This window comes from Miscanthus floridulus, chromosome 15 (assembly GCF_019320115.1).
Source record: "Miscanthus floridulus cultivar M001 chromosome 15, ASM1932011v1, whole genome shotgun sequence".
Lineage (NCBI taxonomy): Eukaryota > Viridiplantae > Streptophyta > Magnoliopsida > Poales > Poaceae > Miscanthus > Miscanthus floridulus.
Genome location: NC_089594.1, coordinates 75,034,558 through 75,097,000, shown reverse-complemented (window position 1 = coordinate 75,097,000; position 62,443 = coordinate 75,034,558). Strand labels below are relative to the sequence as shown.

The 62,443-nt window shown below is 46.4% G+C and overlaps 3 protein-coding genes and 1 pseudogene across 4 annotated transcripts; 1 reads left to right on the top strand and 3 right to left on the bottom strand.

The window, feature by feature from the left end:
• Positions 1 to 6,824: 6,824 nt before the first annotated feature.
• Positions 6,825 to 13,856, top strand: LOC136509355 (octanoyltransferase LIP2p, chloroplastic-like). The gene is made up of 4 exons (XM_066504175.1): positions 6,825 to 7,056; positions 7,511 to 7,775; positions 13,160 to 13,310; positions 13,448 to 13,856. The coding sequence occupies exons 1-4, from the start codon at positions 6,872 to 6,874 to the stop codon at positions 13,732 to 13,734; spliced, it is 888 nt and encodes a 295-aa protein (XP_066360272.1). The 5' UTR covers positions 6,825 to 6,871; the 3' UTR covers positions 13,735 to 13,856.
• A 2,547-nt stretch (positions 13,857 to 16,403) lies between these two features.
• On the bottom strand, positions 16,404 to 25,182 carry LOC136508353 (wall-associated receptor kinase-like 21). 2 transcript variants are annotated; one of them, XM_066503006.1, is made up of 3 exons: positions 24,111 to 25,182; positions 19,113 to 19,148; positions 16,404 to 17,937 (listed from the first exon to the last, which is right to left on the bottom strand). In XM_066503006.1, the coding sequence occupies exons 1-3, from the start codon at positions 24,955 to 24,957 to the stop codon at positions 16,631 to 16,633; spliced, it is 2,190 nt and encodes a 729-aa protein (XP_066359103.1). In that variant the 5' UTR covers positions 24,958 to 25,182; the 3' UTR covers positions 16,404 to 16,630. The 2 variants fall into 2 exon arrangements, with proteins under 2 accessions (XP_066359103.1, XP_066359102.1); XM_066503005.1 differs by lacking the exon at positions 24,111 to 25,182 and adding an exon at positions 20,484 to 24,087 and having other exon boundaries at positions 16,406 to 17,937.
• A 9,677-nt stretch (positions 25,183 to 34,859) lies between these two features.
• LOC136509319 (xylan O-acetyltransferase 3-like) lies at positions 34,860 to 40,969 on the bottom strand. Its single transcript, XM_066504145.1, has 4 exons — positions 40,199 to 40,969; positions 39,668 to 40,039; positions 39,356 to 39,511; positions 34,860 to 35,557 (listed from the first exon to the last, which is right to left on the bottom strand). Exons 1-4 carry the CDS (start codon positions 40,669 to 40,671, stop codon positions 35,149 to 35,151), a joined length of 1,410 nt encoding a protein of 469 aa, XP_066360242.1. The 5' UTR covers positions 40,672 to 40,969; the 3' UTR covers positions 34,860 to 35,148.
• A 3,902-nt stretch (positions 40,970 to 44,871) lies between these two features.
• Positions 44,872 to 49,115, bottom strand: LOC136507678 (uncharacterized; annotated as a pseudogene).
• Between the last annotated feature and the right edge of the window lie 13,328 nt (positions 49,116 to 62,443).

Here is a 62,443-nt window from a genome sequence, read left to right as displayed (position 1 = left end):
GTTTTGGTACGCATGTCATGTCTCACGGCGCACCATCGGTATGTGCTGTCTAGCACGGCAGTTAATACTAGCTCAGTAAACATCCTTCCAAAAAATATACGACTGAGTTTAGATTTAGTCAACCTCACTGGGTTTGACTTAGTATATAGAAAATATTATTAATATTTCGGTTGTCAAAATAGATACAATATGAAAATGTATTTCATAGTAAATTTAGGGGGTGTTTGGTTCGAGCTACTAAACTTTAGTAGCTACTAAACAATTTAATCACTTTTAGTAACTCCAGAGTTACTATAGAGGACTAAAGCTCTTTTAGTAGCTTTTAGTCATAGTGTTTGGTTGAAAAGTTATTAAAGTGACTAAAAGCTACTAAATTTAGTACCTACTAGGCGAACCAAGCAGGGTCTTAATTTCAATTATTTAATATCATAATTCATATTAGTTATATATATATATATATATATATATATATATATATATATATATATATATATATATTTGATCAAAGTCGAGAAAGATTGACTTTGTAGGAAACAAGAACTGTATCCCTTTCTAGGGACGGATAAAGTAAACCATTTGCTTGCTTTATTACAAATAACTAAGTTTTTTTCTCACAAATAAAGGTACAGACGTACACACTGATATATATGTCAGTACACTTACTCCTACAAACACACGTAACCCCCCTACCACTATAAGCACCTCTGAGAGACTAAACGAGCCGATATTGATATTAGGGATAGCCAAAGCAAGGAAGTTAGCACCCATGCTGACTCTCCCGGATGGCTTGAGACGTATTGAAATGTCTCGCCCGACCCCGACGTCGTGGGCTCCGTCCCGCCCGACCTCAAGGTCGTGGGCTCCGTCTCGCTCGACCCCTTGGGTGCGGGTTCCGTCTCGCCCGACCTCGAGCTCCGTCTCGTCCGACCTCGAGGCCGCGGGCTCCGTCTCATCCGACCCTTGGGTGCGAGCTCCGTCTCGCCCTACCCCAAGGACGCGGGTTCCGTCTTGCCCAACCCCTTGGGTTCATGCTTTGTCTCGCCCATGGTCACGGGCTCCGTCTCACCCAACCTCAAGGACGCGGGTTCCGTCTCGTCCGACGGGGACCTATACTGCCACCAGCCACTCTAGGTCCAAGCGTATGGCCCTGGGTCAAAACTCTGACGTCGGGGAAGAGGCTGGCACGTCTCGATGTAACCCGTGGTCATGACGGACCATACCTGGGGATTGACATCAAGAACAGTGTCGGACGTGCCGGTGCTGTTCTACCTAATCCTGGTACGGACGCTGATAGGCGTGTCAGTTCACCACGATGTCCGTCGGGACGGAGTGTAACGCCATGACCGGCAGATGACGTCTGCGCATGGCGCCAGTGACGAACAGGGCCACGACATGGAGCCGTCCCTGTTGACATCTACTGGATCAGTGGGACCCGCATGAAGGAGAAGAAGGACCCGGCAACCCTGGAAGCCTTCTTCTCTCTCTCGTTCTTCTCCATTTCCTCCTTTGTAACCCGCGTTTTCCTTTCGCCTATAAAAGAGAAAGCAGGGCGCCCCTACCGGGGGATCTGAACACAAGAGCACGACATGAGCACACGGCTGAGCGGTAAGCGAGCTCTCAGCACCCGTTCACTCCTTCCACCAGAGACTTGGGATCATCTCACTCTCTCGCCTATTTGTAACCCCTACTGCAAACCAAGTGCCGGTAACACGAGCAGCAGCGAACTGGACGTAGGGACGTTCTGCCCGAACTAGTATAAACCCTTGTGTCCTCCGAGCACACCATCTGAGCCAGACACGCAAATACAAATTTACTTGTCGCTGGTCCAAAAACACCGCACCTATAGTATAATAAATTATGAGAAATATTCCTTTGACGACTTTTATACAAACAATTCATTTGAAATTATATTAATACCATGACATCAAGTCAAGTAAGTTGTTATTTTTAGTAACTACATAGCTTTTGACATCTCTATATTGATAATATAAAATATATAATTATAAACAATTTATTTTCTAATAAAAAAGTACTGGTACACATCTAATTGTACAATAAAGAAAATATAAAATCTTTGGTTGGAATTGTCAGTACAGACTAAAGGTGGCCATGGACGCCTATTTTTTTTAAAGTCTTTAGAGTAAACTGTGGTGGTAAGTAAGGATTATGGATGGCAACGGGCACATTACTCGTGGGTAGAGGGTTTACAAACCCGCACCCACGAGGCAAAACTTGTGCCCGTACCTACGCCCGCGACCCGTCACGGGCACGAAATTGAACCCGCACCCATCACCCGCGGGCACACTCGTGCCCGCCAGCCAGATCACAAATTCACAGTTCACAATCACAAACCTATACAGATCACAGATCCAATGCACAACAACACAAGTTCACAGATAACAATTCACAACTATTATTCAACATCTTGATCAAACATATAATTTTCAACAGCTACCGCACCCTTGTGAGTGAAAGCAAACCTCAAATTTGCTTGCACTTTCTCACCGGGCTTCTTCCTATAGATGCAGATTTTCAGATGAGTACACAAATGGTTAGTACCATTTCTTGGTGTAGCTGAAAGCTTTTTGCCACAGTGGTCACACTTTGCCTTCCAAACTCCATCATTATCACAAACTCATGTGAATTCCTTCCATACATCAGATGTGAGCTTCCTATGCGAACCCCGTGAGTGAGTTATACCAGCAGTCCCATCTTCGGCCTCGCGATCATCAACTCCATCATCAATGGCGATAACCTGATTACCAGGGAGAGCTTCGTCAACAGGGATGAAAGCCTGCGAGACCTGCTCAGGTTGGACACTGCTCCCATGAGTCTCCATCACCAATGCAATCTGCAGTCCATAAACATGGCACAAGTTAACTACATATCACCAAAATTGAACCATCCAAATTGAACAAAAAAGCTACTGACAATTATAAAAATAGCTACTAACAATCACAAAATCATTCATTCAATCTAGACAGAACACTACCTATCACCAGATCACAAAATCATTCATTCATTCTATCTACTGAACACTGCAACCACTGAACAAAATCACCAAATCATTCATTCAGTCACAAAATCGTTCATTCATTCTAGACAATCACAAAATCACAAACTAGCCCTGACATATCACCAGATCTAGCATTAATCAATGGCAAGGCAGAAGTGTAGTTCATGGATCTATCATTCTACTGAATAGAGAATGAAGAAAAAGTGAGAGGACAGTGACTGACCTGGGGCGGCGACGGGAATACAGGCGCCAGGCGGAGCGGCCTTGCTGGCAGCGGGCGCCGGAGCAGGCGGCGGGCGGTAGACCGGGTGGCGGCGGGGAGGTGGGCGACTGGGCGGGCGCTGGGCAGAGTGGTGGCGGCGGGGGAGCGAGGACGGTCGAAAAAAGTGGCGGCAGGGAGGTGGAGGCCGGCAGAAAGGGATGGCCGAGGGCGGGCAGCGGCCGGAGGGGAACTGGCGGCGGCCGCCTGGGCATGAGGTGTGGGAGGCTGGGAGCGGTCGAGCGGAAGTCGAGGGAGGCTGCGCCGCTGTGGCCTAGCGTGCGGGAGGCCGGGATTGCGGCTGTGCGGGAGAGGATAAGGGGAACACTAGAAAATCCTTTATATACTTGTGCAGCAGGCCCACATGTCAGCGCGGGTTCACGGGTTTGCGGGCACGGGTAAGGTATTTTTATACCGGCAAATTTTTTATCCATGGACAAAATCAAACCCACATCCATGCCCGTGGGTACAAAATGATATCCGTATCCTCACCCTAACGAGTTTTTACCTGCGAGCATGCAGGTAATTTGTACCTATTGCCATCCATACTAAGGTTTAAATATTAGACAATGAAGCCTTTTTTCCAGAATCAAGGAAGCAGCATCGATCTGGGTAGCACTAGCACCAGCTTGAGTACATGTTCACATGCTGTCGTAGTTTTTGTAGCACGGCACTCCTATACTGCTCGGAGCGGCGGATACGGCACGGCAAGCTGTGGGCTTGGGATGCCAGTGCAGCTGCAGTCTTCTTTTTTTGTGACTCTGCAGCTGCAGTCGTGCAAGCAGGTGCGATCGCACTGGATGGATCTGCCTGCAGGAGACGAGGCAAAAACCAAACCGATCTGAGGGAAGAAGAAAAAAAGGAATTCAAGGAGGGAGGTGTGGGGGAGCGCGAAGCGCGGAGCGGCGTAAATTGGCTGTCGCGTAAAGCGGCGGCCCTGCGTGGACGCCACAGCCTGGGCTGTGTGCCTGCGTGGCCCATCCGTGGACGCACGCAGCGCAGCCCGCCCCAAGCCATTGGATCGCCCGCCTGCTACCGCTGCCTGCCGGGCCCCTCCTTGTACTACTGTCCTGGCCCCTTGGTGATGACGTGTCGTACTGTCGTAGGCACTGCGTCGTCGTGCGCGTCCGCCCGGCTCAACTCGGATCCATAATCACCATCCGCATCAGCATCATCAGCTGCTGTTCAAATCGGTGGTGACGGGGGATCGATCATTGGAGATCATTACGATGGGATAGAGGAAGATTATTCTGATTATTGATTGATATTTTGGAGTCCCCCAAGCCTATACGGACCACCTTCTTTCTAACCAAGTGTTTTTTTTTATCTTGTTTTCGGTTGTTGTCATGTTGTCTCCACTCTATCGTCTCTCCTGGCCAGTCCATAAGGGTGGACGTTTAGTTCTCGGTTCGGTTCTCTCAATTATTGATGAAATTCGGTTCCTGAAAAATGAGAACTGATCGGTTCCAAAAAAAAAAATAGGAACCGAGCATTCCTATTCTTGGTTATTTCGATTCGGTTCCGGTTCTAACTGAACTAACCGAATTTTTTCAGAAGACCTCAGGACAATAATAAATATACCTGTTGTAAGACAAATTTATGCAACACTATATTCATTTTTTATAATAATAATGTATAAAAAACAATAGCAATATATTAACACAAATATATAGCAGTTCAAATATAAAATACTACACATAAACCAAACATAATCTTACAAATACAAGTAAGTGAAGTATAATTCATGTAATTCGGTTCTTTCGATTAATTCGGTTAACCGAGAGTAGGAACCGAATTTTCTTCGATTATTTCGGTTCATCAATATCAGGAACCGAATAAGGAACCGAATTTTTCGATTCCGATTCATTCGGTTCGGTTTTCGGTTCTCGGTTAAATTTGCCCAGGGCGACCAGTCCAAGTGTCCAACGACGACCAAGAGGCCGTTTAACTGCTGTAGCATGGTAAATTTACATAGTAAGGGGCTATTTGGCTCCCAGCCAACGCCCGTCATGCCGCTGCTGCGGCGCTATCTAAGTTGCGGCGTGCAAAATTAGCGTCTAAGCTGCGCGAGAAATGAACTATAAAATCTGTGGCCACCTCGAGTTAGTTACGAACCAAACAGCGCAAATAATTTCTGTGGCCGCCGTGAACTGTGGCATGGCTGGTTGTGGCGTGCAACCAAACGTCCCTAAGTTCCAACTGTGATGATAGCTCCCCCGGCCCGTCTACAAATCCAAGTTCTTATCTTAGGTATCATACCCCCTTTGGTTTGAATGTTTTTTTTACAGCACAGGGAGGTAAAAAGTCCAGGTCTTTTCCTTTTTCTGATGTGAACACAACACAAGAAGATAAAAAAAACATTCATCCAATTCTCTAACTTTAAAAATAAAGCCATTTAGAGTCTAGAGGTAGTAGCTAGAGAGACATGTTTACATAAGTCATCATTTAATAACTCCGTAGAGAAAAGTAAAGAGCCAATCTGTATAGCAAGGATTGCTAGCGAGTCTGGAATAACAAAATGCCACGGAAGATGCTCTAACTCACTAAAGGCTTGTTTAGACCTAGGCAACAAATTGTTAATTTCTAGTGGGAGGAAACCAACTAATACTACCTCCTTTCCAAGAAGCATGCAATTCTAGAATAGTGCCATGTTAAAGTATATGTTTTTTTTGCAACTTCATGTTAAAGTATGTCAAATTTGACCAAATTTACATAAAAAGTTAATAATATTTGTCATACTAAATAGGTACCATTAGATTTGTCATTAAACATACTTTCATATAATATACTAATTTTATATCATTAATATATATATTTTTATCGATATATTTGGTCAAACTTCAAACATTTTAACCAAAAATGCATCTAAAATTGTATTTTTTAACGGAGGTAATAACTTTTTGCTACTTTACTACTATAGTAGGGCTATTAGCTGGGCTCCATTTGGATCTTACAATTAATAGGTAGTAGTACTTAAATAGTCCCGGTTAATAACTTTCAAATTAGATAAATAAATTATTTTTGCAAATATTATTTTTTTAGGGAAACATCTTGCAAGTTTTTTTTGAGGGGAAAACATCTTGCAAGTATTCAGTCTGTTCGCTTGCTTGTATACGATCGTGGATTATAAGCTAGAACAGTATTTTTCTCTCACACCAAACTAGCCAGCAGTAAATAATTCACGATCGTTTACGGCCTGCCGAGCAAGCTGATTATTATTATTAGTTGGATTTCGCCGAGGTATTTGATCCACTAGAGCTATTTGATTCACGAGGTATGGGATCCAAACAGGCCACCGACGGACGCCAGTCCATGTTCTGTGCTACAACTACAAGGTGCTAGGCCCATGGCCCAACGACCCTCCGTGGGCCGGATCCTGACTTCTTGGTTTTTCCAACCAAAAAACAAATTCTTTCTTCCATGACAAAACAAAATGCTAGTTGCTCCAACCGCACCAGCCTCCGACGCCGAGCGTTGCGCTCGCCTCGGCGCCTCCGCCCACCGCCCACCGCCGCCGGCGCGCGGGGAGCATAAAAGGGGCCGTACCCCTCGCACACGCCCATCGCCACACGTGCAACGAGGCTGGCGCCGTCGCCATGGCCCTGCTGCCGTCGCCCCCCTGCTCCCCGTGCCACCACCGGGCCGCGCCCGCGCCCTTGCCGGCGCCCACGGCCGCCTCAGCGCGCCACCGGAGGGGAAGCCTGCGCCTCGCTGCAGCCGGCGGCCGCTCCGGCCCTACCGCCGAGCCGAAGCCCCGTCCCACCCCCGCCGACAGGAGGAGGTATGAGCTCGTGGTGTCCCTTCCATCAATGTTAGTCGTGTGGTGTGCCTTGCCGAATGCCCCATTCTGTGATGCAATGCATGCTTCTGATATAGCAGTGGTGCACAATTCAGCAAGCCTCAAATTTAGAGATGCCTAGTTAATTCGTAGTAATTGAATGCCCCCAAAAAGAACCCTAAAAAAATCTAATTGGACAAGTGAGAAGTCACTGTGTAGTTTCTCGTTCACGAGCTGAATCATCAACAGTTCAGCAGAGGAATTCCATCTGGTTGTTCTCTTCACTCTTGGATATTTAGATGTCTAAAGAAACGGTTCGCGCTGCTGTTTCAATACCATCATTCTTCTGTTACACTTAAGTCAAATACTCAGAACAGAATGTTCAGCACAACCTGCTCCTAATTTTTGCTGCTTCGGTCGTGTCCGTCATGGTGATGACGCTAGCTGTGTTGAGCAGGTGCGAATGCTTTGACCTCCATCGGCAGTTAGTTCCTTATGGGGAAGCTTACTGTTGGCAGAAGTCCATTGTTGAGAGGAGGAAGGGGTTGCTAGACAGCGGCGAAGACCACTCTGACACCTTGATTGCTTTGCAACATCCACCGGTGTATACGTTGGGCACTAGAAGCAAGAAGGAATACCTCCATTTCGACATGGAAGATGCTCCTTTTGAGGTTCACCGTAATGATCGTGGTGGGGAAGTGACGTACCATGGCCCTGGACAGGTATTTATCAGCTATGTTTTTGTAGTTGCATGTGTAGAAGTGCACTTCATACTTTGGTGGTGTGTTTACTGATTAGTTGCTTCTTAATTCTGGTTGCTGTATAGCTCCTAGTAGCTAGTATAGACCCCAGCATTGGTGTCAAGGGCGTCGGCTCCTAGAGTAGCAGGACCGCGACTACGGAGCTCGTACCCTCGCTCCGTCCTCGCCGGCGTGGTTATGCCCCACAGCCGTCGGCTTGAGAAGAGATAGAGGTTAAGGATAATAATCTTGCTTCCTTTCTCAAGTCCCGATTACAATGCATAAATAGCCTATGGCTTAACTGAAAATAGAAACCAATCTCCTAAACATGAGGGAGATAACTTGATCCTAAACTTAAGGGATTGACTAGCCTAGCCACCGTTCGGTTGTGGCTTCTCTGCATGCGTGGCGAGACCCAGGCTCGCGGCGCGCTCAGCCGCCCGCCGTACGTCGCGGGCGCGCCTCCTCCTCGTGTACCCGATGCCCCACATGACATCTCTCCCCTCCTCGACGACCGGCTTGTCCTCAAGCCGGAACGCAGGGTACTTGGCGGTGAAGGTCGCCACATCTTCCCATGTTGCTGATGCGGCCGGTTCTCCTGTCCAGCGAATAAGGACCTGTGGAACGCCGCGGGCGAGCCTGGTGCGCACGGCGCGCTCTGGTTGAGGCAGGACAGCGCCATGATGAACGGCTGGCAGAGGCGGGGGAGCGTCGGGCGACGTACCGACCCATTTCTTCAGTAATCCCACATGAAAGACGTCGTGGAGCTTGGCGTTCGGCGGTAGCTCAAGACGCACTGCGACCTCATTGATCAGCTCTGTAACTTTGTAGGGGCCAAAGAACCTGGGCTGTAGCTTGCCGCGCGGTGCTTTGGAGAGCGACGCGACCGGGCGGTGACGTAGGCGGAGGAGTACCCAGTCGCCGACGGCGAAGGAGACGGCGCGGTGCGACTTGTCGTAGTATCGCTTCTGGGTTGCTTGGGCCTGCTCCAGACGGTGCCGGACGTCATCCAAGAACTCCGCGCGTTCCTCCATGGATCGAGCCACTGCGGCCACGCGGGTGTCGCCAGGCTCATACGAGCGGATGCAGGGGGGGTCGCGACCGTAGACCACCTTGAAGGGTGTATCGCGCAGCGACGACTGGTACGCGGTGTTGTAGGTGTACTCCGCCCACGGTAGCCAGCGGAGCCAGTCGCGTGGCCTGTCGCCGGTGAAGCAGCGCAGGTACATGGCGATGACGCGGTTGGCCGCCTCAGTCTGACCGTCGGACTGTGGGTGGAACGCCGTCGTCATGTGCAGCTTGGGACCCAGCAACCTCATGAGTTCGCGCCAGAAGGTGGAGGTGAACACGGGGTCCCGGTCGGAGACCATGGACTGTGGTATGCCATGGAGGCGGACGATGTCGGAGAAGAACGCCTGAGCCACTGATTCGGCGGAGTACGGATGTGCCAACGGGATGAAGTGGCAATATTTGCTGAAGCGATCCACCACGGTCAAGATGACCGACTTGCCGCGCACCTTTGGTAGAGCTTCAATGAAGTCGAGGCCGATGTCCGTCCAGACGCCGGTCGGCACGGGCAGGGGCATCAGCAGACCGGCCGGCTGGAGGTGCTCCGTCTTGAAACGCTGGCAGGTGGCGCATGCCCGCACGAAGTCCTGGACGCGCCGGCGCATGTCGGGGAAGTGGAAGTCGCGGCGCAGGCGGTGGAGCGTGCGCTGCACGCCCTCGTGGCCGTCGTCGTGTACCGCGGCAAGGATCTCGTCCAGCAGCGGGGAGGCCGGAGGGATGTAGAGACGGCCGTCGAACGTGATCATGCCGTCCTTGAGCGCCCACGGCGCTGCCCGATCGCCCGCGGCTAGTTCGTCGCGGATGGCCACCAGAGCCGGGTGAACAGCCTGCTCCTGCCTGAGTCTGTCGATGTAGTCGAACCGCGGGGCGGAGATGGCCAGCACTGCGCCGTCGGGCGTGTCGCGCCGGGACAAAGCGTCAGCGACGACGTTCTGGGCGCCCGGCTTGTACTCCACCACGAAGTCGAACCCGAGAAGTTTGCCGACCCAATGATGCTGCGGGATCGTGGCAAGTCGCTGGTCGAGGAGGTACTTGAGGCTGTAGTGGTCCGTCCGGACGGTGAAGCGGCGGCCCCAGAGGTACGGTCGCCAGTGGCGCACCGCGTGGACGAGGCCGATCAGCTCCCGTTCGTAGGCGGCCAACGCTCGGTGACGAGGCGCGACCGGCCGGCTGAAGAAGGCGATGGGATGCTTGTCCTGGAGGAGCACCGCACCGAACCCATGTGTGGAGGCGTCGCACTCGACGATGAACGCCTGGGAGAAGTCCGGCAGCGCCAAGACCGGGGCCGAGGTGACGGCGGTCTTGAGGGCCGTGAACGCCGCCGTCGCGTCCGCGGTCCACGTGAAGCCCTCCTTCAACAGCGACGTGAGCGGCGCGGCGATGGTCCCATAGTCCTGCACAAACTTGCGGTAGTATCCCGCGAGGCCCAAGAACGCGCGGACGGCGCGGACGGAACGCGGTGGGGGCCACTCGGCCACGGCCTGCACCTTGGCCGGGTCCATGGCGACGCCGGTGTCGGAGATCACGTGGCCGAGGTAGGAGATGGAGGACGCCCCGAATGCGCATTTCGAACGCTTGACGAACAGCTGGTGCTGCTGCAGCACGGTGAGCACGGCACGGAGGTGGCGGAGGTGGTCGGCCCAGGACGAGCTGTAGATCAAAATATCGTCAAAAAACACCAGGACAAATCGGCGGAGAAATGGGCGCAGGACATCATTCATCAGCGCCTGGAAGGTTGCCGGCGCATTGCATAACCCGAACGGCATGACGATGAACTCATATAAGCCGTCATGGGTGCGGAACGCCGTCTTGGCGATGTCCTCGGGCTTCATGCGGACTTGGTGGTAGCCCGAGCGTAGGTCCAGCTTGGTGAAGAACTTGGCGCCGTGGAGTTCGTCGAGCAGCTCGTCGACGACCGGGATCGGGTAGGCGTCCTTGACCGTGATGGCGTTGAGGGCACGGTAGTCGACGCAGAAACGCCATGTCCCGTCGGCCTTTTTGACGAGCAGGACCGGTGATGAGAACGCCGACGAGCTCCTACGGATGAGCCCCTGGTCCAGCATCAGCGCGCACTGGCGCTCGAGCTCGTCCTTGTGTGTGGCGGGGTAGCGGTACGGGCGCACGGCGACGGGCTGGGCGCCGGCGTGGAGCGTGATGCCGTGGTCGCGGGAGCGCGGAGGAGGCAGCCCCTGAGGCGCGGCGAAGACCGCGGCGAAGGAGTGCAGCAGCTCGTCGAGGAGGGACGCGGAGGCCGTGGTCGAACAGTTGGCCGGCGCGGACGTCCCTTGAACACACGGCCAAACGATCGGCCGGCCTTGCTGGAGGAACGACATCGTGCGGCGCTGGAAGTCCCATGTGACCGGGCCGAGGGTCCCGAGCCATTGAGCCCCCAGCACGACGTCGTACCCCGCGAGCGGCATGACGAAGAGGTCGGTGGTGAAGATCTCGCCGTGGATGGAGAACGCGACGCGGGGGAGCACGCCGGGACAGGCGACGCGCTCACCGTTGGCCACCGCCGCCGTCATGCGGGGCCGCGCGGTGATCGGGAGCCCGGTGCGCTGCGCCGCGGCCTCCGAGATGAAGCTGTGGGAGGAGCCCGAATCCAGGAGCGCGGAGAAGATGGAGCCGCCGATGGTGACGCCGACCTGCAGGGTGTCGGTGAAACGGACCCCGGCGATGGCGGAGAGGGAGAAGCACGGCGACTCCGCTGTAGCCGTCCCCGGTTCGACCTGGATGGCGAACGCCTCCGTATCCCCGAGGCCGTCCGCGGCCGCGGCGTTGTCGTCGGGCGCGCCATCGATCTCGACCCCATCGAGGAAGAAGATCCTCTTGCAGAAGCGGTTGTGGCCTCGGGTGTAGCGCTCGTTGCAATTGAAGCAGAGGTTGAGGCGGCGCCGTTCCGCCATCTCCTCCGGGGTGAGACGCCTCTGTTGCCCATCGGCACGACCCGGTTGGGCGGCCGCAGGTGGCGCAGGCAGCGCGAGGAGTGGAGGCGGTGCCGGGAGTGCGGCCCGTGGGGGTGGCAGCGCCGCTGGTTGGCCGCGCGGTGGTGCTCGAGGCGGGTGCGGTACCGGGCGGTCCGCCTCCATCAATTCCACCTGCCGCGCCAAACTTATGGCGGCGGCGAGCGTATCCGGGCCGTGGATGCGTACGGCGTGGCTCAGCGGAGGTCCCAGTCCGCCCGTGAAGAGTTGTACCCGCTGTTCCTCGTCGAGACGACCCGCGCGTGGGAGCAGAGCCTGGAAGCGGCTGGCGTACTCGTCCACCGTTCCAGTACGGCGGCACTCGGTGAGTTCAAACAACGGGGCGGCGCGGAGGACCGGGCCGAACCGGAGGTTGAGGAGATCCTTGAAGTGCCCCCAGGACGGTGTGCCCTCGTCATCTTGGAGCTGCACGTACCAGAGCTGGGCGACGTCGTCCAGGTGATAGGACGCCGTGCGCACCCGCTCTTCCGGCATGGTCCGGTGCTGCCGGAAGTACGCCTCGCACTTGTTGAGGAAGAGGAGGGGATCGACCGTGCCGTCGAAGCGGGGAAAATCCCACTTCTTGGGTCTTGGAGAGAATTCGGAGTCGCGGTGGCCGTCCGTCCCGTGGCCGTCGGCAGCGGCAGAGGACGACGCCGTCTTGTCCTTCATGGCGGCCATGTCCGACTTGAGGGTCTTCATCTCCGCGGTTATGGTCTTCAGCATCTCCAAGAGCTCGGAATTGGAAGGCTCCGTCATGGTGGTGGCTGGGTTGGTGGAGGAGGCAGAGGATCGCGATACCAGGTTGTCAAGGGCGTCGGCTCCTAGAGTAGCAGGACCGCGACTACGGAGCTCGTACCCTCGCTCCGTCCTCGCCGGCGTGGTTATGCCCCACAGCCGTCGGCTTGAGAAGAGATAGAGGTTAAGGATAATAATCTTGCTTCCTTTCTCAAGTCCCGATTACAATGCATAAATAGCCTATGGCTTAACTGAAAATAGAAACCAATCTCCTAAACATGAGGGAGATAACTTGATCCTAAACTTAAGGGATTGACTAGCCTAGCCACCGTTCGGTTGTGGCTTCTCTGCATGCGTGGCGAGACCCAGGCTCGCGGCGCGCTCAGCCGCCCGCCGTACGTCGCGGGCGCGCCTCCTCCTCGTGTACCCGATGCCCCACATGACAATTGGTCATATCTGACATCAGGTTACAACCGATCTTGATTCCATACTGTATACTCTTGTTCAGTCTTTGGTTCAAAAAATATACTTTGCAGCTATCATTAGTGAATATACTTCATAGGTGCTTCGTACAGTCATTTATTTTGTTTTTCCTAGCTTGTCATGTACCCGATTATGAATTTGGGGTACCACAAAAAGGATCTTGACTGGTACTTTAGGTCACTTGAAGAAGTAATCATCCGTGCACTGAAATTCGCCTTCTCTATCAAGGCAACAAGAGTAGAAGGTCTCACTGGTGTTTGGGTTGGTATGTGCAATCCTTCACAAAATTTCAAGTATTTTACCAAGTTTCCGGTTATCTCATCCATTGGGATTTTCTAACGTTTATAAAATCAAGGGGTACCATATGGTATTGCTAACGATTCATCTCCATTTCCTCTATAGGGAACCAGAAAGTTGCTGCGATAGGGATTCATGGTTCCCGGATGATAGTTTATCATGGTCTAGCACTAAACGTCACAACTGACCTGGCCCCGTTTGAAATGATTGATCCTTGTGGCATAAAGGACCGTGGCGTGGGCAGCGTCAAGAACATACTACAGAAGGCATCTGGTGCAAGAGAAATCGATGATGCATCACTGATGGATATAGCATATGATTCCATGACCAAAGAGTTTGCTGAACTTTTCCAACTCAGTTTGGACATCAGCCCTGATTGCAGTTTTCAGTGAAAATAACATTTTCTACCAACTGTATGACATTTTATTCTTGATGGAATGTTTGCCACAACCGTTCATGCTGAATATTTCCGTATCTGCTGCACTGCACTATGAAGCACTCCTGACGTTCCAAACTATAAGACGTAGTTATGCTATGCACCTAAATATATGTTTATGGCCCTGATTGGATCCATGGGTTAGAGCTAGTTTGGGCTAGTTGGAGCTCAACTAGCCCTAAAGTAGCCAAACAGGAGGGCTAGAGTGGGTTATTTGCAACTAGCCCACCCTAAAAAACTACCCCCCCAAAGAGGTGATTATTTGGGCTAGTTGGGGTTATTTGAGGTGGGGTCCACTGTTTTCTCTCTACTTTTACCCGCACCAATGATTTGGAAAGCACATTTATTATCATTTTAACCCTTGTATCCAAACATCTCTTAGGCTAGAGTTAGTTCAGGGCTAGTCCTGAGCTAGAAACTAACTCTAACCTCTAGCTGTGCTAGAGTATCCAAACAGGGCCTATGTCTAGATACTTGATAAAATCTATTGTATCTTAAAAAGTCAAAACATCTTATAATTTGGAATGAAAAACGTCTTATAATTTGGAATTGATGGAGTGCAGCAAATCCACCTTTGGGGCCCATGATGTCACTGGAATCTGGAGTAATAGAGTCGGTTTCTTCGGTGTCCTCCCTCGTCATGTGCTCCGGTGTTTATACAGCATCAGTGCTCTTTGTTTTTTCTGATAAAAAATGCTCTTTGTTTTTTGTATGCAACATTGTATACTTAACGATTCTTCCATTTGACCCGGTAATAAAGCGTATAAATTTGTGTGTATTGTTGTTTGCAGTTGCAGCCACAATTTATTATGTTCAAAATGCTTTTGTTTATGCTGTTGCTTCCTTCAATTTTTTTGGAAGAACAAGTGACTAGCCTCTCAGAGCACCATGGAGTGCTCGCTTCAGCTGCAGCTTCACAGCTGCGCAATACTGCAGCAGTATTGTAGGGAGCCCATGATTTGTTTCCTTATACAACAAGAATCCAACAGGGAGTCTAACGTGACTATCAATTTCACCACTGACAGCTTCATTTGAAATGATTGATCCCTGTGGCAACATGGTGAGAGATGATGACACAGGAGGATCTGGTTCAGTCGCTGAAGAAGAATCGATGACACATTATTACTGATAGATATGATATGGCATATAACTCTTTGATCAAAGATTTTTCTGAAGTCTCCCACTCTCTCAGAGACCTCAGCCTTAATTGGACTCTTCAGCAACGCAATAGCCTGAACTAACTTAACATTGCTTTATATTTATTGGACTTCTATAGAAACCAGAAACCAGTACACGCAGATAGGTAGATAACAGAGGCAAGCATCATTTTCTCAAATGATGAGCTCCTTCAATCGAATAGCGGCAAAACTAGTTGATCTCTTCCATGGAATTCAAGCTTTCGCTTCACCTGCAAACCATCCACAACAATCGAAGTTCAGCAAACTGGCCAGCTGCCTGTGATATTGGAGACACGAGAAATTCAGCAAAGGCGTCTCACCTTCTTTGGCAGCCGATGTGGATCTCTGCCTTGGTGTCGACGCCTGGCCATAGCTTGCCGCAGCCGTTCCAGGTGAACTTGCCGCATTTGCTGCACTCCACCTTGTAGCACATCTTCTTGTTCTTCTTCTCTTCTTTCAATTCAGATGTAGGAACAGGATGCTGTTTTCAGTTTCTGGAGTGGTTTTGTTTCAGTGTCTTCGCTCTCTGCAGGCTTCAGTACTTTTATATATATATATATATATATTTATTTTGTAACGGCCGAGAAAACGGCTAAGATCCATTTTACACGTTGAATAGACCACGCCTGCTAATTAACTCTCTTGCGCTTTCGTCTACCCTCAAAGACTCGACGTCCTCGAGGGCCGAACCAATCTACCAAAATAAGACAAATATCCAGGATCGACTCTCTTCCCATGTACATATTCCCAGCTCCCCAAGCCTAAGTGCCATGCTCTTATAGCAACCCGGAAAAAACGGCTAAAAATGGCTAAAATTCACTCTACATGTTGAATAGATCACGCTTGCTAATTAACTCTTTTACGCTTTCGTCCTCGCTTCGCATAAAAAGTTCAAACCGAAATTCCCTAGCTTCCTGAAGCTCGGGCTTTTAAGTTGGCTCGACCCTCCCTCTGGTTCCGAGGCGGCACTAAGCTCACGCTGCTACAGTGTTCCACGTGCTACAGTACCCGACAACCCCTTCGTGCTACAGTAGTCACGGCCCAGCCCATCATCAGACCGGCCCCAGGTCTATTAGTGGGGTCTCACATATATATATAGCTTGATGTTCTGCTGGTTCCTTGTGAAAATCAGTGTATTCCCCAATGATTCCATGTGGCCTAGTGCAATTGGTGAAGGAAACAAAGTGTGGATATTCAGCCTATTCGTTTGGCTGTGGCTTGTCGTAAACGATCGTAAATTTTCAACCAGAACAGTATTTTTCTCTCACACAAACCAGCCAGCAGTACTTCTTCACGAACCAGCAACGATACGAACCAGCCAACCGAACAGGCTAATTGTTCTTGTGTAAGTAGTTTATGTTCTGATAAAACTACGGAGTTCTGTTTTGAGGTATCTTGTGGCCAAACTAATGTTTTCTTGCTTGCATGGCAAAGTACGACGAAGGAAACCAAAGATGCCTTTCTCCTGACACTGTTAGCAATACCATGGGCAGTTTTTGTACTAACTAATGCCAGTGAGATTTTAAGATAATGCTGTACAGTACATTATTTTTTTTTAAAAAAAATCGTAGCTATACAACAATGGATGGCATCTTGGACACTGAATTTTACTAGAGAAAACCAGGGACAATTTTTTTGTTAAATCACATTGGTTTCCTCATCAGTGTACAAGAGCTATAGCTTACGATATGCAGCAAAGCGCGGCATGGAGCCGTTGGTCGACGGCGAGCTCTGGTCGCTGACCCACACCTCCTGCACGGACACCGGCGAAGCCGCTGCCTTCTTCGCCATTGCGTCCGGGCCGTCCAAGCTCACGTCGATCTGGATGTCCATCATAGTCATAGGCCGGAGCCTTGACCCGGGCTCCTCCGAGTCGCCGTCGTCCGGGTCCGGGGCGGCGAACCTGATCCGGTACAGCTCGGCGGCCACCTCGCTCATGGACGGCCGGACGTCCTTCTGGAATGCGAGGCACCGGAACGCCAGCTCGCTGACGTGGCGGACCGAGCCCATGACCCACTCCTCGCCGCCGCCGCCGCCGAGGAGCGCCGGGTCGACGATCTCGCCCACCCTGCCCTTGCCGATGCGGTCGAGCGCGAGGGAGGCGAGGTTGACCTCGGCGGGCGGGCGGTCGAAGTCGACGACCTTCATGGCGGTGATGAGCTCCAGCAGCACGACGCCGAAGCTGTACACGTCGCTTTTGTCGGAGAGGTGGAAGTTCTGGTGGTACTCCGGGTCCACGTACCCGGGCGTGCCCTGCGGCGCCGTGGAGACGTGCGAGCGCGCCGCCTCCAGGTGGTCCACGGCGCGGGACAGGCCGAAGTCGGCCAGCTTGGGGCGGAGGGCCCCGTCGAGGAGGATGTTGCTGGACTTGACGTCGCGGTGGAAGATGGGCGGCCGCATGCCGTGCAGGTAGGCGATGGCGGCCGCCGTCTCCGCCGCCACGCCCAGCCGCGCGCGCCACGTCAGCCGGCTGCGTCCGCCGCTGCTGGCGGAGAGGAGGTGCTGGGAGAGCGTGCCGTTGGGCACGTACTCGTAGACGAGCACCTGCTCGCCGCGGTCGAGGCAGCAGCCGAGGAGGCGGACCAGGTTGGGGTGGCTCACGGAGGAGATGAGCTTGATCTCGTTCAGCAGCAGCGCCGCCTCCGCCGCCGCGTCGTCGTCATCGTGGTGGAGGCGGCAGCGCAGGCGCTTGATGGCCACCAGCGCCGCCGGCGCGCTGCTGCTGCTGCTGCCCGGGAGCTTGCCGACGTACACGGTGCCGTACGCGCCCGTGCCCAGGCGGTGCGTGTTCGAGAAGGAGTTGGTCGCGCGCGCGATCTCGGCGTACGAGTACACCGGCACGCCGCTCGACGTCGCCGCCTCCGACAGCAGCCGCATCGCCGCCAGCCGCTCCGACGCGGACCGCCCGGCCTTGTAACGCCGGCATTGCAGCCGCCACAGCAGAAGCGCGGCGGCGGCGGCCGCCACGCCCGCCAGAACACCTGACGTTGGAATTGATAAAATAAAATCATTTTCTTGGTCAAAAAATGCAACAAAAATCTGACTTTCACTAGATAAAAGACTTTCTTTTTTCATTTTTTTCATTTGTGTTTGCAGAATTATTCCAGGTCTACGCGGTCAGCAAAACGTGCTTGAAACTGCACGTAACCGGCAGCGAAAGAGTAGACGAGACAAGCTGACTTGACTAGACTCATCTCGTTGTTCTCACCATGCCGTACACAGCAGGATTAGGCCTTGTTGGCTCCGTTCGCTTGTGTTAAAAATAGCTTGTTCGGCTTCTTTTTTTAGCTGGAACAGTGTTTTCCTCTCACAATAATTCAGCCGGAACAGTGTTTTTTAGCCAGTTTCAGCCAAGTTTCAGACCAGCGAACGGAGCCGTTTAGTTCAAAAAGGCCCGGTTTAGTTTCCAATAATTTTCACCCCAAACTATCACATTGAATCCGGTAGCACATGCATGGAATATTAAATATAGACGAAAAAAACTAATTGCACAGTTTGGTTGGAAATTGCGAGACGAATATTTTAAGACTAATTAGTCCATGATTAGCCATAAAGTGCTACAGTAGCTAACATGCGCTAATGCTGGATTAATTAGGCTTAATAAATTCGTCTCGCAGTTTCCAGGCGAGCTATGTAATTAGTTTTTTTATTAGTATCCGAAAACCCCTTTCGACATCCCCGAAACATCCGATGTGACATCCAAAAATTTTCGTTTCGTGAACTAAACGCAGCCAAAGTTTTCCAAAAAATGCTACAGTAGCCATCACATCGAATCTTGCGATACGTGCATGGAGCATTAAATGTAGACGGAAAAAAACTAATTGCACGGTTTGGTTAGAAATCACGAGACGAACGTTTTGAGCCTAATTAGTCCATGATTGAATACTAAGGCCCCGTTCGCTGGTCTGAAACTTCGCTGAAACTGGCTGAAAACACTGTTCCGGCTGAATTGTTGTGAGAGAAAAACACTGTTCCGGCTGAAAAAAGAAGCCGAACAAGCCGAATATGGGGTAAGCCGAACATGACCTAATTGTCAAATAAAAATAAAAGTGCTACCGTAGCCAAATTCTCACATTTCACCTAACTAAACACAACCTTACTGCCGTGTGGTACTGACAAACAGTAATAAAAGTAAGAAGAGTCTGTTTTTTTTTACCTGCAACTATGAGGAAAACCTTGTTCTTGGAACTCCCTGCAAAAAAAAAGTACAGAAAAAAGTGAGCATTGACTTGGTAAGATCATAAATTGGGACAGATTCTGGTACTTGGTGGCAGTTGGTAGGTTTTCTGTTGAGGAACGAGGAGTACTAAAAAGTGAGCATATGACCTGTCTGTCTGGCTCAATGATTCTGACAGATTCATACTACTCGGATCATAATTTGCGCCCCCTTAGTTTCACTTATAACGGTTAACGAATAATATTTTTCTCTCACACTAAATCAACTAACAGTACTTTCAGCCATGGCTTATCAGCCAAACGAAGAGAGCATTGAATTCATTAGGGTTTTGTTCAGATACTGTAGGTGGGATCTTGCACACCATAATTATTCCCTTCCTCATATACTCATATCATATCCCCCTAGTAGCATATGATAATATTTTATATTTGGACATTTGGTGTCCATACAAAAACATTTATTTTTTTCAAACAGTAACTAGAAAAAAATTACAGTGCCGCAGAGTTTTCCAGGCTATGGAATTACACTCCCGGTCTCTGTTGACAGCTCGATTCTGGCTAAGATACGGTTGCCACTTGAGAAAATTCAACCGGAAAATCTTCCAGACACAATTTGTTGGACCCGGAAGAGTCACCGTGGAAACATATATAGAAAATACAAATCCCGTTTCGTAGCTTATGTCGGCGGGTTGAATTCAAGAAAGAATATGAAATTACAAAATGTGGTGTATTTTTAAATGTGAAAAGGTCAAGCAAGGCCTCAAGGGTTCCATGCGGCCATTTATCAGTTGGCTGCCTTAAGGATCAAGTTGTGGGTGTTTCAAACACGTGGCAGACACTGCTATCCTATTTGTCAAACCCAGTCTCCATCTTTTGGCACCTGCCTTATTTAAAGCACTGTAAAGTCTAAGTGATGTGAAATTAGAAGAAACAGTCACAACAATCCTTGTATCTACGAGTTTTTTTTTTTGGTTCGATCTGCAAAACACAAAATCAGTTTTCTTTTTCTTTTTTGTTTATGAATGGAAAAGGTAGAGCCAGCTTGAAGTTTGAAATTGCTTGGCAGTTGTTGCGTTGGAGATGGGCATAAAAAACCTAGCAGTAGCAGTGCTCTCCTTTAGAAAGTGATATGCCACATTAAGGCAAGCAGGCAACGTAACATAACTTGGTGGGTTAGCAGTGAGTGTGAACTATGATTAGCTAGCTCCCGCGTGATTGACCGCAGGGAGGACTTTCCTGGCCCGGCTGACGTGGCACGCCGGGCCCCGCTCACCAACACCCCACCCCACGCCCGGGATCCTCTGTGGCACGCGTGGATCCGTCCGTCAGACTGCGAGGAATAAGAACTCACCCGCGCCGAAGTGGCATCCATCGCCGGCGGCGTACCCGTCGCCGGACATCCCGCCCAGGCACGCGCACCGGTGCCCGCTCCCTCCGCTCGGCGTCCCGACGTCTTGGCACGTCGCGTTCTGCGCGCACTGGCCTGAGGTAGCCGTAGCGTTGGCGCACGCCCCGTGCAGCCACCATCCCAGCTCGGCGGCGCCGAGCTCCACCGAGGGCAGCCCCTCCGGCGTGAACCTGTACACCCCGGACGTCACCGCGTCCTCGCACCCAGCGTCGTCCACCTTCTTCCACGGTAGGAACGACTGGCCCTCGCCGTCGCGGTCGTTCTCGCCGCCCCTCGCCGCCGCCGCAGCTGTGCCGCCGCCTGCAGTGCTGCTGTTGGGGGACCCCGACGACAGCGGCAGTTGGCCCACGCACGTCCAGGCGGCGGTGTCTTTGTCGCCGCACCCCGCCGTGCGGAGCACACTTGTCATGATGTCCGCGGAGACGGAGCAGTTGTCGTGCGTCGTGCGGCAGCCGGCGCCGCTGAGGAAGAGCCCGGTGTGGCTCGTGACGCCGTAGCCGGCGGAGCCGTTGACGTTGAGGTTGAGCGCCGCCCTGGCCTCGCTGACGGTGCGGGTGCACGAGGTCGGCAGCGAGACGAGAAAAGTAGAGGCGGTGCCGTTGAACGAGAGGATCGGGTACGGCGGCGACGCCGCGGGGCTGTTCGTCAGGAGGAGCGCCGTGGACGCGGAGGCGTTGCAGCCCAGGAGGATGGGGCAGTCGCCGGAGAAGCCGAAAGGGTACGGCACTGAGGTGCTGCCGCACCGGCGGTCGCTACAGCTGCCGCTGCTGGCGGCGGCGGCGTCGGAGGAGGAGGAGGAGGTTTCATGCGAGAGGGAGAGGAGGAGGAGGAGGAGGAGCAGGCGGCGCATGTAGGCAGACAGAGTTCACGTTGCCGGCCGGTCGTCTCCGCTGTGTGCTTGCGACGAGTAGTGTTTTGATTGCTTGCTTAGCTAGTCATAAACGCCTGCGGCCTGCCTAATATTGAGGAAGATGCCATGCCAATGGAGAAAGAGACGTCAGCCGTGACCGTGATTGCTTTGCTTGTTTAGTCAGTCAGTCAGAGAGCCGCGTGATTGTTTTTTTTTTTGTGCTGCAGCTGCGTCTGGGCCCTCTAAAGGACTCCTTTGAACAGCCCAATCCTCACCGGATCCCGACCCAATCCGTGGGTGGATTGAGGCCCGTGGGGGAGCTGCCCTTACCAGCCCAGCCCAGGTTTTGCTCAAAAAAGAAAAAAGCCCAGCCCAGGTTAGCATTTGGATGTTGCTCGAGCCGAAATAGGCACGCGTCTGTTTGCTCACATCCCGCGGCCAGTCGCCCGCTCTCGCAAACACACAACCTTACACTACATCTACATCCGGTCAAACTCGGGTCGATTTCAGGTTCGATCGAAAAAGAAAAAGAAAATGATTGGATCAAAAGATCAATGCACTGGCAGATCGAGTCAGGCTATTTTTTGGATCGGGTCAAAAATCATTGCTCAAACTCGGTCCGACGCACTGGCCGGTCGTATCGGGTAAGTTTTTTTTGGACGGATCAGGTCGTGAATAGGTCTACCCTACAACATTGGTCGTCAGTCGCTACACCTCCATCGGAGTTAGGGCTTGTTTCCTCCTTAATATACTGAATATAAGTTAACTACGCTAACTCCTAGAATGAAATCGGAGTAGATACAGACGGATATTACAGATACCAAATACATGTAGTTGTTTGTTTTTGGTGTATTCAGAGTCAAATATAGTGTTGGATGCACCAGATATTGATATGTAGCTCGTATACTCCCTCTGTCCCAAACAGAAGGCATGCACATGCACATATATGAAAAATTCAAACTTCATAATCATTGACTAATAATAAGTATAGTTGTATAAAAACTTTATGCTATAACAATATTTGCATTATATCTGTATATAGAAATACTCTCTAACGACCAAACTTTTGTTGCCTCATATGGCATTTTATAAGAGGAAACTTAGCGTTTAAATGTGACCGTGGAGACCGAACTAAGTTAAATTACACTTTATATTATATATAGAAAGTAGGGAGTGCGTTTTATATATCCGACTTTGAGTGTTCAGATTGAGATATATTCCATCCATAGCTTTCTAGATAGAACTATTCATATTGCCCGTTTGGCTCGATAGATTGGACGAGCTATTTTTTGTTGAATCGGATGAAAATAGTTGAATAATTATATCTTTGAACTAAAAATAATAACAAATAATTATACACTGTCATTTAATATTTTCATGCTAATTACTACTTCAAAATAAAATATGTTACTGCTACCCTAATTGGCACACAAATCATGCACTAATCAACATAGTAGCACTAATCAAAAGTAATCTTGGCATTATAATTTCTAAGTACTAACATAACATACTAATCATCATAATTTTTTTACTAATGACCAACATTAGAAAATGTGGATAAGCTCACCCGATCATTTTTATTGATAAACTTATTGAGCAAATAAAGATAATATTCTTTCCTGTTTGGAATGCGGCAAATTTTTCCTATTCCTGTGTTTTTCTCGTGAAATTAAACTGGTTTATATGAAACTCCTGTACAATTCCTGCATAAGTGATTGTCCAGTCTAGCTTGCCTATGAACCAAATGTTTATAAAACATGGACCGCCATCCTCTATGTTCCATCTATAGATATCTATCAAACTAAACATGTTGGAGGGTTATAGACTTATATAGATTATCCATGTTTTCTTCCCCCACTAAGACCCCCTTTGGAACAAAGGATTTATGAAGAAATTTTGGAGGGTTATAGACTTATATGGATTTGTTTCCCTATGTGTTCTGTTGGAACAAAGGTTGGCTATCCTCAAATCCTACAAAATTCTTATGGAATGGCTCAATTCATATGAATTTGAAAGGAGATCTAACATGTTGGAAACTTTCCTTTGTAACTAACTCTCTTCTAATCCCTATGTTATATCCAAATGCTTTATAGAAAATTTCTCACGTTTCCAATTTAAGTAGGATTACAAGTGACATGTAATATTAATTCTATGTTTGACATGCAACTTTAATTCTATGTTTTAATTTCCTACTCCTATGTTTTGAATATCTTGTGTTTGCATGAGGTCCTAATAACTCCTTGTTCCGAGCTGTTCTTGTAGCCTGTTTGAAGCATGCTCGTGGTGAGTGGTGACGTGGACGGTGGACATACGCGTTTGCAAGGCCCAATGGCCACGACTTCTCTATTATAACGAAAACGAAGGTAAACTCGAGAGCAATAATCTAGGGCTCTTCGTTTGGGCTGATTTGACTTATAAGTCATGGCTGAAAGTACTATTGGTTTGTTTGGTATGAGAGAAAAATAATATTCGTTGGCTGATAAGTCATAGTTTATAAGCCAGATACGAAAGCCTGCTAGTCTTATCTATGTAATTGTATGTACCCGTAGAATTTATTGAGCTAGGAAGACTTCCGGGCCGGGTTGACGTGTCAGTGTCACGCCTGGCCCCGCTCGAGACGAGAGAACCACGGCGGCACACGCAATGACGCGAGCACAGTTCACCGTGACGAGAGCAACGATAATAAAACTGACAACGAAGCACGAGCACTGTGCACTCACCGCTCGTCGCGCCGTCGTAGTGGCACCCATCGCCGGCGGCGAACCCGTCGCCGGACATCCCGTCCGCGCACGCGCACCGGTGCCCCCACGCCCCGCTCGGCGTCTGCACGTCCTGGCACGTCGCGTTCATCGCGCACTGCCCGCCGGTGCCGGTGACGCCGCCGCTGTTGCAACTCCCGTTGAGCCACCAGCCCATCTCCGCGATGCCGAACTCGATCGACGGCACGCCCTGCGCCGTGTACGCGTACACGGCCGAGGTGAGCGCGTCCTGGCACCTGGCGGCGTCCACCGTGTCCCAGCGCAAGAACTGGCCCTCGCCCGTCGTCGCGGCGGGGTTGCCGGGGGCCGGCGGCGCGGAGAGCACGCACGTCCAGGACGTGTCGTTGCCGCCGCCGCCGCACTGCGCCGTGCGCAGGATGGCCGACATGACGCCCGACGGCACGTTGCAGCTGCTCGCGTTCGAATTCGAACTCGAACCGCAGCCGCCGCGGAGGAAGAGCCCCGTGCGCGAGGAGACGCCGTATCCGGCGCCGTTGAGCGCCGCCCTGGCCTCGGCGACGCCGCGGCCGCACGACGGCGCGAGGGAGACCAGGAAGGTGGAGGCCGTGGCGTTGAACGAGAGCACCGGGTACGGCGCCGCCGCGGTGCTGCGCGGGAGCAGCGCCGTTGACGTGGTGGCGTTGCAGGACAGGAGGATCGGGCAGTCGCTGCCGGCACCGCCGCCGGAGAAGCCGAAAGGGTACGGCACCGTGGTGCTGCTGCACTGCCGGTTGCACGACCCGGCGGGTGCGGAGAAGGTTGCATCGGGGAGGAAGAGGGAGAGGAGCAAGAAGACGAGCTGGTGCATGTAGGCAGCTGCCAGTTCACTGTGCTGGCCGTCGTCTCCGATAGCTCTTTACTTGCGACAGGCAGGAGTAGTGCTTTGATTGCTTGCTTAGCTAGTGATATACGCCTGCATCCTGCCAATGGAGAGAGAGACGAGAGAGATGGCATCCGTGTGAACGATGTGACCAGAGAGGAGAGGGAGGAAGAAGAGACCAGGACGAGATGATTGGAATTGAAAGCAAAGCTTGTTTAGGCAGTCATGAGAGGACGTATAGACGTATAGTAAATGGTCAACAAACTAATCCTGCAAAAAACCATATCTTTTGAGGCTATCATTCTGAATTCTGATTCTCCAAGTTGTTTTTGCTGCTATCTTGACTTGACGACGCGGGGCCGGGCACTGCACTGCACTGCAACTGCATGGCAATGCACTGCATGTATGGCCGTGTGAATCACTGAATTGATAGTGCACCTGCGCCTGACCGTGGGCACTCTGGCATGCCGCAGCATGCGTACTACTCCTACCTTCTGCCTTTCTGGCGTGCAGTGTAATCCGGCTCCTGGTCCTGGTTTAAAATGGTTATTTTAGGGTTCGTGGCACTGAACTATTCAACTTGTTGGTGCATGTCAACGGTGAAGCAGGCTGGCCGTTTCCAGCCATGCAGCGAGGAATACGTAGTCAGATTTTTTTAATGTCAACCTTCCTAATCACGTCGTATAGTTTTAAGCCAACCTCTTAGGTCTTGTTTGGCCAATAATCCACCTATATTAGGGTTGATTCAGGAAAAAATAGTTAATTTTTTATTTTAATCCACTCCAACAACGTGGGTTGAGGTAGATACGGATGCAGCTAAACAAGCCTTTAAGGCCCCGTTCGGCTTGGTGAAACTTGGCTGAAACTGACTGAAAACACTATTCTAGCTGAATTGTTGTGAGAGAAAAACACTGTTCCGAGAGAAAAACACTGTTCCGGCTGAAAAAATAAGCCGAACAAGCCAGTTTCTAGGTAAGCCGAACGGGGCCTAAACGGAGGGATTTATTAAATTGTGAAATAAAATGTTTACTCAATCATACCATTACGCCCCACATGTAGGTTGGCCCGATGTTTTTAGGACGAGGAGCGGAAAGGACGGTCGACGGACAATGAGAGTCATTTGTGTGCGGGGCAACGGTTCTTATATATCTGTGTGGTCGGATTCACCATCAATTTGAATGAATCTAAAAAATCTGGAGTCTTCGTTCGAATTCAGAAAGAGGCTGCGAGAACGTAACCATGTATTTGGGGACAACATGGATGATGCGGAGTATAACCAAGGCCCCAACATCTACTCTGTACACGCTATAGTACTTCAGGGGCCGACCCACTCTTTAGGTGAGTTGGGGTGGCAGCCCTAGCTACCGTTCAGCAAACCTCATAAACTCTATTCGACTGCAGCTGTAGCCGCTATTGCTACAGTACTTTTTGAGTGCAGAAACATCAGCTGTCGATGTCGATGTCGATGTCGATGTCACTGTCACAACCATTTTGCTCTTCTCACGTATTAAAGGGTGTTTTGTTCTTTAGACGTTCCTAAAATTCATGTCACATCGAATGTTTAGATACTAATAAATAGTATTAAATATAGATTAATTATAAAACCAATTACATAGATGGAGGCTAATTTGCGAGATGATTTTTTAAGCCTAATTAATCTGTCATTAGCATACATTTACTGTAGCATCACGTTGTCAAATCATGGACTAATTAGGCTAAAAGATTCGTCTTGCAAATTAGTCGCAAGTTGTGTAATTAGTTTCATAATTAATCTATATTTAATACTCCATGCATATGTCTAAATATTCGACGCGATAGAAATTTTAAGAGCAGACTGTAGAAACCATACAGAACCTTAGTGTAGAAAGAGCGGCTCTCTCTTCCCCTCGTCTCCATCACCATGTTTGGCAGAGCTCGGTCACTTGGCAGGATAGGCAGTTTTTTGTCCTCAGGAGCATGTGCCCCCGTACACATTACCATCGGATGTCCCATGCACATCACTAGTGCAGGATGCCCTCGACCGCACTTCTCGATTTGTAAGCATGGAGTCTCCTGTGAGATATCAGATATGCATGACAGGTGAGTGGCAAATCATAGCCTCTGGGACGGGTGCTTGGTGTGCTAGGCAAAGGGACTGCACCACGCGGAGATGTTCTACGAAAACAGTCGTCTCATATACCACTCCAATGGGGCGGCTGCAGGTCGATGGCGGCGAAGAAGGCGGCAACGGCCATGGCTCCCACAGTCCACAGTCCACCATTGCGGAGACATGCATGTCTCTCTTTTTTGTTGCTCATTAGTCCTTTATGCGACCAGGGACGGATCTAGATGTCGGGCATTGGCGCTATGGAGCTAGCCCCCTAAGTCCCTCCTAGAAATTGTAGCCATGGATGTGTTGTTTTGTGTGTATAGGAGGGGCTGGAGAAATTTTAGCCCCTCATGGTTCCCCCCGCCGGCGCTTCTGACTCGTGGCACGCCGCCGTGCGTCTCGCGTCAAAATTATTACTAGTCAATACTGGGGGCGAGGTTATAATGCAATAGTCAAATTTAGAGGTAGTAGTATTTGACTTTATACAGTCCTGCATAGAAATAGAATACAATCCCGCGTACACTACTACAACATAGGAGTAGAGGAGTAGCGGTAGTATCATCAATCATCCGGAAGACCGTGTCGAGTCCGCGAGTCCTGGGATGCTAGCTAGCGTCTAGCGAGCCGCCTCCTAGCTCTAAAATTTGAATTTGTCAGTTCAGCTATGAGCCTGTGACGGTAGTGCTGGCCTTTTCCAGTCATTGAGCGAGGAATAATGTTGTATATATCAAACATAATTTATATCTCAACGCTAACCAGCTAATGTCATCGCTTAATGAAGTTTTGTTATTTCACCTTGTGATAAAAGTCGATCTTGTATGGAAGGCATAGGCATGTTTGCTTGTCTCTTAGGCTGGCCTGGCGCGGGCGGAACCCTAAGGCCTAAGCATCCGATTTCCAGTGCCCAGTGCCGGGGACGGTACGTCCAAGTGAAACGCCAGCCATAGTATTGGCTTTGACAGTGGACTGGTGCTTGCATTGGTCACCACCACTGATGGCCTTTGCTTGCTTGCATTGTGGAGCGAAAAACACGAGGGAGACAAGGATGCAGCAGGTTGATCAATGAATTGCAACGAACGACATGCCATCCGCATTAACTCAACGCACACTAATTATATTATACGTAAGGATAGAAACTAATAATCTACATGCTTGCATGTGATTCTTTAATTACATTAACAGACGTGCGGTTAATGTGGGTGCTTACCGAACCCACGGACTTCTCGCGTCTAGACGTCCGTCCGGTGCGCTAGCGTCCTAACGCTGCTGAACGGAGGGAGCAAACGAGCGCATAGCGTGTCAGGCTCATGAGGGAGTGCACTAGCAGTGGGCCTGAGCCGTCCCGGGCGTCGCCCACGCCGCCACGAACGTCGTCCGCGCCGCCGGCCGCTTTCCACGTGCATCCCACGTGCAACACCCGATCTACTTTTAAAACATCCAGATGCAACAGTTGCAACGTACAAAAGAAGACAAATGAAACACTTAAAACAAGCGTCTGAAACACTTGCGAAAACATCTAAAACCGTTTGGAAAACCATTGCAAACATATGTAACATCCAGATGAAACAGTTGCAAACATACATATGAAACATCTAGAAACACTTGAAACATATGCTTGCAACATGCAGCATCCAGTTCTACTTTTGCAACATCTGGATAGAACACTTGCAATATTCGTCTGAAATAGATGAAACATTTGGAACATACACTTAAAACATACGTGTATAGCCATAACAACATGTGCAAGATCCCGATCTACTTTTGCAACATTCAGATAAAACACTTGCAACAGTCGTCTAGAACAGATGAAATATTTGAAATATACACTTGAAACGTACGTGTATAGCCATAACAACATGTGCAACATCCCGATCTACTTTTGCAATATCCAGATAAAACACTTGCAATATTCGTCTAGAACAGATGAAACATTTGAAACATACACTTGAAACATACGTGTATAGCCATAACATCATGTGCAACATCCAGATCTACTTTTATAACATCTAGATAAAACACTTGCAACATTCATCTAGAACAGATGAAACATTTGGAACATACACTTGAAATATACGTGTATAGCCATAACAACATGTGCAACATCCCGATCTACTTTTGCAATATTCAGATAAAATACTTGCAATATTCGTCTGGAACAGATGAAACATTTAGAACATACACTTGAAACATACATGCACAACCATTACAACATCTGCAACATCCTGATCTACTTTTGCTACATCAATATACAACACTCGCAACATACATCTGAAACACTTGAAACATACTATTGCAACATACGCTTTCAGGTAGCATCTGGTTGCTTCTTGGACGAATGGAGGCTCGTCGATGCGGAGCTCGATGTCGCGGAGTGGCGCGGAGCGGCACGGACCTCGACAGGGGTAGGCGCAGGCGGATGGAGCGTGGCCGCGACGGGAAGCGCGAATCCAGGTAGGGGCACGCGGTGTGGGTGGGCAAGGGGGGCGTGGGCAGGGCCGCGCGGCGGGGGCGGCGCGACCGAGGGGCGGGGTCCGTCCCGGAGCCGAGGTGCGCAGCTTGCTGAGCGAGCAGGCGACACCAGCGAAAGCGGCGCGGGCGAGGCGCAAAGCTAGCGGGCGACTTATACGGGGTCCGTCTGGACGGACGAACGACCTATAAGCAGCATTACCGTTATCAGAATAACAACCTGTTTTAGGAGACACACTACTAATAAACAGGGTACTAAAAAACTTGGAGCCTTGGAGGGAGCGGTTATCATCATGAGAGTAACGAGACGTTCCATCCACTCCACACTCCACCCTACGGACGGCTACGCGTGCGTTCCGTTTTGTCTGCTGTGATGATTAGCAGTTGCTTGTTCGATCGCCCCTCTCGACATCTGTCGCCTATAGAATCAGATGGAGAGCGAGCAGATTTGTCAATTTGTCATCATCAGCTTTCTGGATCCCGATGGCAGCAGGGCCTACATTTCCGTTGGGGCCTGCGATGCGATGCGATGCGGAATGCGACGCTGGCCGGCCGGCCGGCCGGTGCCCTGCTCGATTTGATTGGCGTGCGACGACGACGACGACAACGGACTTGCCATTTGCCGTGGGCCCTGTCGCATGAGTGCATGACTGACCTGCCGGAGAAATGAAGCCCGAATGACAGGGGTGTTCGGATCCGGTTTAATCCGTGTTACGTCGCAGCGTTCGAATGCTAATTAAAAGGATTAAATATGAGTTAATTATAAAACTAATTGTACAGATGAAGACTAACTTACGAGACACGTTTATTAAGCCTAATTAATCCATTATTAGCATATGTTACTGTAGCACAACGTTGTCAAGTCATGAGTTAATTAGGTTTAATAGATTCGTCTCGTAAATTAGTCTCCATCTATACAATTAGTTTTATAATTAGTCTATATTTAATACTCTAAATTAGTTTCAAACATCCGATGTGATGGGACTAAAATTAGTCATGGGACACCGAGGCCGTATTCTTCTTCCCTCTTCTCTCTCGACTACTCCCTCCGTCCCCTTTTTTTAAGCCCCATCAAGATTTTCTCTCTTCGAATAAGTGTATTATAAAAAAAATATATCTAATAATTAATCTAGTAACTTTTATTACGCACCATAATAAATATTAGTAGCCTCTTGTATATATTTAGTCAAAGTCAGGTATTTTGACTTAAGAAAGTACGAGAGATCCTTTCTAATTGATAGGAATAAACATTTGTAGTAAAAATACTCTTCAACATCTTATTAAATTAGATCACCAGATATATCATGACCAGCTTTCGGAGTGCGTGATACAGAGAAGTTGTTAAAGAATGAAAAGATATAGAGAATGATTTTATTCAAATGACTTTCCAAATTATGATTTAGACAATTAGTTCAAGAAAGACCCTCTTGGACATGCTCTGAGAGTATTGTATTTCATTAGAAAATGTACTTTTGTCACCCTCCTCCCTTCCTCAGCTCATGCGATTGTTCGATTCTATAAAATTGGATTTTTTTTTACACCACTCACCTTAAGGTGTTTTGCATAACGGTTTTGTCATGGCACTACGTCAGGCCAGGGACGTAGCCAGCGGTGGGGCTAGGGGGGCTTCAGCCCCCCCTACCCATCCTGAGCACGTGGAGTTTTCCTAAGTTCTTCTTTAAAATTTTATGCATATATGTATTAGGTAGGAGGGGCTAAGGTTAGGAGAAGATAAAAAAACCTCTATTCTTTTGTTCAGCCCCTCCTAATTTTTTTCTGGCTTCGTCACTGCGTCAGGCCATCAGCTATGAGAGAGATAAATTGGTTTCCTAGATAGTTTAGGGAGGTAAATCAAACAACAAATACCTTTTCCTTCATAATCTACGCAGTTAAAAAATCTTAAAATCTGGTTTAATCATAAAAAATATGTTTTAGCCTAAAAATATAAAATTGGTTTCATTTTTTTCTCTAAATTCATGCTCTACCTTATAATGCCTAACTTGGAACTATTTGACTCTTTTATGGGCCCATTTGGTTTCTATATGTGTTAGTGATGCTCTTATATCTATTATAATTAGTCTACGTCGACAACTCGAAATAAATATATGTTAAAGTTCAGGTGAGTTTAAAGACAACACAAGTGTCATATAACCACATCATACACGACTCATAGCTATCAATCCACAAGCACAAGCAATGCAAAAACAAATTTTAGAAAAAAAACAAAAATATGATAGATAACAAGTGTCACTTGGTCTTTTACGTAGTTCAGGTGGTCAACATTAACTGTATAATAGACGATGAGAGCATTTTCTAGCAAACTAAACACCAAAAAGGCCCATATAATTTCAATCTAGGCAACTTAAGATTAGAAATGAAATGGAGTGGATAATGTCTCTCCGATATCTAATATACTTTTGTTAGTCGGATTCGGATTCAGATGGAGCAGACAATACAAGGATGCATATGCATTTTTTTCGCATGTCGGAAATTGTATGGAGATGGAGCAAAATTGGAAAGGAGATGAGTTTAATGGTAGAATAATATGTGCATATGCAGAGAATTATATGTATGTCAAGAATTAATTTAGTACTTCTCCATATCCTCAAAATTCAGGTTGGAATCTCCTCAAAAAAATTCAGCTTGGATGGAAAACAAGCCATTTCACTCTCACCCTACGAGATAGAGCATGACTTTAGGGGGGGAAATCTGAAACTAGTTTTGTATTTATCTGACTAAAACAAGTTTTGTATGATTTTTCTAAGATTGGATGAGATTTTAGGATTTTTAATTGTATAAATTTTCTAGGAACAAATTTACTAAGGTTCCGGTTTACCTCAGAACTCTCAATGAATTCCGATTTACCTCCCATATTGATGTGTCATATTGATGCGGCGCCACGTAGGAATCCTAACGAACCAACTTCTCACACCAAGAAATGTGCCACATATCCCTTCGTTCAGGCATTGTAATGTTCTAGCGTTACTCTGTGTACTGGGCCACAGACCAGACGGCAGCAGGGCTTGTTGGATGGATCTGCCGGTACACGTGAGCTTGATGTGTCTGCTTCAAAGTTCAATGGATTGGCCCGTGGGCTACGAAGATGACCAAGACGCTTCAGATACAGCTCTGACATATGCACTCGCGAAGGCAAAGCTGGGAAAAAAATACATGAAGTTTGTACGCCGAAATGGTTCTCAGAAACCAAAAAAGAAAAAAAAAATCCTTGACCTTTTTTCTCTTCAGATTTTCCTCTTAACATCATTCTCGTGTCCTGTAGACTACACACACATCAAGGGGTAACGAAAACAAAACGGAAGAACCTCGGATTTCTTTTTTTCCAAGCATTAAGAAGCAATAGACACCTTTTGTATCATACTCATACAGCAGGAAGAAGGTTATATACATTAGTTCACTTCTGTCTGGAAATTAGCGGTATATATATGTGCATAGCGCAACTGTCTACCAGCTGCTGTTTGCTCAATTGGCAAACTCACAGCTCATCTACACTTCAAAGATCTTACATGCCCACTCATTTACACTTCAAAGATCTTACATGCCATCAGTAACAACCCCCCCCCCCCCCCCCCCCCCCCACCCACCCCCCCACACACACACACACACACACATCCATATATTCAAATAACTCCAGATAGGATTTACAAATAAGATTCAAATAACTCCAAATAGGTACGACACTTTAAAATATATTCAGTGATTAAGTTTTACTAGACTACTCCCTCCATCCCTTTTCAAGAGTCGCCTATATTTTCAAGTATGTCAAACATTCCTTATTAGTAACATTTATAACTCCAAATAAGTGTATTATAAAAATATATCCAAAGATGGGTGCACATCCGCATATGCCCTTGAGGGTAAATTTTATACGTTTCTTACTCATGTTCAGCTCATTTATCCGAGTGTCTCATGCTATATGCACATCCACCACATCCAAAATCTCTTATATGAAACTGAAAATATGTGCCATAAGCTCATAATATATCAATTGGGTTTAGAATAAAATCTAAGATTTAACCGCCAATGCAATATTTTAGTAACATGAAATCATAAGAATGTCAAACGTACTCTCTCTCCCGTTGACCAATCACAGCGCATATATGATGTTTTTGGAACAAGTGTAACATTCCTTGATAGCATAAGTACAATATGAGTCTGCTTTCATCCTCTTCTTTAGATCATGATATTTTCCTCCACTTTCTACTACTATATCCAATGTAATTGGAATCTAAAATACATTCAATAAATTTAAGAAAATTGAAACAAAAACTGATTTCACCGAAATAGATAGCACAGAAATAGGCAATAGGTAACAAACAAGTTACAAGAATATATACATTGCTGGCAAGCATGAGCGGTGACCATTGGATTATATCCATATATATCGCGATCTTAACAATATGGAACGAGTAACAAGTCCTCTTTGTCATTTTTTAAGAGTTCGTAAAAACAGCTTGGTAAGAAGACAAACGAGTAAGTCTATATATGCATCAGTAAAGATAGGATGTTGTACCTATTGTCTATTAAATCCTCCTTCTCCTCAAGAAAGGTTGTGATATTGTTTATTAAATCCTCCTCATAAAAGGTATAATTAGATTCAGCAGCGGAGCCAGAAATATGATTTTTTAGGGGGGAGGGAGGCAACAGCATAATTCTTTTTTTTAAAAAAAATAGTCAAACTTAAAGATTGCAATGAAAATTGCATTGGGATGGAGGGATTGGAGGAGATGAAACGAAGTCCCTTAGTGCGGGTGTCGTCCAGTTTCCAACGAGTTGGAAACGTTAGCTCGTTTCGTGACCATGAAATGTTTTCCTTCTCTCTCCTCATTATTGGAACAAAAACTCTATTTTTGCTGATGTGTCACCCTATTTAATGTCTATAATACCCCCATGACATCTCCCTAGAGACCAGCCTAATTGGTCGATTGTTGGATCTGCTGGTACACGTGAGCCCTTGGATGTGGCTGCTTCAAAGCACAATGGATTATATTGGCCCGTGGGCTAAGCAGATGACCAATACGCTTCAGATACAGCTCGGCATATGCACTCGCCAAGGCAGAGCTGGGACACCGTACATGAAGATTGCTGTAGCATCTGTCACTGGGAAACGTACATGAAGTTTGTACGCCGAAATGGTTCTCAGAAACCAAAAAAAAAATCATCCTCTTAACATCGTTCTCCTGTCCCGTAGACTATAGTCTACATACACACATAGGGGTAACGAGAACAAAACGGAGAACCTTGGATTTCTGTTTCCAAGCATTAAGAAGCAATAGACACCTTTTGTGTCACACAGCAGGAAGGTTATATATATTAGTTCACTTCTGTCTGGAAACTAGTACTAGTATATATGCATAGCGCAACTGTTTACAAGCTACGGTTTGCTCAATTGGCAAACTCACAGCTCATTTACACTTCAAAGATCTTACATGCCCACTCATTTACACTTCATCAAGGATCTTACATGCCATTAGTAAACCCCCATCCATTTCCCTTCTGATCTAACCTTTACTCGATCTACCCTAAAAGGAAGAGAAAAAGAATGTGTAATCATACATTTTCCTAGGTTGTGGTAAAAAAAATCCCAAGCTCCCTGCTTGTGATTCTCACTGGGGAGGAAGAGGCACAGACTGGGATGGAGGGGGGCTAAAACTAGACTGCCAAGATGGTTTCGAAAGAATCTTTGTGTAGAGTATTTGGTTCCACACGTCCGGCACGCCCGGAAGGCACCAGTGGATGCAGTCCGCGAACTTCTCTGGGTCCGCCTTCTGCTTCGGCGTCAGCAGCTTCCCTTGCCGGATGGAGTACAGCGACGTGTGGGCATCCTTCCGGTAATCTGACATCTTCGTGATGTTGATCACTGTCACTGGAACCTTCTCCATGGAGCTGGCCACCTTTACCACCAGGTCATACGTTCGCATGTCATGGTACAGGTCCAGGGGCTGGCTGTAGTTCTGATACGGAAGCGTCTCCTTTACGCATCTGATCCCGTCTGGGTTTCCCCAGTTATGTGGGCTGTTGTCATAGAAAGGAAGCAAGTTTAGCAAAACCAGCACATATAAATAAATGAGTGAAATATGGTGCTAATTTGCTGCCCAAAAGCAACAGAAAACATGAAGTTAGTTTTATGTTGACAATAACATCATCTAATCATAACTGCTCTTAATTTTATTCCTTTCCTTTTTCAACTGATACATGATTGCATCAAAAAATAAAATCAACTGATACTGGAAGAAATCAATATGATTCAGCGCCAAAGGAAAGCTAATTTGCAAATATATGGTCATATAAAGTGGAAAAAAAATCAAAGTACAACATGCAGCAAATGGTGCCTGCTTTCTCTTATGATGTCCAGGGCATGACAATGTGGAGGCATGCAGGGTAAGCTTTCTATGAAAAAATTAGTTTTATATAGACACTAAAACTCACTTTTGCTAAATATGGGCTATGAAGCACTCAAGACTCACATGATGCTATGTTTTACTCTGCTGATCTGCTCCAAGGGCACTCACTATAATAATTAGTTAGTTGTGTCTAACAGCGCACAAGACTTCAAACCTGATGACAGAGCTTGCCAACTAAATTTATCTGCCATGGGTAAAAGAGCACATCTATGCTATTTAAATAAGCCATTCATCGTGCATTAACAGCAACAACAACAACAACAACAACAACAACAAAGCCTTTAAGTCCCAAACAAGTTGGGGTAGGCTAGAGTTGAAACCCAGCAGAAGCAATCAAGGTTCAGGCACGTGAATAGCTGTTTTCCAAGCACTCCTATCTAAGGCTAAGTCTTTGGGTATATTCCATCCTTTCAAGTCTCCTTTTATTGCCTCTAACCAAGTCAACTTCGGTCTTCCTCTGCCTCTCTTCAGGTTACTATCCTGGCTTAGGATTCCACTACGCACCGGTGCCTCTGGAGGTCTCCGTTGGACATGTCACATGTCCAAACCATCTCAATCGGTGTTGGACAAGCTTTTCTTCAATTGGTGCTATACCACATTGATTAACATAACATGAGGCTAAAATGAGGCGTCAGTATGTAACAGAGCACATGTATACTTATATAGATGGGGGATGCAAGTATGTAATGTACGCAAAAAGTAAAAGACTCTGACTAAGAGAGGCTAAACATCAGCAAAATGGCTGGGTATTTAACTCACTGCATGCTACATTTATAGTAATGCATCCATATTTAATTGCTGTATATGAGTTGATGGTTTCAAAATTTGAAGGGATAAGATTTCCGGCATTTTTAGTACTGCATTCATATTTAATCAGTCCTTGCTACTTCATTTTATAGGTTTATTAAGAATTTGAAAATCAAAATGCTGATGTGAATGGTGAATTTTTAGGCCAATCATAAGTACACAAAGAACTTCCCTTCAACTTTGCCACTACCCAGTATCAATTTTAACATTCATTTGTATTTTAGAAAATTAGTGTTCTGTTCCTGAGATGTGCATACTGCATACTCCCTCCGTCCCAATTTATTTGTCGTTTTCGGTGTTCGTGCCACGACTTTGACTCAATTTATACAAAATATGTGTAATATTTGTGTCTCCAAATAAATTTGTTAAAAAACTAGATTCAAAGATCTTTCCAATGATACTAATTATGTATCATAAATAATAATATTTTTTAATATATATTTTGTTAAAGTTATTTCTCGGGAAACGAGAACGACAGATATTCTGGGACGGAGGGAGTACTATATATGGTTCAGTATTACAACTATTTACGATGAGTTCACATTTTCTAAATTTTCTAGCTGCTGGTACAGAAATGTGACAGCAGGAAGCAAGCAAAGCTTTTAGACTACTCCGGCACAGTTCCTAATTCTTCTATCCTCCAGGGCTCCAGATCCCAATAGCTTCCAGTGGTGTTTCAAGATCTGGTGCAAGCAACCTAAGCTCAGCAAGGACATGTTGTACTTGCTAGCACGAAGATAAATGGAGATAGATAACATGGTACTGAAGTCATTTCCACTGAAAAGAGGTTGTATTGGTTAATGGCAGTGGCCAAGCTAAGGGAAATCTTTGGGGCCCTTCAAATTTCAAAACAGGGAGCTTCGAATTTTCTTTAACATGTTGTATGCTCATCTCTGAACCCTCAAACACTGCTGCACTGCACAAGCATGTTTCTATTCATGCCTTAGAGATCCAGGTCTTTCTCAGCTTCCTACAAGATAGTTTTCATATACGAATATGGAAGTGCATTATATGTTCAGATTATTGACAATTAGTTCATTACCATACCCACGCCAATGTGCGGGGTACAGAAGTAAATCGAGATTGTGAACTTGGGTTTCCTTTGTGTGGACTGCATGCCAAGTGCACAAATGTGCAAATATTGGTATACCTACTTATGGACCTATTAGGGAGTGGTCAAGCCGCACTTGCTTTTCTAGTGTACTACTATACCTTCCTTTTATTTAAGCCCATGTAGGGAGGCAAAATCGAAGTAGATAAGTATTTCAAATTCTCCTAGCAAAACTAGAGTTTTGTAGGAGTGTGGTTTATATCAACCTAATTTCAAATACTCCAACATGACAAGTTCAACATACAATGGCATCAGCTGCCCAATTGTTTTAACTGAATAAGAAGCAACTTCTTTCTTAGAAGTACAATAAGACTTTTAATAGTTATGGCCTGACGTAACAAATGGCATAAAATTGAGCCTTGATCAATCAAGATATCATATATCAGAAACTAATTTTTAACAGACTTCTCTGTTTTCTAGTAAGCATCCATATATAGATATTTCTCAACCGTTAAAAAAAAACCCAACATATCATCAGTACTCAAAGAGTCATACTCTAAGTCTCTGTTAGGAATCAGGATAAATACGAGAGCCAATTCAGCAGGGCTTCTTTTTCTCTCTAGAGGTTGTTTACATGTCAAATCCCAGTTTTCATGTCAAATCTCAGCTAACCCACACAACACCAGTACACCACATGTGAAACATTATTCTTTTTGCTGTTGTACCAAATGGTGCCTTTTGCCTTCCTAATTGTGAATCAGACCCGCATAGAAGTTTGTTGAGATCATAAAAAAAGGTCTCCCCACCATCCCTAAGTGGTGCTAGTTTTGGTGTACTTTAGTCAACAGCTGCTACTCACCTTAAAACTTTCATATCCCATGTGAATCGCACAACGCCTGAAATGCAGTGAGAGGTTTCAAAATGAAATTCTAAAATTTATTTTTTCTATTCATCTTAAATTTTGCAAATGTTTTAAACTCTAAAGATTAGCATCATCTATGTACCATGGTACCAAGTCTACAGTACCCTCCTTTTTTACTGCATAATGCAAATATACAACAAATCTGAGAAATATCCTATCAAAATCTGCTAGTGAGTACATAGTGAAGTCTAGAAAACTGAACTATATTTGGATTTTGTATCCATGCAAGAATTGTTGACTATCAGACCCATAAGCTAGGCCATCACTTTCCATGTGGACCCTGAACCAGCCTGGCATCTGAGTCTTATTCATTGACTGATTGACCACATAGTTTGGTTGAGTGGACAGTGACATTGTGCCCTGCTGAATACAAAAGGAGAAAGCTTGGTGCTCCAGAAGGCAATTTGGGCTTAACAAACCCCTTCTATCAAGCCTATCTATGGTGTCCAATTGGATCAACGGTGGCCCACAAAGTTCAAGGTTGCATTGCAAATCACTCATAAAGGTACTAATCAATCAAAGTCCATTGCCAACCACCACTTCTCGTACCAGAGAGGAAAATAAAGGAAATTGTCATGAAGTGGAGAAATTGTCATGAAGAAGACAGACGTGCAGCAGCTTTCAGTTACCTGATGTGAAGTGGAGAAATTGTCATGAAGAAGACAGACGTGCGGGCAGGATCAATGTTGTCATTGAGCCAATCAGACCACGTCTTGAACACCCGACCATACGCCTCAATCCTGGGAACCTCGTCATGCTCAGACCAATACCTCGAATTTGGTCTCCTGCAAAAATCCACCCAGCATCCTCAGAACATGAACATCCCATTGATCGATTGCAACTTGCGAAAAACAGCAAAGAAGCTACACATTTGCAGTCCAGATGGAGACAGGAGTCAATCCAGTCAAGCAGAAAGGAAGCAGTGAAGGGCCGAGGTTGACCTGACTTTCATGTCGGCCGTGTTCATCCACCAGATGTAGGTGTTGAAGATGAGGTAGTCGACGCCCCTCCAGTACCTGGCGTGCCCCTCGATCCGCTCGGGTCTGATGATCCGGTGCTCGATGCTGTGGATCTTGGGGTTATCGGAGTTGGACTCGACGAGGAAGGGCGCCCAGTAGAACTCGAGGGTGGCGCGGTACTCCTTGGCGTGGAAGACGGTGAGGGAGCCCCGCTTGACGGCCTTCTTCCTGCCCTTGGACAGAATGGGCTGCACCAGGCACACCAGCGACTCCCACTGGTTGCGGTTGAGCGAATCCCCCACGAACATGAGCCGCTTCCCGCGCATCGCCTCCATGAATCTCCGAGCGTCGAACCTGCTCGGATTGGACGCATTCAGTCGAATCGATTGGATTGGAGGGCAACAAAGACGCACGCAACCTTTAATAGCACAATCAGGCGAGGAAAGGAAGATGCGACTGCAAGCTCGCAATGAGGTAACTGGTGCAGATCTGGAGTGGAGGGAGGAGACGTACGTGGGGAGGGAGCAGTCGTCGGGCTGCCATTTCCAGTACTGCCACAGATCGTCGGGGCGGCCGTTGGCGAGGCAGGTGACCTGCTTGGTGAGGAAGGTGCAGTCCTTCTCGCGGTACGCCGGGAGGGAGACGTTGTCGAAGACCCAGCGGCCGCGGGCGAGGTCGCAGGCGGGCGGCGGCAGCGCGAGCGGCGGCAGGCCCGAGACGTTGTAGAAGTCGGCGTCCGGGTAGAGGTAGTCGTCGATGGAGAGCTCGGCGATGGTGCGCACGTCCTCGCCGTACATGAAGAGCGCGAGGAGGAAGAAGGCGGCCACCAGCGTGGCGACCGGGGAGCGGCGCGCCGCGGCGAGGAGGGAGCGCGCGGAGGAGGAGAGCGAGCCCCGGAGGCCCCCCGTGGTGGTGGGTAGCGGGTTGTCGGGGGCGGAGGTGGAGGTGGACCTGGAGGTGGAGGTGGGCGGCGGCTGCTTGGCCATGGCTGCTGCGGAAGGGAAGGGGGTGGTGTGGTGGGGTCGCGGCGCAATGCCCAGGCTGGTGAGCTGCGGGGCGAGCAGTGAGTGGTGAGTGGATCAGTGGAGGCGACGCGGGGACTGGAGGGAGGAGGAGGTGGCTAAGGTAGAGGATGGTAGCACCGCCGTGAGCCCATGCTCGCGCATGGCGACGGGGGCGTTGGCCGCCGCCATGGCGACGAGCGGCGGTGCCGAGGTCTGGAGCGGAAGGGGAAGGGGATCTGATCTTCTGATGTGACCGGGGACAGCCACGAACCAGCACAGCAGGGCGGCAGTGAATGCAGTGGAAAAAGGAGAGGGGGAGAGAGCAGGAGGCGTAGTGGCGGTGGGTTTGGGGTTTAACCACACCTAAAACCCTCCTCTAATCTCATTTTTTTCTCAAAACCCTCCTCTAATCAAGGGAGGGTGTCTGCTTCGAAGGCCACCATCCCACCAGGCAACAACAATCAACAGCCTTGCAGTTTTTTTTTTTTTTTTAATAATCACAGCCTCGCAGCCCTTCTTGAGCTCCGGCAGCATGCAAAGGAGGCAGTAGCAACCGCAGGCAGCAGCCCAGCAGCCGCAGGGAAGGCAGAAGGTGATATGATGGGCCTTTTAGCTCCTGGGCCTCACAGATACGGGCTCCGTTCACTTGAAGAAATTCTGGAGAAATCTGAATAAATTTATGAGAGAAAAAATACTGTTCTAGATAAAAAAAGAAACGAATTAAGCTGGATTTAAGGGCACGCGAACGAGGCCACTGTATGTTGTCCTTATCTCGTATTTTACAAATCCAGGTATAATACGGGCTCATCTCGTCCAAATACGGGATCCCGGTAATACGGGCTGGATCATGCCTTTCCTGTTTTTGTCCCACACCCGCTGACTACTGGTCCGTGTCCCGTGATTCTGTCTCATTTCTGATTTTTTTTTTGAAAATAAAAAAAAACAGGAGGGTAAAATGTAGAAAACACGACGGGATGTAACCCGCCTGTTTTCAACCCTAATTTACGTGGATGATCGCATGGGTGTGTAATATGAAAAAGATTGCTAATAATCTCCTAACATATTCTGTTCGCTTCGCTAAAAAACCAGCTTGTGCAACTATATTTTAAATTTGCTAATAATCTCCTAACATATTTTTGCTAGCTTGTGCAACTATAGTACTCTTTCTCTAAAAAAACAATTCTCGTTCCTAACAAGTCAAATGGTTTTAAATTTGATTAAATCTAAAGAAAATAATTTAAAAATATGATACTAAATAATTAGAAATAGATTAGTTATAAAATCTATTTTCATAGTATATTTATTTGGAAACATAAATATTGATACTAATGTCTATGAATTGGGTTAAACTTAAATTTTTTTGACTTGTGCTTAGAATTGTATTCATTGTAGGACTGAGAGGGTAAGTAATTGCACCATCCTTTTCCCGTTTTTTTTTTCCCACAAGGCGCACCAACGTTATTGGCGGCAGCCGGCACATACATCCGATCAGGCTGTGTTGGCCACTTGTTCAAGCGTACCACTACACGACCAAAGAGGCAAAGAGCCAACCTAAACCACTGAATAGTTGATCATTGACGCTCCTAATAACTGTGTAGCTTTGGAGCATAGACGCCTTCCCTTTTCAGGCATTGGTTTGGAACGTCCGAATTTTTTTTCTATTTCTACGTTTTTTTTTGTGTGAAATTAAATTGGTTCTTGTAAAATTCCTATGTGATTCATGTGAAATTCGTGTGTTCTATGACCTCAAAGTCTCGCTACCGCGGCAGAGGACTCCACCGTTTCGCCGTCGTGGATCCCTTCTCCATCCTGTCTTGCATTCCGCGGCCATGAGGTCTAGTGGATCGCAGGGGCGTGACAGCCCAACGCGTCCAGCCTCCTCGCGTGCGCTGTACGACGTGGACGCTCGCGCTGCAGCTGCCGACGGCGAGGGCGAGCGGGACGACAAGGAGAGCACGGGGCTCATGCGTTGGCTCGACGCCCAGCCTGAATTTTTTACTTTTTAGCTCTTTTTTTAAAATTTTCTCACAAATAGACCCCTGTAAGAAAAATTTCAGAATCTGGACCCTTAGCTCGGCGTCATTGATGCTGGCGCCGAGCTAACACGTCTCGGCGCCAGCGTCTCTGGCGTCGAGCTCCTGGGCTCGACGCTGACGTGACGCTGATTTGGCAGGCAGCTCGGCGTCATAGACCCTGACGTCGAGTTCGGCGCCGTAGACGCTGGCGCCGAGCTCGGCGCCCTGCAAACGGCTACACCTTTTTTCTATTTTTTTGCGCGCACAGCCTAGACGGCGCACAGTCTAGATTTTTATTATGGGGCTCTTGCGTTTGTACCCTTGTTTTGTATCGAAATTATGATTTTGCCCCTATTTTTTTACTTTATGAATTTACCCCTACTGTGTCGTTCACGAAGCACCAGTTTGCCCCTGCTCCGTCATCCACCCCTAACGGTGTTAAACTTTGTATAAAAGGACATGAATGCCCATGCGATTTTGCCCCTGTTTGTTATGCCTAATTGTGATTTTACCCTGATTTGGAATTAGACTTTTTTATTATATGCTGACAATTGATTAAATTTGGTCAAACATATTTGACACAACTTGCAATTATTTGAACTCAGATTTAATATTGATAAATATTTAAAATTTTGGGACCAAAACGTCATAATGATGACAGATGTAACGAGTCGTGTGCACGAGCCGGCAGGTCGGCCCCGTGGTGGCTCCTCGATCTCTGCCCTTGAACCAAACTAGTAGAGTTATATACCAAGAACAAATTTGATTAGGGTCGACTAAAATTTTTACATACAAAATTCAGAGAAATTTGGCAAAGAACAGAGCTACTCCAATCAAACACAAGGCTCTGCTGAACTCGTTAGCTGGCTGCTCTGCTGGCTACTCCAATCAAACAGCGGCGCCGGCGGGAACTGCACAGCGGGCGGAGACGGAGCTCCGTGGGTGGCCGGGGATCCAAGGGAAACTGTAAACCATCAACTTGAACAGCTCCTTCTTTCATGGACACGGTAAAGGTGTTGCCACTCCCTTTTTTGCTGCAAGTGCAATTCAAAGCTGAGTCAGAACTAGAAACCAAAATGCACTTACGCACAATAATTTGTACAGCCTATAAGGATGATACAAGTTGCAGCACACATTGTCTAAGTTCTTCCTGAGTGCAAATTGCTTGAACTTCAAATGATGAGATGAATAGGACAAGTCACATCACAACCCACAACAGTTCATATGACAGTTACAGTCATAGAAAGTTAAATTTACTCTGTTAGAAGGGCAGGACCAGTAAATTTCCATGAGCAGGGACAAACTAATAGATGAATAATCAGGGAGCCAAACTCAATATTTTGGAATTTAATGGCTACATTTTCTATACACATATATATCAGCACTACAATTTTATCAGAAAAGTAAACCATTCTTACCAGACAATGCTATTTCCACAGACCAAAGCAATGCAAGCATTCCAACCTACATGACATGAGAGATTATTGAGGTATTCATGGCTATTAAGATTACAGGATTATATGGTAAATGTTGACAGCAATTTCATAGCACTAGAAATGAGCAAGGAGTAAGAACTCATGAAAGGTAGATTAAAAGGCATCCTATGGGTGCAGCTAAATACCAGGTTACACCATTAACTGTCAACTGCTAAACTTTCCATCTAAAAACTTCCTGCACCAAGAGTTGTTAAAACTTTTTTTTGGCTAAACATTCCCTAAACGAGGAGTCCTAAAATTCAAAGTAAAGAGAAAGCTGATCTCATCATCAAGCAGCACATATGCTTTATATATAGGACCAGGAGTTAGGAAGAAAAGATGATATGAAGCCACCCAAGACCAATGCAAAAGGCTCTGACAACTGGGACTCTACCTTCTGCAAAAGAGAGAGCTGATATCATCATCAACCGATCAGCGTGTCCGATACAATACACAAACCTACAAAGCTAGACCATCAGAATTTTATTCAAATATATTTTCCAGCATTTACAAGGCCCTTTCTGGCTCCTAAACAGTCAGATAATCTGAATCAGTTGCAAGCTGCAACCAGAATGATCAAATATTCAAATCTGCAGTTCCACTGCAGATGATGTAGCTTCCTTTTTTTTGATAATAATGATGTAGTTTTCAATGGCATGAAAAAAGATATAACTACAGGAAGAAAGGTATTACGTTCAGATGGTATAATGGATCCATTTAGTTGGCGACTTAGCCCCACAGCATAATCACACATGTCGATGATTTCCTACAAAAAAGAGGACAAATCAATGCAGTACCAACTGACCTATTCAATAGTGCTGCACATATGAGAATTGACATGTTTTAGGCGAAGTTGCAGTTCTAACAGATATGGAAACAGTAACGAAACCTCATAGATGATAATGTAGTATATATAAATTAACATCCTAAAACAGAAACGCAAAGATGAGCTGTGAAGTGTGAACTCAGTGATGTTACTTTTCGTGAGCACAATAAATGATGTGCAGATTGTAGACAATGCACTAGAAGCAATCAAGCAAGTATGATCCTACCTGAACCTCACCGATCCCTTCAGGAAGAATTTTCCCCATCTCAAGTGACACAAGCGTGCCAAGGTGATGGAGCTTTGCTCGTAGTGCATCACCGATTTGCTTAACAATCTCTCCCCGCTTTGGAGCAGGAATCTGGACACATTAGCAATGACATTATGATTTATGAGCACATTGATAGGAGTAAGATTTTGGAATCAAATCACTTGATGGACGGAAAAGTTTTTAGCAATGCTACCCAGTCCCAGCAATGAACTTGTGGTGTCGTGTACCTTGTTGACATAACGAAAAACATATAGATTCCAAAATCTGATAAACCCAAACATGCATGGAGTCTGAAATTGCAGTATAAATTCTAGTTCACAGATGCAGACCGTACACTAGAGATCCGTGTTCCTGGATCAAATCGAGAACCCATATCACCTGGAATGATCCAAATCATGGAACGGAAGTAGAAGAAAGGCCCTGGATTTGATTTTCGTACGTACCTTGGAGGTTGTGTAGCTATTTACCGACCAATGCAGCTGAATCCCCGGCAGACTGCGAGCCAGGCGGCGAAGAGGATTGTGAGGAGGAGGAGATCCGCGAGGATGACCATCCAGAGCTGCTGCCTCCACGTCTAGGCGGGTCCGGCCTGGCCCCGGTGCGAGGCTCGGTCCCTCTTGGGCGTGGTCCGCGCGGCGAGGTCAGCGTCCCTCCGCGCGGCCTCCTCCTCCGCGTGTGCCTCGGCGGCGAAGACCTCGTCCGCCTCGCGCGCGTCGTCGCCCGACGGGAGCGGCAGGCGCAGCGCGAGGCGCGACATCTCGTTCCGCATCCGGGTCTCGGGGAGGCATCGCAGGCAGCGGAGGAAGAGCAGGAGCTGCAACGCCGGGAGGTGGGGCGCCCGTGAGATGGCGGCGAGCGCGAGCAGCGGGGACAGGAGCAGCGCGTGCGCGCGCCCGGCGGCGGTGTGCGTGAGGTGGCGGTGGTGCGGGAAGGAGGGAGGATGAGCCACGCCATGGGGAGGGGGAAGGAGGGAGGAGGAGCTACGCCGCCGCCGGCAGCTGCGCCTCTGCCAGGCCGCGAAACCATGTGCGGGCCGTGACTTCTCGTCGGAACGGGTCGAGCGAACGGATGAGAAAGGAGAAAGCGACTGAGGGGTATCATTGTCTTTTGATATAGGTGTCTTTTCTTTTTCTTTTTTTTATCATTTAATCGAAGCATTTTAGACCGTGTTATAAAATAGGGGTAGACGGGAGCTTCGTTTGAAAAAAGCGAGGGTAAAATCACAAAATTAAAAAATAAAGGGCAAAATCACAATTAAAGTATTGAACAAGGGCAAAAACGCAATTCTCCCTTTTATTATTGTTAATATACGTGCCAAATGGGTCACCCTGGGCATTCGGTCAGACCGAATCGATCGGTTCGGTTCCTCGGTCATTCGGTCAGTTCGGTCATCAGAAACCTGGGACCGATCGGTCTTTGCAAAAAACGAAGACCGAGGAAGTTCGGTCTCGGTTAGTTCGGTTCGGTCTCGATCACGACCGAACTAACCGGACCTGAGTACCAGCCACAAACAATAGCAGAATCTATAGCAATTTTCAACAGAATGCTTGCTATTTGAAGGCAAAAAAATAACAACACAATATATAAAACAAACCACACATTATTATGACAAGTTCTAGCACACAACTTTCTCAGTTCTCACAAATCACAATCAGACATAATGACATTACGAACGAAGTCTACAGAACTACGGTCAGTTCGGTCACTTCGGTTAACCGACACATATGACCGAACTTCTATCGGTTACTTCGGTTAGTTGGGAGCTAGGACCGAACTCATGACCGAACTTTTCGGTCTCGGTCTCAGTCTTTTCGGTTCGGTCTTCGGTCTTCGGTTAATTATGCCCAGAGTGACAAATGGGGGCGCACAACAGCTAAGGGTCAGTTTGGTTGTCAAAAATTTGGCAAAACACTACTGTAGCGTTTTCGTTGTTATTTGACAATTAGTGTCCAATAATAGTCTAATTAGGCTTAAAAGATTCATCTCGTGAATTTCGTCTAAACTGTGTAATTAGATTTATTTTTTATTTATATTTAATGCTTCATGCATGTGTCCAAAGATTCGATATGATAGGGAATCTTGAAAAATTTGCTGTTTTGGACGGAACTAAACAGCGAGTAAGCCCTTGTTTAGTTCACGAAATTTGGATTTTGGGGCTACTGTAGCACCTTCGTTTTTATTTGGCAAATAGTGTCCAAACATTGACTAATTAGGCTTAAAACGTTCGTTTCGCAATTTCCCACCAAACTGTGCAATTAGTTTTTCTTTTCATCTACATTTAATGCTTCATACACAGGCCACAAACATTCGATGTAACAGGTACTATAGCAACTTTTTAGATTTTGAGTTGGAACTAAACAAGGGCTAAGGATAAAAGGGTGCCGAAGACAGCAGGGAAGCTAAGCTTAGGGCTGGACAGGGCAACAAGCTGCTCACACTGGTAGCTGGCCTGTCGCAGCACCTACGCATGTACAGTACAAGCTGTGTGGGCTATTAGCCAGTAAACAGTCGCAGCACCCTCAGGTTAGGGGCCGGAGTCTATGTATATGCAGCGTATGTACTGTAGACCAATAGATAGAAAGTAGGCAGTCGTTGAGGAAAGCTGGCAACAAGGGGTGTTTGGTTTACGAGGGGCACATAAGATTCCTGCACATCGAATGTTTGGCACATGAATAGAGTATTAAATATAAATTAATTATGAAATTAATTATATAACTTGTGACTAATTTATGAGATGAATCTTTTAAGCCTAATTAGTCCATAATTTGACAACGTGGTGCTACAGTAAACATGTGCTAATGACATATTAATTAGGCTTAAAAAAGTCATCTCGCAAATTAGCCTCCATCTATATAATTGGTTTTGTAATTAATCTATATTTAATGCTCTTTATTCGTATCTAAATATTCAATATGACATAAATTTTATAAGTTCTCATGTAATTAGTTAGGGTTTTTTGACCTAAAAAGTATTGATCGCTGATTTGTTATAAGAGAAAAATATTGTAACATAGATAATAAGTGAGGTATAAGAATCTGCACGTGGTACAGAGATAGATGGTTGCTTTTTCCTTTAAAAATAATTGAAATTATAGGATCGGTTGCTAATGTTTTTAGTAATATAAAATACATATACTTTCTGGGATCCTATATATCTGCGCCCTGTTCACTAAAGATCAAGGTTTTTTTTTTTCTATAGAAAAATTTTAGTCCCTATTCCATCGGATATTTAGACATATGCATTAAGTATTAAATATAGATAAAAAAAAACTAATTGCACAGATTGTGGCTAATTTCCGAGACGAATTTTTTAAGCCTAATTAGTCTATGATTTGACAATGTGGTGCTACAGTAAATATATGTTAATGGTGGATTAATTAGGCTTAATAAATTCGTCTCGTAAATTAGTCTCCATCTATGTAATTAGTTTTATAATTAACTTCTCCTAAATAGTATCCAAACCTCCGATATAACCTGGACTAAAATTTACCGAACCCCCAAATCGATGACAGTTCCTGTGAGGCGTCTGTGGAAGCCAGATCAACAGTTAACGCAGCCCCACAAGCAAGCAGGGACAGACGGGTCTAGCAGCAGCAGCGTCCGTGCTTTAATTCAAAAGCTTTGTCTCGGTATCCGTGCGAAACACTGTGCTGTCATAAATGCTCGTAGGCCCTCCGCTCGCTCCTTCGCTACAGAAGCTGCTGCGGTGCAGAGAGCAGACTACAGAAGCGATTGCAGTGATGCTCCACCTCACCTGCCTCCAGTATCCTGCCGTGCAGGTACGTATAGAAGCAAAGCACGAGGGCCGGCCGGCCGGCAGAACGTCAGCACCATGACGACCATGGCAGGCCGGACGACCACCACCACCATGACCCTTCTCCTTCCTTCGCTTTCCTGTACGTACCTGCGCAAATAGAAATCTAGACTGTGCGCCGTCTAGGCTGTGCGAAAAAAAAGAGGCTCTGCGCGTAAAATAATAAAAAAAGGGGCTAGCCGTCTGCGGGGCGCCGAGCTCGGTGCCAAGCTCAGCACCAGAGACGCCGGTGCCGAGACGTGTTAGCTCGACGTCAACATCGATAACGCTAAGTTAAAGATCCGGATTCTGAAATCTTTTCTGTAAGGGTCTATTTGTACTTTAAAAAAAGAGTTAAAAAGTAAAAAATTCGATCGCCCAGCCCGAGCGGTCCGTGGTCCGTGCTCTGCCTTTTTGGAGGTAACAGGACGGAGGGATTCAGGGCATCACTTAAAAAAAAAGCCCGAGCGATAGACTGCTACCTCCAAATACTAGAGGACATGGATTTGGGTGAAATTATTTGCCTTTTTGTTTTTTTTTGAAACAACGGCTGCAATCCAGCAGCTACAGCAAAAGGACCAACGATTCACTTGACATTTGCATCCAGTACTATACCAAATCGAGAGAGATTGAGGTGATTAGGGAGATCTATTGCATGTTTCGTTACGCTACATCAAATCTTTTACGGATTGCAAGAACAACGAGAGAATTGAAGCCAAGAACGGGGACCAGACGGGACTGACAGTAGAGAGGGAACTGCGTGTGTGAGAGAGCGAGCGAGAGGACAAGAACTCAGCTAAGACTCGCGTGAGAAGGCTGTGAACGGAGGAGGGACAGCGGCGAGGATGATACTATCATTTCTCGCCAATGGTTGCTTGTAAGACAAGTTGCATGGCGAGACAAACGGCTTCTCCCAAAGGCCTCTTCGGGCGGCTCCGGCTCTTTCCTTTTCGCTGAAAAATGGGTTTAACAGTTTCTTGTACTCAGCAACTTGATAGTGCTCTACTAGAGGAGACGGAGCCTGAGCCATAAACAATGAGCTGTAACACCCCAGGTGTCACGTACATGTTTAAGTTTAAGGCTAAATAATACCTAATGAATAAGTTTTCCTTTGCTTGGTAATGAACTCTTGCATGAGATGATAAGATACATGTTTGTTTGAATCACTTTAGTGAATAAAATTAATATACGTGCTGCCAAGAAACCTTGCTATTTTGCTCAAACACCTCTAAATAATCTTGTGAACAAAAATTGTCTAGGGTTCATGTTGGAAAAATCCGAAGAAAATGTCTAAAAATACCAAAAACCCTAACTGGATTTTAATTTCTTAATAGTTTTTTAGAGCTAGATAAATAATCATTTTTAATATACTTAAAATTTTGTTAATATGACAATGTAGTATAAGTCATGTACTTCGTGGTAGGGTGCTTGTTTGTGCCTAGTTTGAACGTTTGATAGTTTAGTTAGTGCTCCAAAGCTTGAATAAAATGTTGTTTCCTAGGTGACTTGGGAAGTTTCCAAGTTCTCAGTGTTTTCTCTGACACTGCAATGTTTAGCGTTGTTTATCTCCTAATATGTGATTCTAATGGTCATCGTCCCTTAATATGAGTTGGAGATTGAGATGTTGGGAAAATATCTTGTACATGACATGGGGCTAAAATCTTGGCTGAATCCTCTCTGCGGTGCGTCAAAGAGGGGCATTTGGCCCCTGTCGTCGCCCATGCCCTGCTATGGCCATGTGCACGCACAACGGCGTCGTCCTCGTCGCGATGTGCCTCTACACCCGCCCATGTCCCACTGCTCCCCGCCTTGCCTTCTTCTACATGGCCCCGGGCTCCTTCCTCCCTCTCCGCGCTCTCTCTCTCTCTACCTCTCCTTCTCTCCCTCGTTTCCGCTCGGTTTGAGCCACCATGGTCACCATGGAGCTCGAGCTCGCCACCACCGTTCACGTCGCTCCATCCCTCCCCGCGCTCGACTATCGACACCACTACCTCCGCCTCGCTCCCTGTTGTTCCCCCATGCGCACATGTCGCAGCCGCGTCGCCGGGAGCTTCCGCGACCCCTACTCGAACCACCACCGTCGCGCGTGCACGTGGCCAGGCCACTGCGCCAGGCCTCGGCATGGGAGCAGCCCAGCTGTGAGCATGCCGTGGCCATCCAGTGCCACGCAACCACTTTCACCGGCCGCCTTGCCCTGCTGCGTCGTTGCCGCCTGCTATGGCCGCTAGGTAGCCACCAGCTATCGTGGCCTGGCCACCACAGCTGCTGCTGGCCAGGCCACGGCCAGGCGTAGGTACGTCAAGCCGCCGCCATGCCCACGTGGCCGTGTCGCTGGCCCTTGCTGTCGGCAAGCCGCCCCGCGGTTGAAATCGGCCGCCCCGAGCACCTCATCTACTCTGTTTTCGTAAGGAAGAAGAAGAGAAGGACCCCGGGGTGAGAATAAAAGCTTTTCTAGGGTTTCTATTGTAAAAATGCAAGAGACAAACAAAAGGTGGAAGGACTTATTTTGATTTTAGAAAACTTCCAGGGTCCTAGACGCAAAATGTGTTTTCTTTTTCTGTTATCTATTTCTTTTATGCATAAATAGGCAGAAACTTCAATAAATCGTAGTAAATCGTAGAAAAATTCTAAAAATGCCAAACCAATTTTGTTACACTCCACACAACTAGATCTATGCAGTAAATACATAATATGACATGTTTTAGTATAAAAGTTTTGCTATAAATATTTGCCTATGCCTTTTAATGCTAAATTCATATCTGTTGTTATAGGAATCCAATTGTTGTGAAAATTTTATGGTAGGTTACTTGTTGCATGTTTGTGCTGTGGTAAAAATTTCATATCCAATGGATGTTTATTTACTGAATTATTGATTTATCATGTGTGACATGCCTTTATTGCTTTTAAATCTTAGTTAACTGCTAGTAAATAATTTGCTTATCCTAAAATAATGAAATTTATGCAGTAGTTATGTTTAGTTAAGATGTATCACACATAAATTTTTTATGTCCAAAAGAGATGTTTGGCGCGCCACCTTTTTATTCCTTGGTTATAATTATTTAAGCTTTTATATATGTTTGGTGTTTAGATTATGGTTAATATACATTTGTCTATACTACTTGTTTTACATGATGTATAGGCAAAGTGTGTTTAGTAAGTAGAAGTGTGTTTGGCACATTATGATAAGCTTTCACTTGTATGTTTAAAATACAAATGGTTGTTTTACTCGCTTGTGTGATAATAGTAACTCGCAAGTAAGTCACTAGGAGAGGATAAGAGTTGAACCTTCAACGTTTAGTTACCCTTCACCGTGATGATGTGTTGCTTCTCTTGTAGTGTTTGTAAATGTCTTGTTATGCTTGTTTGACTTAAACGTGCATTGTATTCATGCATATCATTTAGGAACTATGATGAATCGATGGATCAACTAAAGGATGTCGGCGTCAAGCGGGAAGATGGTGTATTCATGACCAGTCCAGAAGATGGATATGGTCAGATCATGTCTCAAAGATGGAAGAATACTAACTTAGTAGAGTACAAGTTTACCCAGGCAAGCCTCGGTGCATAACCCCAATTTTTGCAGCACTTATTAATATGTTGTTTGTGCATTAAGTTGCAGGAGTTGCTTGAAACCCACCTACACAAATATTTTATCCTATGAGTACTACTAGTATGACAGAAATTATGTAGTATACCATGCTATAGGGCTTACGGTAGAAGTCAAGTGATGGATGGTCACTCGCGAGGATTAGGGACGGTTATACTGTAACTACTTGTAAGGAAAATGGACCATAGGCCCATTTATTTTGAATTTTGGTGTTTGATGACTAACAGAACCAAATTGGATTAATGAATTTGTAAGTGATTGTTTGGTAGTTCAATAGGGTGCAAGACATAACTTGGACGAAGGCGACATGATGATCTAATGATCAACACCTTAAGCAAGACCCTAGAAGCACAAGAGAAGACCTAAGATATTAAGCAAAGTCCAAGCACGAAGATAGAAACCAAGCCGTACGCAAGATCACGAAGAAATGAGCTCACAGAGGTGACCGGACGCTGGACCAGACACTAGCGGAAAGTGACCAGACGCTCCGATCAAGAGGCTTGGCAATAGGCGTCAGCAGCAGCGACTGGATGCTGGACCGGACGCTGGCGGCAAATCGACCAAACGTAGAACTACACGTCCGATCGAGTACAGAAAGGTTCTAGAGCGGCAAAATTACGACCGGACGTGTCCGGTGGCATGTGACCGGACACTAGCAGCGTCCGATTAGTTGATTGTGGCTCCAACAGTCGGGACGACCGGACGTGTCCAATCAGAACGACCTCAGCGTCCGGTCAGTAGCAGAAAAGCGGGATTTCGTCCCCAACGGCTACTTTCTCAGTGAGGCTTATAAATACAACCCCCAACCGACCAAATAAGGTGTGTGGAGCTGAGGAAACATATCAAGGGTGTTGATACACTATTTTAGTAATCTCTATTTGCATAGTACTTAGTGATTCATTAAGTGATTAACATAGGTGCTTTGTGAAGTGCTTAGGTTGATTAGACCACCGCTTATATGCTTGCTCTAGATTTAGGCCTAGTGTTTAGTGAGGTTTGCATACCTCTTATCACTCGATGCTTGTGCGCACTATTGTTGTACATCGGAGGGGCTTGTAGTCTTGCGAGATCACACCAACCGTAATTATGGTGTGGCTGCCATCGTGTACCAGAGGGAACAAGGCTCATGGCATTTTGGTCGGAAGCTTAATAGTGAAGACGGCAGAGAGCATTCGGGAGAGGCTTGCTGGAAGACACATCGGAGACCCACTTGCGCATGGGGAAGGCCCGAAGCTATCCATGGAGTTATCCGACTAGGAGCTTAGCCCTTGCGATGGGCTCCAACGAGGACTAGGGAGAAGCTTGCGTGCTTCTCGATACCTCAGTAAAAATACTAGAGTCATCGACGGGAGTTTGCATATCTCTACCTTGCTCTTTAGCTTCTGCATTTATATTGATTGTATCACTCCTTTTGTGGTAGAGATAGCAACACACTAGCAAAACCGTAGTTACACATTTTGATAGTTTATCTATTGTATAGGTTTTGCTAGGGTTAGAAAAGAGGCCATAGTTTAGAAGTAGAATTTTAAGTTGCCTAATTCACCCCCCCTATTAGGCGTCACGGTCCCCTATACTACTATTACATGGACTTGAGATGCTGGATAATAATTGGAGACTAGGCGGGAAGTGGAAAATGGTTTTTCTGAATGGTTGGTGGGTGCCGTAGAGCCGGGCTCTTGGTGCCCATTTTTCCGCTTGTGTTGGTTAAGGACCGTACCATTGGTAGCGATGTGACAAGCTTGAAGGTACCAAACACATAACAGGGGCCTAAGTTACAGTTGACCATGAAGCTTAGTACTTTCTTATGATTAAGGTGCACAAAACGTTCACCAGAGTGTTTCGCTGGCCATCTAGTGGCTATTTTAGGATGGGGAATGTCCATGGACCAAACTTAAGAGAGGGAAACCCATCCGGGATGGGCCTCCTAGGGTGGGTTCCTTGAGGTGGTTAGGTCATTTTGGGCCTTGGTCGTATGATTGGAATGGCTACCTTGTACATGATCTTTTGAGAGAAGTATAGGCGTATGTTTGGGATTGCCTAGCTAGATATACATCGATTGCAATCGCCGCCCTCCTCGGATATGGATACCACTTGTCGCGCCACTGCTATCATAGTTAATGCAACTAGAACATGGAGTTGATGATGAGGCTTATGTCGGATGATGAAATATATTCTGATTGTTTACCACATGCTTGAAAGTAGTTTAGGTGCTTACCTAGAGTGGTTAAGTAATAAACTTGATGTGACTGCTAAAACCTTGAATACCAGGATGCAGTATTAATAATGCTTCTCTGCAAAAACAACTAAATAGCTAGCCAAATAGCCCCCTGCATATCCTTGATAGTCAGGAGACTACTCCCACCTAGTCAGGTAAGTCTTGCAGAGTACATTGTGTACTCAGGGTTTATTCCCCCATGAAAGTTCTAGTTTAGTTTTGGTGAATTGATGAAACTCTAAATGCTAACCTAGTTTATCAAAGTAATTATAAGATAGGTAGCACTATTTCAAGTGATGAAGCAACAATGAAGATTATGATGATGGTGATGCCATGGTGATAATCAAGTGCTAGGACTTGGAAAAAGAAGAAAGAGAAAAACAAAAAGCTCAAGGCAAAGGTGAAATTGATAGAAGCATTTCGGTCTAAGTGATCGAGACACTTAGCGAATGTGATCATATTTAGGATCAATAGCCATACTATTAAGAGGGGTGAAACTCGTATCGAAATGCGGTTATCAAAGTGCCTCTAGATGCTCTAACTCATTGCATATACATTTAGATCTAGTGGAGAGCTAACACCCTTGAAAATATTTGTGAAAATATGCTAACACATGTGCACAAGGTGATACACTTTATGGTTGGCACATTTGAGCAAGGGTGGAGAAGCTTGTGAAGTGAAGGAGGTGTTTCTCACTGATCGTGGTGATTGTCTTCGGCTCCGATCGTGGTAATTGTGAGGGGTTCTTGACCTTTCCCCGGTGGAGAGCCAAAATATACTCTAGTAAATTGCTCGTGGCTTGTGTGATCCTCATCTTATATTTGTTGCGTGGTACCCTATTGAGGGTTTGGCGTGTGATGCCAATTAGCGCGTGAACCTCCAAGTAAGTGAATCCCCACAACGAGGACTAGCTTGCCGGCAAGCAAGTGAACCTCGGTAAAAATCATTGTGTTATCATTTGATTCTGAGGTGATTGGTCTTCATTGGTATTCATTATTATGGTTGATTGGTTTAATCTTTGACTCAGTGGTATAACCATCTTGCTCTCTCTCTATATTACCGCAAACTAGTTATCATACTCTTTAGTGTAGCTAGTCGTGAGAGCTTGTTAGTTTGATTAGTGTGTCTCTTTAGTTAGCCTTTAAGAGCACACTAACTTAGTATAGTAATATAGCCATTGTATGGATAGAGACTATAAGAAACTAGAATTGTGGTAGGTGGCTTACTTTTTAGTAGGCTAGCGCAATACTCGCTTTGCCTCATATTTGTCTAACTGGTTTGCTAAGTGTTGTTGTAGAAATTTTTAATAGGCTATTCACCCTCTCTAGCCATTTAGACCTTTCAAGTGGTATCAGAGCTGTTGTCACTATGATTTGAGGCTGAACAACCTTCGGTGTCAAAATAGCTCATATCAACACCACCAAGAAGCCACCCTAATTTGATGGCTCAAACTATCCCTATTAAAAGGCTAAGATGACAACATATATAAAGTCAATCAATACAAAGGTTTGAAAAGTGGTGGAGACCAAGATTGAGATAGAAGATCTAGAGAATCCCACTACTACTAAAGAATTGATTCTCCAATACAATAACATTGCTCTTAGTGCCATTCATGATACCATTGATGAGAGAACATTTGAGAAAATCCAGAATATTGAGATGGCTCATGAAGTAAGGAAGAAGTTGGAGGGATCATTTTAGGACACTCAAGTCATGAAGGGTGCCAAGGCATATATCCTCAAAGAGAAGTTTTCTAGTTTCAATATGAAGGAGGATGAAAGTGTGTCGGAGATGTTACAAGTGCTTGTTAATGATCTCAAAGCACTTGGTGTGAAGGTGGAGGACAAGGACTTCTCCCATAAGTTCTTGAGATGCTTACCCTCAAGATTTGGCACATTGGTCACTATTCTAGTGAGGAGTGGTTTGGACACCATGACATCAAACCAAGTATTGGGAGATATAATGACCGATGATACATATAGAGATGATAATGAGAAGGAAGAAAAGGAGAAGAAAGATAACAAGAAGGATGGCAAGAAGAAGAGTATGGCGTTTAAGGCCACATCATCCAAGGGCAAGGCAAAGCAAGAATCATCAAGTGAAGATGAAGACTTGAGCTTTGATGAGATGGATGATGAGAAGATATCTCTCTTTGTCAATAGATTTGGCAAGTTCATGATGAAGAAGGGCTACCATGCTAGAAGAAAGAAGTTCTCATCCAAGAATAAGGAATAATCAAGAAGGTGCTTCAATTGTGGAAGCAAATATCATCTTGTTGTTCAATGCCCATACAATAGCGATAATAACGATGACAACAAGAAGAACAAGAAGGACAAGAAGGAAAAGAAAGAGAAGAAGAACAAAATGACCTTCAAGAAGAAGAAGGGTGGTTCATATGTAGTTACTTGGGATAGTGATGCTTCCTCAAGTGATGACGATGATAGTGAAGATGACAAGACCATCAAGAAGAAGGCACTTGCAAGCATTGCTATCAATGAGAAGCCTTCTCTCTTTGACATTCCATCATGCTTCATGGCTAAGGCCACTAAGGTATAAACTTGTAATGATGAAAGTAATGAGGAACATGATAATGAAAATAAAAGTGATAGTAATGATGATGAACCAACTAAGGATGAATTACTTAACATGCTAGGTGATGCTAAAGAACACTTTAACATTAAGAGAAGGAAATGCAAAAGCTTACGTAAGGAACTAAAAGTCTTTAAGCAAGCCTTTGATGAGCTCAACGCATCTTATGAGAGGCTAGAGAAAGCCCATGAGAAGCTTGGCAAGGTTCACAAGAAGCTTGAAAAAGCTCATTCCTCTTTGCTTAATGAACAAAATGAGAAGAAGCATATTGAGACATGTGATGTAGGCTTAACTTGTGATATAATTGATGAATCATTCTATAAGCCTATCATTATTGCTCCCACTAGCCATTCTTGTAGCACTTCTACTTTCACCTCATCTAGTAGTGATAGTTTCACATGTGATGCATCACTAATGGTTGAGAATGAGACCCTAAAGAAGGAGGTCAAAGAGCTCACTCACACCTTGGCTAAGGTCTATGGTGGTGAGGACTGCTTGCTTATGTGCTTGGGTAGCCAAAGAGCTTCTCTCTATAAAGAGGGATTAGGCTATACCTCCAAGAAAGGTAAGACAGCCTTTGCTCCACACAAGACTAGTTTTATGAAGAATAATGGTCGGTTTTGCACTAGTTACAAGCAAGTTGGTCATAAAGAGCATGAGTGCAAGAACAATAGCAAAAATGCTAATGTATCATCAATTAAGATTGATTCTTTCTATGTGCTTACTAAGGATACAAATGGTGTGAAAGCTAAGTTCATTGGTACACCATGGATAGGCTCAACAAAAAAACCATTTGGGTGCCAAAAAGCTTGGTCACTAACCTTCAAGGACCCAAGCAAGTTTGGGTACCTAAAAAAGAATCAATATTCTTTTGTAGGTTAATTACAAAGCCGGAGGAAGGCATTGGGTTCTTGATAGTGGGTGCATTCAACACATGACTGGTGATGTAAGAATATTCAACTTAATCAATACCAATGTCAATGATTGTTATAATAGTATCATATTTGGTGATAATGGCAAAAGCAAAGTCAAATGGCTTGGTAAGATTGTAATATCCAATGACATGAGCATATCCAATGTATTTCTAGTAGAGAGCTTGAACTTCAATCTGCTATCCATGGCTCAATTGTGTGATCTTAGATTCAAATGCATATTTGGGGTAGATGATGTAGAGATCATAAGTGTAGATGGTTCTAACTTGATCTTCAAGGGCTCTAGATATGAGAATCTATACTTAGTTAATTTCAATGCTAGTGAAGCTTAATTATCTACATGTTTGTTTACTAAGTCTTGTATGGATTGGTTATGGTATAGAAGGCTTGGTCATGTTGTAATGAAATAATTGAATAGATTGGTCAAGCATGACTTGGTTAAAGGCTTGAAAGATATAGTGTTTGAGAAAGATTAAGCTTTGTAGCTCTTGTTAAGCCAAAAAATAAGTTGAAAACACCCATCCTAAGAAAAGCATGATGAGAACTAGTAAAGCATTTGAGTTATTGCACATAGACTTATTTGGGCCAACTCAATACACTAGCATTGGTGGTAATAAATATGGCTTTGTGATAGTGGATGATTATACTAGATACACTTGGGTATTCTTTCTAGTAGACAAAAGTTATGTGTTTACAACATTCAAATCATTTGTCAAGGGCATTCACAATGTGTTTGAAACAACCACCAAGAGAGTTAGAAGTGACAATGGTAGTGAGTTCAAGAACACTAGAATTGATGAGTTATGTGATGAATTTAGAATTAGACATCAATTCTCGGTCAAGTACACTCCACAATTAAATGGTCTTGTTGAGAGGAAGAATATAACACTCATTGATATGACAAGGTCTATGCTTAGTGAGTATAATTTGAGTCAACCTTTTTGGGCTGAAGCTATCAACACAGCTTGTTATTGTAGGAACCACCTCTATTATCACCCATTGAAAGAAAAGACACCATATGAGCTCTTGAATGGTAGAAAGCCCAACATTGCATATTTTTGGATCTTTGGTTGCAAATACTATATCTTGAAGAAAGGCACTAAAATGGGTAAGTTTGACAAGAAATATGATGAAGGATTCTTACTTGGTTATTCCACTACAAGCAAAACATATAAAGTTTGGAATTTGGATAGTGGTACTCTTGAAGAAGTTCATGATATTGAATTTGATGAAACCAAGGGTTCACAAGAAAAGAATATGAACTTGGAAGATGTTAGAGGTATTCAACTTTTAAATGCCATGAAGAACATGGATGCTAGTGAATTGAGGCCTAGGCAAGTGAATGATAATGAAGATAATCAAGTGCAAGTGCTCTCTAACTCAAATGTGCAAGATGATACAAATCAAGCTAGTTGAAAGGATCAAGATGCCCAAGAGGGGGGTGAATTGGGCTAATTCTAAATTTTCTTGCAATAATCAAATCCTACGGATAGCCCAATTAACCCCTTGTGCCTAGAAAAGTGTTTATATTAAACTAATGCACAACAACCTCTCAACCTAAGTTCCAAACTTACTCTAGCAAGCAATTCTTATGGAAATGAAAACAAGTATTAAATTGCTCAAAGTAAATGCTCAAAGTAAGTGCTCAAAGTAAATAGAGAGAGAGAGGAACACGGCGATGTTTTGCCGAGGTATCGGAGAGTCGCCACTCCCCACTAGTCCTCGTTGGAGCACCCGCGCAAGGGTGTAGCTCCCCCTTGATCCGCGCAAGGATCAAGTGCTCTCTACGGGTTGATTCTTCGATACTCCGTCGCGGCGAATCACCCAAAACCGCTCACAACTTGAGTTGGGTCACCCACAAGCTCCGCCGGGTGAACACCAAACTCCCAATCACCACCAAGCCATCTAGGTGATGGCGATCACCAAGAGTAACAAGCACGAACTCTCACTTGACCACGCGAAGCCTAATGAGAAGATGGATGCACACTTTGCTACTCTTGATTTGCTAGTGAGGCTACTCTCTTGGATTCTCGAATCACAAACACCTCACTAGGACCTTGCTCTTCTTGGCACTCACAAACGTGTTTCTCAGCTGTTGGAATGAGCAAAAGATGCTCCACTCACGAGTGGAGCTTCTATTTATAAGCCAGCCTGAAAAACGAACCGTTATGAGCTTCTGCGGGATGACCGGACGCTCCGGTCGTGATGATCGGACGCTCCGGTCAGTTCAACCCGTGAACCAGCATTCAAGTGATGACCGGACGCTGTCAGGGTCCGGTCAGTACCGACCGGACGCGTCCGGTTGCTCTTGGATGCTTACTGTAAACGACCGGACGCTGGATACACAGGGTCCGGTCACACTGACCGGACGCGTCCGGTCACTCTTGGATGCTTACTGTAAACGACTGGACGCTGGATACACAGGGTCCGGTCACACTGACCGGACGCGTCCGGTCACTCTTTTCCAAGTCTGGACCCTTACTGGAGTCGACCGGACGCTGGCCCTCAGCGTCCGGTCATATGACCTCCCAGCATCCGGTCAAACCAGACTTGATCCCCTTGGTCAAATGAACTGACCGGACCCTACGGCCAGCGTTCGGTCGCACCGAAGCCAGCGTCCGGTCAGTGTTTTGACCCTCCATTCACTTCCAACTTCCGAACATATGTGAATGAAGTTTGCTCCAAAAGATCTTAGGCATTCATAGGAGCTACCTAGAGCTAGTTTTAACAAGTGTGCACCACACCTAACTCACTAGACTCAACTAGGTCAAGCTACCCGTTCATACCCCCCTTCATAGTACGGCCAAAGGAAAAACAAAGTCCTAAACTACTCTAAGTGTCTCTCCAACTTCAATCGACACTTAGAACTAGTTATCCTTAACCTTGTCGTCCATCCTTTGAAAACCGAAACGCTTTCCATCGTAGGGGCATGACAACCTTGATTGCCCAATCGATCTCTATTACCATGACCTAACTTAATTGTCTCTACAAAACACATGTTAGTCATAGTAATCTTGTATTGACATTAATCACCGAAATCCAACTTGGGGCCTAGATGCTTTCAATCTCCCCCTTTTTGGTGATTGATGACAATACCACCTCGAGTATGTTATGGAGTGAGGTTTTTGACGGGCTTGGATCATATAAGCTTTTGTCAATAAGAACAAAAGAGTTAGTCAAGCTTATATGACCCAAGCCAAAACAATGTACTCAAAGGATATGAATTGAGCATGAGTACCAATAACAAAGCTCATTTGCTTCGAAGTGTAAACGCGGAAGCAAAAGCAAATGAGCATTCCACAAGTGATATGACATGGAGAAGCAAATGAGCATTCCACAAGTGATATGACATGGAGATAAAGCAAAGTAGAAGTCACACATGTCAAATATCACAACCACGTAGATAGCACTATCACATATAAATAAGAGTATGCATGAAAGTAAACACACGAATGCATAAGTAATAGTGTATCACACAAATAAAACTCCAAAAGTATATAATAAGCTAATACTAGATAACTAGCTCCCCCTAAAACTCGCTCCCCCTAAGTCTACATACTCAAACCCTCTCCCCCTTTGGCGTCAAACACCAAAACCTAGGGGTCAGACGGCGGGGCTGCAGCGGACGAGTCGGGCGCTGAAGTACGTGGAGCAAGATGGAACTGGGCGCCATCATCATCTGACCCTGAGCTCTAAACTGACTGACCCTCTGAAGCAGGAAGTGTCGCTAAAGCGGTCTGGGTCTGAGCTGGTGCTGCCTGTGAAGCTGCAAGTATGTCTGTCGTAGGATCTAACGAGGCGACAGACGAGGGGAGCCGCTGAGTAGTCATGATAGCTGGAGCTGCTGTAGACGGACTGGCAGTATGCATGTGAGGCAAAGTAGGCATGCCGGTCAACTCACTGAATGATGCTCCAAGACTCCTGGAGACTGACGACTCAGGCATGAATAGTGAGGACGTCTGCTCTGGTGAGAAACCCGTGTGATAAGGAGTGAACTGCGGGGCTACACCAGGTGAGGCTAACCACTGGGACACC

Excerpts from the sequence above, each read along its gene's own strand:
- LOC136509355 (XM_066504175.1), top strand. The coding sequence starts at position 6,872 with ATGGCCCTGCTGCCGTCGCCCCCCTGCTCCCCGTGCCACCACCGGGCC. Across the intron at positions 7,057-7,510 it reads ACCCCCGCCGACAGGAGGAG|GTGCGAATGCTTTGACCTCC; the intron begins GTATGAGCTCGT and ends TGTGTTGAGCAG. Across the intron at positions 13,311-13,447 it reads TCTCACTGGTGTTTGGGTTG|GGAACCAGAAAGTTGCTGCG; the intron begins GTATGTGCAATC and ends TTTCCTCTATAG.
- LOC136508353 (XM_066503005.1), bottom strand. The coding sequence starts at position 21,390 with ATGCGCCGCCTGCTCCTCCTCCTCCTCCTCCTCTCCCTCTCGCATGAA. Across the intron at positions 19,149-20,483 it reads TGGATGCCACTTCGGCGCGG|GGAGTTCCAAGAACAAGGTT; the intron begins GTGAGTTCTTAT and ends TTTTTTTTGCAG. Across the intron at positions 17,938-19,112 it reads GGTTTTCCTCATAGTTGCAG|GTGTTCTGGCGGGCGTGGCG; the intron begins GTAAAAAAAAAC and ends TTCCAACGTCAG.
- LOC136509319 (XM_066504145.1), bottom strand. The coding sequence starts at position 40,671 with ATGGCCAAGCAGCCGCCGCCCACCTCCACCTCCAGGTCCACCTCCACC. Across the intron at positions 40,040-40,198 it reads GACGACTGCTCCCTCCCCAC|GTTCGACGCTCGGAGATTCA; the intron begins GTACGTCTCCTC and ends CAATCCGAGCAG. Across the intron at positions 35,558-39,355 it reads ATTTCTCCACTTCACATCAG|CCCACATAACTGGGGAAACC; the intron begins GTAACTGAAAGC and ends CTATGACAACAG.